Below are 69,841 nucleotides of genomic sequence, written 5' to 3' on the forward strand. Positions count from 1 at the left end.
AGATGGAAAAAGACAGAGGCAGAAAGAAGGAACGACACAGAGAGGAAGACAGAAAGATGGAAAGGACAGCAGGAAAGAGAAAGAGAGGGACAAAGAGAGGAAGAAAGATGGAAAGAAAGAAAGAAAAAAGAAGGAAAGAAAGAAAGAACTTAAGAAAGAAAGAAGGAAGGAAAAGCTATGCCAAGGCAATGCAAACAGTGGCATCAGTCCAGCTAAGACCCACTGATACACATGGCTTTCTGCTCATTCACCAGTTTTGTGTCTGTCCTGGTGACCAATGCAGGAGAGAGCACCCAGCGCTGGTTACAGGGCCAGTACACAAACTGACACAAACCCACACCTATTTTCCAGCAGCAGGCCATGTTGTTGGGCTCAAACAGGTTAGCGTGGGCCAGCTCCACCTGCCCTAATGTGCCTCCTTTGCCAGGTTCTTTCGTAAGCACAATAACTTGGTGATACACCGTTTATTCACACACGGAAATACATTTCACAGTGGTCCAAAAGACTAGTTTCTAGTACCCAGCTAATATTCTGTGTGAATGAAAACCTCATTAAAGCCTGTTGTCTTTAAAATTTGCAGCCTATTTTCAATTTTCCATATTGAAAAGCAAGCAGAGCAGTATCACTAGTTTAGTGCTCCTCTTTGGGTGCATTTTGTCTGTTTCCCGTGGCTGCCCCTGTGTATTCAGCCTGCACTTCAGAGAAATTATTCCCACAGCACAAGGAGTTTCCTTCTGCATTGCTCACAGGGTTTGCGCTAATCTGGCACTCCCTTTTTCTAGGTGTTTTCCCAAATTGTGGGTGTTTCAAGCAAGAGCTGCATTCCACCTTTTGTATGAAAGCCCAGGATCCCTTTTTAACCTCTTTCACTAGAGTATTTTATCCAATTTGGAATAAAAGGGATATTGGATGTGAATCAGGCACCTCCAATAGACTACTTCCATTTATAAGTTATACAGGTAGCCCTGTGTGCTTCCCACTGAAAAGAGAGGCTTTCCAGGGGCATCCATACGAGCCACATCAGGCTGCAAGAGTGAATGTTAAAGGCTGCAGTACACGTGATAGAAGAGAACCTGGCAAAGTAATTTGGAGCAAATTTCAGACCTGTAGAATCAAAGCAGAGAGCTGGACCAGCAGAAAAGACATCACCCATTAGCAAACTCCTCATTTGCTTAAGGCAAAGTACCCTGATTTATGGAAAGCCAGCTCAGACCTTCTTTCTTGGAAGCCAAATCCATGTAAGGAACAGTTTTACTGAGCATCTTGCATGGAGGTTGGATGGAGATGTAGGTGGTCTGGTAGGATATCAGCCCCCCTTGATTGTTAATGTATTAATTAATGGCATTGTTGCTACCTCATTCGCTTTCCCTTCCTCAAAGGAGAGGAGGAAGAGAGTGTGTTGGAGTGGAAACAGGTCACACAAGCTGCAGTGTGGCAATTGTGGGTGACAGCCGACAGACAGACAGCGCTGGCACTCGCAGCCTGGGAGTGAGTGCAAATCGCAACACTGAATTACAGAGAGATTGTAAATTGCTCACCAAAGGCCCGATCCTGAAGTCCCCGTAGAGATATCAAAGTCGCTGGGAGTTTTCCGTGAGTAGGAAGTAGAGGAATGAGCTTCAAACATTTAGGCCTAGCTCCACATGGGTGGTCTATTATGCCTGGATGGATTCCCACTGGCTCCAGCAGCACTCCGAGGTAGTGAAAAGGCTATTCCTAAATGCACCCCATTGCAGACCCAGGGCTTTAAGTACTTTCTTTGAATGCTTAGGAGGAACTTCACTGGAAAGGTGAAGCCTCAGGCTCACCACAGCTGCTCTGCAGCATTTAGTCCAATATGAGTTTGAAAAACACACATAGTTGGAGGGGGGAAGACTCCTGAACCCAGTGGAGTCCTGGCCTTTGATTTGCACTGTGAAAAAAACAGTCCAGCAATCAACAGCAGCCGCAGAGAGAAAAGGCGTTTGCATCTGCCCAGCTACATCTGTAACTATTCAGAGAAGAGCATCCGAATTTGTTCCGCTTTTTGGTTGGCAGAGTAACAGTCAGCTCTGACAGTCGATGTGTACTGGTAGCATCCAAGCCAAGCAGATTAGAAACCAAATTCAAAAGCCGTTTCCCCCTCTTCTCCAACACACTTTAAAATAAACCTCTGTTTCATTGTTCCCATGACCCTTCCATCCCACTCTGCTCAGGAATGTCGGGATTCTCAATGTCCTCCCTCTTTTTGGGGTAATTGTCAAATACATTAATTCCATAAATAATAAATCATACAAATTATTTACCGCCCTATTAAACACACACGAGAAGCATACTTTCTGAAAGCTGGCAGACTTGGAATCCCTCGTAAAGGCTGGATATTGCTTTACTCACAACCAGCCGATTTTAAAGGGAAAAATAACTGATTTGGGAGTTTATGAAAAGTGGGGTGGGTTTCTACTGCAGCTGTTGCACGTGATTGGAACTCCATAGTATCCCCCACATGAACGATACGGCACGTCCCTTCGCATGTTTGGCTTTCAGGAGGAATGGTGACACGTGGCAGATTTGGGCCTGTGCGGCCCCAGAGGGAAGACGCTGGCAACCCCCAGCAGCAGGGCGCCATGTCACAGCCTGGACGCTGCCCGCCGACAGCGAGGGGAGCGAGGGGAGCGAGGGGAGCCCAGGCCGCCACAGGCCCAGCTCCTGCCCAGCCACGCTTCGCCTCACACACGCCAGGCCCGGCACCCCGAGGAAAGGACCCTCCATTAGGCCTTCACACAGCAAAAGGAGGCTCTGGTGGGAGCATGGGCCTCCCCCTCCCTGGGGGTTCGCCTCGCTCAGGCGACTATAGCCTCCGAGCGGCCCTTCCCCTGGCCCAACGGCCCCACAGCCGCCATCTCTCCCGCTTCGCCTTCGCGCCCTTTTGACCCCTCCGCGCCGCCGTAGACGCAGAAGCGGGGCCTAAGGCGGAAGCTCCGCCCCCGTCGCGGGCCGCCGGCCGCGGCGCCATGGCGGGGGGCGTGCGGCTGCGCGCGGGTGAGCGGCGTGCGCGGAGGGGCGGGCCGGCGGGCTGCGTCACGGCGCGGCGGGAGGGCGGGTGGGAGCGCGAGCGTGGCCGTTGAGGGGCGACCGTCGGTGTGAGGGAGAGGGGCGGGGTGGGCGGCCCGGCGGCGGGCGCGGCGCTCCCCCGTGAGGCGCCCGGCCGCGCCCTCAGCTCTGCCCTCCTCCAGGTGCCTCCAAGTGGGACGTCCGGGAGAAGGTGTGGGACCACCTGGAGGCCAGCGGCCTGGCCGAGTTCCCGCGGCCCGTGCACCGCCGCATCCCTAACTTCAAGGTACGGCGGCCTGCCTGCGGGGCTGGGCCGCGGCCTCTGCGTCAGAGCCTCGGGCCTCGCCGGGCTCTGGAGCCCGGAGCCCGGGCCGGCAGGGCCTCCCAGCTCCCCTGCCTGCGCCCCCCAGGCTGGCAGAGCTCTAACAGACACCACCATGCAAACAGCATGCCTGTGTAATTCATACCGAGTAAAGAAATGCAGGTGCCTGTACCTGACAAGATGTGTCAGGTGTGTGTGGTGTTTTAATTGGTGGATACACACTCACCTTGTGAATGCAGTAAACATATTTATGGATGGGAAGGCTGAGGCATTCAGAACTGGATTTCACTCAGGGCCTTAAGTAGGTCCGTGGGATTGGAAAGCTGAGGTCACACATCTTGTGGGACTTGACGTAGGAACATACTGTGTGCTGCCAAAATGTGGATGGTGGCCGAGTTATTGCTGACAAAGTGGTGCTGGCAGAACCTCCCTCCTGCTCTGGCTTCATTGTGTCCCTAGTTTGATGGTTGGGAGAAAGAAAGAAGAGGATTTTCAAGCATTCAGTTGGTCAGGCCACTGCTTTGTCATCTGCCTGTTTTAATCTAAGCTCAAGGTGTGTAGCCATGTATCTGCCATGCACTGAAGAAACAATGACTAAAATAGCGTTGTGGGGGTGTGCATTGGCTGTTTTAGCCCATGAGTAGTGTTAGGAGATGGGCTCTGCTTTTGCTCAAGGGACTGCCAGAAGTGTTGCACCTTACTTTGGTGCTGAGGTAAAACGGGTGCTGAAGCAGGTGGAGGAAGCCTGGGACTAAAGCAAGGGGATATCAGCTTAAATTACAAGAGGAGTGCGTGCGCTGCTAAGCTTGAGCACCTTACTCAGTTAAGAAGCACATCTTGTGAGTTCAGTATAGTCTCTAAAGCGAGTGCCTTGTCCAGAAAGTCTTCATCCAGAGAGTCTCCAACTATGGCTTGTGTTTGAAGAAATCTGTATGTATTGACTAAAAAGGGAAATTGGTCTTCTGCTTTCAGTTAGCTGTGAAAGAGGGTGAAGTTAGGCAAAGTGACTGTACTTGGATCCCCTCTTTTTCTGAGGTCTGTGAGATACTAGTCAAGCGCTCAGCATCTGTTGGCATGTGAGAGTTTCCCATAGAAGACATCACAAAATTAACACTATGTCACTCATATTCAAAATCTGGGGAAATCAGCCTCTCTATAGTGTGAAAGATTGTAAATTGCCCATCTCTGCTGTGAGCTCCTTGGTGATGCACTGATACCTTGTGAAAACAGGGTGCCTCGCATGCTGCAACAAGGCTTCTGGGTTTACAGGAGTTCAAAGCTGCCAATACTGTAAAAGTAAATCCTGATGCTCCCCAGAAGAATGCTCGCTTTCTAACGCTGGAAGTAAGTGAACGAGTTCTCTCCTGATTCCTTTCTTCATGCAGGGGTCTTACCAGGCTTGCTGCTCTATTAAAGAGCTGGATGTGTTCAACAAAGCACGTGAGATTAAAGTGGATCCTGACAAACCTCTAGAAGGTGTTCGGCTAGCTGCGCTGCAGGTAACAGCACCTTTTCACCCCTAAGGAGGAGGGTGGTACAGCAGTGTAGCGCTGGGCAGCATCTCATGGTCAGTGCCAGCCTTTTCTCCAGAGGGAGCTTTACCAGTCCCAAGCCTCATGAGGTTGCTTATGTAAGGATGTCTTTGCCTTTTTGGCAAATACCAAAAGTGCAGTTGGGGCTCGGGGATATTAATATGTTTCTGCAGAGCAATAGCTGTTTCACCATTACTGTATTCTTATTCCCCAAAACACGTAAGGCAGCCTTGCCTCTGATTGCCTTGTGTTTATTGCAAGATGAATGTGTGACAGACTTACCTCGGACCTTGGCACGTGCTCTTGCTAATGTGGGTAGCTCATTCGTTGATGTGCCCTTTAAATCAATAGGTGTCTCTTGCCATTTGTTTCTTAAAACCTTCTCTGGAATTTTGCTGTACTGGAGGGGTTTCACCTACAAGTGCTACACAATCAACAATGCGAACTAGTCTATAGCAAATAAGATGATTGACCACATGGAGACCTCTGGGATGGTAAGAATATTTCTTTAGTGTAAAACGTGCCCACCTCCTTTTAATGTGATAATTTCTTTTGTTACATAGGCAAGGAAGACTTTGTTGGTTCCCACACCACGTCTGAGAACTGGCCTGTTCAATAAGATCGTTCCCCCTTCAGGTGCAACTAAGGAGATCCTGCGAGTATGCGCTACGTCCCAGGTAGGAATGGAGAATGGGGGAGGTCTGAATTAACTTGTAGAAGAGTGTTGTGTTATGATAGTCTAACTGGAAGTTGGAAAACCAAAATGCTACCTGAAATACTGTTCTGCTAGTGTGTTACTCCTGGTTTTGTGTACGCAACCACCATTAATTATTTTTTTGTTGGTACTTAAATCATGAGGAAATTTAGAGTTTTCACTATATTTTCTTAACAGAATGGTATCAGTATTTTCTGAATGCTTTTGGAACATTATGAGAAAATTTCATAGGTGAGTTAGATCTTTAGGTTTCTAATAAATAGTACTCCTATATTATTCTGCAATTTTGAGCTAGTGAACCCTATGAGGACTATTTTAGTGTTTACAGTTTTTGCATAATCGCGTCGGCAGAATATTAGATGTTAGTAAATAGGAAAGATCAGTTCTTTTAGAATCCTAAGTCTAAAATAACGTTAATTCAGTCATTTCATCAACCGAGGTTCAGAAATGTGTTAACAGTTTTATTTTGAAGTGTGGTATGTTGCTGCCCTCTGGTGTTAAAATATCATACTGTACAGCTAAAGTCATTTGGCAGAGAAGCCTGTGTTAGTTTATATGTGTCTTTATTTGATATGAAAATGTAACTTGTAAAAAATAAATAGGCCAGCTGTATAAGTTTATTTCCTTCTTTATCTCCTGCTAAGGGCAATAAAGTTCCACAGTAATCCTGTATATAACTGAGGGTTGTAAATGGATGGTAATTAGTAGCGACTTTCTTTGTTGGAAGTTCTATTAAAGTCATTAACTAATTAAGCTTTTCAGGGTTGAAGAGCACTTTTGAAAGAGACCTTTCTCTTGACCTGCTTCAGCCTTCATATCTCATCTGTGATCTTACCACCATGGGTCTGGTTTTTCCCCCAACCAGGCTTACTATGAGTAGATGCTATTAGCAGTTTATATTTACAAAGCACTGTGCAAACAATTCTTACCACGCTGCTGTGAAGTGGATAACGAGCATTATTACTGATAGTCAGCCACAGATTGCTGATCTCTCAGGTTTTGTGCTCTGCATGGAAAACGTTTGGCTTTCTATTGTGAGGATTAACTTAGCGCAAAGTTGCATTGTTGTGAGGAGGATTTACATTACACTGTGTACCTGGTTGTGCTGCAGTAAAGCATTTTGTGTGACTTCAGGCAAGCAGCTTAACAACTTTATGCTGTAGTGGTCTGTGTCTAAATTAATTTAGTAATTTGTACATGAGAATGAATTTAAGAATTTGTTGTGCTCTGGTACTCCTCATGGGTGTGAATTTACATATTATGACTTAAGGTAGTAGTAGGGTAGGAAGTGTAATTTGCTCTCATTTTGAAAAATAGATGTCCAATAAAGGGTTTCAAAATACGAGTTTGTCATCCTAAATAAGTAACCTTGCTTTAAAAAGTGCCCACCTCCCTTAGCTCTCCTTGAATGTGCCAAAATTCTTCTTGCTGTAGTAGGGAATCTATTCTAGGATTCCCTAGAGGACAGCTTTCCAGACATGTACAGCTTGGCTATACATGGAAGAAACACTTTGAAATGTGGGGAGTTACTTGTATTTATCAAAATATTCTGGATCTCTGCCTCACTGGTTGGAAGACTGCACTCTGCAAATCTAAAACTACGTTTTTCTTGCAGGGTATAAAAGAATACAGTGTGCCTGTAGGTCTTGATGGGAAAGCACGGGTGGACTTGGTTGTTGTAGGATCAGTGGCCGTCTCTGAAAAAGGTAAGATAAAGCCATGTAAGCTTTTCAGGAGGAGGGTCCTAAGTCACCATGCACAATGTCAGCAGGCTATGCTGTCCTGTTCCTTTTGGCAGACCCGAACATATCTTTGGAACTGAATTATGGTCTTGCATTTTTGTCTGTTCTGTGTGACAAGCCGCTGATCCCAATCCAACCAGGAAGAATCAGTGCCCGCTTTACAACAGTGCTGCCAGGACTTCAGTGGGCAGAGAGCAGTCCGGTTTAGAGCATGTGGGCCAGTGTTTTGGCCTTCAGTAGAATTGAAGCAAGCAATTTTTGATGTTATATATTATTTTTTTAAAGAATCAAGGAGGGCTCCCTGTTGAGAGGATCTGCTCTGCGCACACAGTGTGTGTGAAAGGACATGTGTTAACGGCTGCTGGTTCAGTACCTATTTGGGGATCAGATTTTGCATTTTTTGGTATTTTGAAGACCTGCTGGTGATGAAAAATGTTCCACTGGCTTTATCCATTGCCTAAAAATAATGTGCTTTTTGTATGTGACCCAGACTCCTCTTTACCCACATGAAGTTAACCTATGTTTGACATGAGTAAAGGGTTCTAATTACAATGGTGATTTTTACAAAAATAGGTTTCTATGTTAATTGAACTGGACTAAATTTGGGTTATTCTGAATGGGAGGCTCCTGGGATCCCTTAGTTCACTGAAACTAATGTTTTATTTTAATTTCAGTGCTGATTTACAAGGGAAGTTGCATTCTGTGAGAAATACTGATCTGAATTTTCCCCGAGTTACAAGTCTGTGCTTGGTTTATCTGTTACAGACTGCTTAGCTTAATTGCGTGCTTTTGACAGCTACCAGCCTTTCCACTCTGCTGTTTCTGCATTTACTATCACTGTTCACTTTTATGTATTTTAGGCTGGAGAATTGGAAAAGGGGAAGGTTATGCAGACATGGAATATGCAATGATGGTGTCAATGGGTGCAGTGCAGGAGGATACACCTGTAATTACTATTGTGCATGACTGTCAGGTAAGTTAAAATATCCACTCTTGAGTGACGAGTCATAACTGTGTGATACTGAGTGGTATGTCCAAAGAAGAGACAGGGAATTATGTTGGTGTGTCATTTACTTTGTTTCCACTGGCATTGACAGATTGCCTGTGTTTCAAGACATCAGGAATGGTGCACAATGTTAGTGAACTTGTTTTTAACTATTTAGCAAATCTCTTGTTCTTTGTAGGTGGTTGACATAGCAGAAGAGCTTCTTGATGATCATGATTTAACTGTGGATTATATACTTACTCCAACAAGAACTATCAAGACTAATTGCAAACGACCAAAACCTCAGGGAATAATATGGCATAAGGCAAGTTAACTCTGGTAACAGTGGCTTGTTGCTACTGACGTTCTGTTGTAAAACCCCCATTTTTTACATATAAACACATTTGTTGTATTAGAAATACTTGTAAAAGAAGCAGATGTGTTTGTCAGATGAAACAAAACTACAGCATCTGTGTTCAGTGTTTCGAAGTGAAGTTTTGAAGTGAGAAGTATATTCCTGAACCTGGTGTTGCTGTATCAAATGGGTTATAGGGCAAGAGTCACTGGAAACATTGTAGATTTTTAAGATAAATGTTGTTTCTTGTAGTTGTTAGCGTTATAATAGCCTGTGGAAGCTGAGGGGCTTCTGCACCTTAGGTGTTGTATTCCTCAGGGCTCTTTGGAATTGGCTCTGTCTGTTTTCTGGAGACCATGCCGTAGGCAGAACTTTATGGCTGTGTGGGATGGGTAGAGTATGTGGTGCTGTGATTGTGAAAGGAAGGCATGACCTAGTGGCTGGTACGTTGCTGTTTATGTAGTGGATGTATGGGGTTAACTTTCAAAGAACAGAGAAATCTGTGGCTGGAGCTTGTTTTCAGGTGGAGGAATAATGACTTTATACAGCCTTAAATCATGAATCATTATTTACTGATAATTATTCTTTTATGGGTTTGGCCTCTCTGCCCCCCCGCCCCCCCCCCCTCCCCCCCCTCCCGCCCAAGATTGTCAGAAACTTCAGCAGCTTCACAAATGGTTTCAGAAAAGCATTTAGTGAATTGTTTTACTGGAAGTTCATGCTGGGAAAACTTTTTCTTTGTCATTAGATTTTCATTCCTAAAGTCATGCAGTTAGGGAGCAGACACAATCCTGCATGATTGAGTAACAGTAGGAGCACACATGAGGAATAGTATACCCGTGTCTTGCAGAAACCGCTGAGGAATTGTTACTGAATACTTCTAGGGAAATCAAGAGTTGTTTGCTAAGCACTTGCCGATTAGCAAAAAGAGTTAAATTTGTTAAGGTGATGTATCTACAACAAATAATTCTAGCCAGTGCTATTTTTATTCCTATGGTGGGAGAGTATTTTACCCTGCATGTGGTTGCGGAGTTGAGGTTATAAATAAATAAATAAAAGCTCTGTCTGTACTAGTGCATTTTTTCCATTGAATTATTTTTGAATCATAATTTTTTAAGGATATTATTGAATGTAATTGTTTTGAAGGCCTACCCCTCGTGGTCCATCCATCTTGCCAACATACTTTTGATCGCAATTTGTCTGTCTTAGTGTCAGACTTCAGCCTCAGTAAGTGGCCTTGCTAACACATTTTTTCTTTTTTTCTGTCTGATTCCCTTTAGCAGCAACATTTTTCAAAAGTCTGGGGAAACAGTCTCTTGCAAGGGCCATTGAGTTTTTGTGAAACTTTGCCATTCGTGATAAGTCAGTTAGTCTCAAGCGATGTATCAAATGTGATGTGACCTTGGCCTGTCTTTGCTTTTCATAGGAAAACATCAAGATCAGTATTATAATACATGCCTGATAACCTAATGAAATTTCTGCCACAACTCCTTTGCGCTTGTTTCTAAAGCTTGAGGAGAGAGGTTTAGCAGAGTTGCCTAAAGCTTGCGCCACACTGACTTTAGCCAGTTTGCATGAGATAGTGAAACTTTTTCTAAAGGGTTTTCTACATGAGTGGTGTTGTCTGAAAAAATACAGCTCTCGCTGAATTTTCTACACCGTTCGCTAAGAATGAAGCACATTACCTGGTTGACCCTTTATTTGAATAGCTGAATGTTGATTTAATGCCTAAAGCTGCTTTTGGCTGTTGATCAGAGCATGCATTGATTAGCTAAGAATATTGGAGAGCACTAGCCAGAGCAGGGATAATCATTACATTTCTGTCCATTTGGGACAAGTGTTGCATCTATATCAAGAAGACAGAAATTAGCATTATTCTTTCACAGGGAGCTGAACCACATGTATATTTGTTTTGTACTTCTGGTGGTAACTGTATGTTCAACTCTTGCACAGAGGGTCTTGGAGGTGGGAGGTCTAGTTAATCAACAGGGTGTTAAAAATGCAGGATTTGATACAGGCTATTTAAGTGTTTGTCCTTTGACTTTTCCTGGCTGCTTCTGCATCCTTTTCTCTGCATCCTTTTCTCCTTCAAATCCTGGCTTTACTGATGCATTCATGTTCCTCAGAGCAAAACTAAATGAACCAAGAGGTAGTGAGTAAATAAATAACCCACTTCTAAAATGCAGTGTTTTGTCAACAGAAAAGTAGCTTAACTTTATTGTTAAAATGTGCAATGTATAAAATACATTGCAGAAAAAAAACCCCTTCATTCTTCAGGAACATGGCTGATCAAACCAAGACAATGATTTAAGAGCTTAAATTAAAGGTGTTTGCAAACATGGGATTACAGCTAAGCACTGTTGTAAAGGATGTGTTTTCTTGAAGCTGTTAGGATAAATAGCCGTTAATACATGCAGTCTGTTTTCATCTCCAAAAAGGTAAGAAGGTACTTATGCAACCAGCAAAGTGCACGTCTCCAGGCTAAGTTTTTGTGCTCAAAAAGGTACTGCATTCTCCTGGAGTCTTTCTGTTTATGTGCTATGTAGGAAGGAAGTAGTACATCAGATATGGGGACAGGGTACACAGGTGTTCCTCTATGAGTAAATGATTCACTTCTTGGGATAATTGGCATGGCTTGTCCTCAGTTGCCTTCTTTCAGTTCTTGGTGCATAATTTCCAGTTGAGCTGTTCCTTGCTGTCAAGGTATTAAGGTTTTCCAAACAGGAATATGTGAATCACTAGCTGTGATTTTTGTCATGGAAATGCTGATTTAAATACTTCCAAGGAAATAAAAGTTACAAGATTATAAATATGGAAGAAGCATTATCGATATTAGTGCTAGGCATTCTAGAAACACTTCTAAATACAAAGGCAGTACTGGAGTGTGTATATGGATAACTTTTCTGCATCTCAGTTCAGGGTTTTGAGAAATCAGTGTGTGCTGTTGGAGGACAGCAAGAGCTGCTAAGAGCTGAGCACTCTGGAAAACTTTATTTGGATGCCAGTGGAGAATTATTTGGCTTCATCTGTCTTGAAAATCTAACCCATTGTTTCTGGGAACTGTAAATTCATGAAACGACTTACTTTCTCATTTAGTATTTTGCATGGGTAGCTGTGATCTTTATCTGTGACGTTGTCTATTATATTTGTTGCAATTATGAAGTTATTTGTTCTGTGCTTATTTTAAATTGAAACTGTACAGACCAATTAAAATATTTGGGGTCATGAAGAGGGAAATGAGAGTAGTTGGTGGAAAAATCACTATATTCTAGCAAGCATTTCCTTCTGGTTTTTTAATCATTCTTTTGCTGAGAATCTTGTAGAAGTAGGAAAATCTTTTTCTCGAAATGAAATGAACTGGGGGGAATCCCTGGGTCCAATGTTGAAATTTTAGTACACAGTGGCAGAGGTGGAAACTATCTGACAACAAACAGCTTTTGATTCAGGTCTGTGATAGAATATTTGGAAAGCAAAATTATGTTGTATTAAAGCTCAAAAAAATTCACATATTCAAGCTGGTAAAACCTTTACCAGGGACACAGCATTGCCATCAGAAAAAAATTGTTGTTCCTTAAGCCAAGGTTTGGTTTGGTTTGGTTTGGTTTTTTGGAGGGATGGCATGAGCAGGGCATGCTTCCATGCATGGCTAAACATCTCAACACCTTTGCAAATATGACCCTTGCTGCAGAGTCCGCAGAGTCAGTTTTTGCTGATGTATTCCAAATGTGGATTGCATAAGTTTCTCCTGAGGGACACTAGCAGACTTAATGGGCTGCCAGCTCCCAGAAATATGCCCTCAGATTGTGTGCACATATTTGGACATTTTGTGCGAATGAATGATAAAAAGTTCAACTGTGCTGGCCTGTCCTAGCTGTCTTGACTTTATCTGTGTTTTAAACCCCTGTGAGCTCAGTGCTCCTTGAAACAAGCAACTGATTAAGGAGGCAACATGAAGAGTGGGCTCAGTCCTGGAGGCCTTTATGAACAGTCTTGGGTCAGAGACCCCTCAAGGTGGGCAAAGATGAATCTCTCAAACACGTTCTGCCTACCAGCCTCAGGACTTGGAAGAGCTGGTGGATGTGCTGTACTAAAGACTGGTGGTCTTTGCAGCCTTCCACAGCAGGGCCAGCAGCATTTTCTGTCTCCGTCTCGAGCCATGGGCTTTTCTACCAGTTGGTGTGTGCAGATGGGTAGCTGTGTGAAGCAGAATTAAATAGTGGACTTAGCATGCTCTCCAATATATCGCTTCCCTCATCTGCCTCATCGTATAGCTCCAATATATGTCCTTCCCTCATCTGCCGTAGATCAGAACTGCACCGCCTCTGCTGCCAGGGAAATCAAAGTGGTGTTTGGCTTGGCCTGTACTGTATCAGGGGTCAGCATTACTCATTCTGTCAGAGGACAAACACATCTTTCATTTTCCCCATCAAAATATTGAAAGTGGCTGTGTTCACTGTTCTGGAATAACAGAGGTTGAAGAGAGCTCTGATGTTGCAGCAGAGACGTTGCAGTAAGTCCATCTGCCACCTCATTGTTTTGGGACCAAACCAGGTGTCATAAGAGTGGATGCTCAGGGTTAAGTGCTCAAGATTTGTATTGGCACTCAGCATCCAAGGCGCTGTTTTCTTCAGGTTTCTGGCAGAAAGGGGCCACATTTCCCTTCTCAGCTCCTTTCTCATAGCCCGGTAATTGTGTGCCAGAAGAATTCATCTACCCTGCTGTCCTCTTTCCCCAAGGCTCTCCCAGCTATGGCAGGGAGTAGGCAGGATTGTTAAATGATTAATTGCCTTTGGTGGAGTTATTTTTAACCTGAATCACTTCAGTTACTGAGTTCATAGCGCAGACCCACAAGCACTTTTGTTGGCCAACTCCAGAGGGCTGAAGTATGGAACTGGCCTGGGAATTGGTGGTCAAGGGATAATAGGAAACTTCTTCAGCTGGCTTCACTGCCAAAGCCAATCATTTAGCTAAATCCCAACACTCAATAAGAAGTTTACAAACATCAATAAATGGTTTGGCCTTGACCTTGTAGGGATAGAGGGAGCAAGGGAAGAAGCTTCCCACCACTGGGTTTACCCAGGTCCACATAACGGGATCAAGTCCTTTGCATCCTGGCTTAGCCTAAAGCACTAGGCAAGGCTAGGGAGGAGTGACCAGCCGGCACAGGACCAAGAAACGTGCAGCTTGTTTGAAAGAGAGGAGGAATATCTTTGGCCTCTCTCCACATGGAAATAAATCATTGCAATCCTCCACAGCTCACAAGACAAAAGAAACTTTTTGCATGATCGTAATTAGCAACACATTGTAGTACCACAGAGTTCTTTTGTTTGTTATTTTGCAACAGAGCAGAGCAAGTTTTTTCCTCTCCTCTGCCACCCACTGCCCCCTTTGCCCTTTTGGCTTTCACCCCCTGCACCCCAGAAAAGGTAGTGGCTTGGTTTGTTGAATCAAAATTCTGAAATCCCAAACCGAGTTTCTGCCTTTCATTTACATAAAAGTGGGGAAAAATAGGGGAAGATTTAGAAGGTTTGGCCCAGCTGAAAGTTTCTCCTAGACCCAAGGGAAAACAACCCTTAAGGTAAATCCTCTGTCTCTCTTTTGTGGCAGAAGGATGTAAGTTGATAGTGTCAGAACTTGTCTAATGTATGTTTTTTATGGATTGTTTTCTGTTACAAAAAAATCCAAGTGCCAAAACATCTGCCTTTGTTGCTTTGGTATTGTAAAGGCTACGTACTCTTATACCTGTGTAGGGCTGAACTTAAAGTAATGATGGGTTCACTTTGTGGTGGTGTTTGATCAGAGCTTCAGCTTTTATAGAAAACAACAGTTCCTAGCCCTTACAAAGGGGCTGTTGTAACTACATCTTCTTGAGTTTGCTGGGAGCCTGAAACAGATGCCGAAAACTACTGGGCACTCTAGTGAGAGGAGAGGCCATGTTTGAGCCTGGCCAGCTGGAGTCTCTTAGAGAGTATGCTGGCCCCTGGATCATCTAAATCCTCTCCTTGGTTTGTCCTTGAAAGACTGAGAGTTCCAGAGTTCATCCTCTCAGTGCCCACCTCTTTGATTCCCTTGATGTACAAAGTGGTGAGGGTTTGCCCTTGGTGGCATTGATCTTTCTAACTAAACACCCAGTCCATGCCTTGGGAACCGAGTTTAATTTCAGGGTCAAAGGAGCTGTACATACACTTGGTAAGAGGTTGAGGTTGTGCTTTGGGCCCAGGAGTGATTACTTGCATGAGGATAGAAAAATGTTTTTCCTGTTTTGTTTAATTAGCATAGAGCTTACGTTTCACATAGAAATTTGACAGAGGACAACAAATGTTCCTAATTGCTGGCCAGTAAAAACAAAGTAAGATGGCTTCAGCCATTGGTTTGATGTTGTATCACCCAGGGAAGGGGAGTTTGCTGTCAAACACAGCAGTCTGAATTCTTGGCTGAGAAAAACAAATCAGGCCAGGAATCCACAGAGCAATAACTCTTCAAAATCTGAAAATGGCATGTACCTTTCAGAGTGCAGAGGCTCCCAGAGCCCCAGAGGAAGTCCTTGCCTCTCTGTACTGGCAGCCAGATCAGGCCAAATTTGTTCAGAAATTGTTCTCAGTCATGAAGTTTAAAGGGTCTGATCCCAAACACCCTGACTCTGGGTTTGCAGTGTGGCAGAATGGAGGTAGCCTCTGCCCATACTGGTTAGTCCTATTCTGCTGTTTGATACTATATTAACAAGACAGAGCTAGGACCCACTTTATGTAAATTGGATTTTTATTTAGTTTCAGCCCAAAATAAAACTTGCTTGTTTGCTTCTCAGAAGAGAAGCCCTGGGAACGTTTGAGATAATTCTGTTGACTGGCTTTCCCGTTACCTAAACCCAGCATTGCCCCCACCCCATCTTTGATTTATTCAGGTCACTTCAGAGCTGGGCTACTCTTCCTGTACGTTTTAGCCTTGAAGTGGTGCAGGCAGATCTAAACTCAATCTGACTGTAATTGTAGAATTCAGGGGCTCTGAGATGAGAGAGATCTGAGCTGGGAGATCTGCAGGCATATTCTAGCCGGGATATGGTGGTGCTAGTCCCATACAGCCTGCTGAGTAGTGACCCTGCTCAAGTGGCTTGCTCACACTGTGTGGGCTACTAGCTTGGGTCTCTGCTAGCTCAGGCATCGCTTCCCTAGGCTCTGTTTTGCTCCCTAAATTTAAGAATTGAATCTTGTGTTGATGGATGTTCTGCTTGTCCAGCAGCCAAGTACGAATTATTCCTCCTTCCAACTGCAGTCTGCAAGCCAAGAGCTAGACCACATTAGCTAGGGAACCACTGCGTTTCCTGCCAGTCACTGAGTGCAGCCTAGGGCAGCTCATGCCTGAGATGGATAGGGTTCAGCTGTTGAGAGGAAGAGCCCTTCCAGAAAAGCTGCTTGTGAGCTGGGGATGGGTGGAAGGGATAGAGGGTTCAGTTTTGAAGTATAGTGTCCAGGCGCTTTTCCGTTCTGTGATCCAACCCAGCAGACTGATGTGGGATCTGATGAGTAGCTGCAGGTGGTGTGTGAGGTCAGATGACAAGAGGGAGGCCGTGCTGATGTGCCACAACCAGAGAACGTGCCTCCAGCTGGGCCCACATTCATAGGAGCCCTGCTACAAGGCACGCTCCCCAGCTGCAAACTCAACACCATCGTCCCTCCCCATTATATGATCCAGCCTACGGGATATCCTGTTTTGAGAGAAAAGAGCGCAAGGAGGTCTGCAGAATGAAAGTAACTGATGGTCTGATGAATTGTAAGCATTTAAGATACTGCCAGAGCAGGAGCACAGGACCTTGGTCAAAGCAATCATTAAGGGATAACAATGAGAACACGAATCTGAAAGCACTCTGATAAATAAATGTCAAAATCGGATGGTTCTGAGTTTGGTTTTGATTTTCCTGCTGGATCTACATTGTGCTGCTTGCTTAAAGAGTAACTAATGTTTATTTTTGTCCTGCAATGTGTATTTAGGGAGCAGCTTCAGAATCAGGCCAGCAATTAGTAACATTTTGAATGCTCTGGCACTCTGAATGTAGCAATGTAATAAGGTCCTCTCTTTTTATGGCACAAGTGGGTCCTGATGGTGGTTGTCTTTTTCTGGAAGGCGAGAAATCTCATAGTTGTATCTGTCTTCCTCCTTTTTAGGTCAGCTATGAGATGCTGGGAAAAATCCCCATCCTAAAGAGTCTTCGATACAGAGAGAAGCAGGCTGGCAAGGATGTCACCCTCCAAGACGAACATTCAGACTTGGCAAATGCCAACACACCAGCAGCGTTAAATGAGGAGGTAGTGGCTGAAAATACACGACCGCAGGCTGCTACGGGCTCAGCTCAAATAGGACAACATTGTGCTGAAAGTGATTCTCTAAGTCACAGATTAGAGGGATCTGGCATGATTGCTACTGTGTATGTGGGGAACATACCTCCCAGCCTAAGAGTGAGCGAGCTGAAATGTGCTTTAAGGGAATTCCATGCAACTCCTTTACGACTGAATTGGCAAGCAGCACAGCATAGGGCTTTTCTCGATTACAAGGATAAAGCAACCGCAGAGAGTGCTGTATCCTCTTTGAAAGGCTTGAGCCTCGGGGGTAATACTTTGCGAGTCGAGCTGGCCAAGAATCAGAGAAACAAAGGGCAAGTAGAAATCAATAGTCAGAAATGAATATGAATAGAGGAAAAAACTGGGCGTGTTTTCATTGTTTTGTGAGAATCCAACCTAAGTTTTCAAGGATATTGGTATATCCTCTGATTTCTGCAGGCTGAACAGCAAAGTGCAAGGCCAACTTTTCACACAAACAAGGCATACATCTCACAGCTGACTTGCCTGCCTCATCCTGCAGTTGTACATGCAAAGTGTACTTGTCTAGACAGGTGTCAGAGGGGCCGTTTCTCTAAACAGTTATCCACAAAGTACCCACATTCTGTGTATTTGTGTTTTGGTTGGCCATAGGTTGATTTGCCATTTGGTGTGTACGTTTGTGAGGCCTGGATCAAAAACCTGCCCCTTGGTAGCTGCATGCAGCCACATGTAGCAAGGTGGCTATGTTCTGTCATTTGAAGGCTGTACCTGCGAATTTGTACTTGTGAGCTTAAAAGCCAGCTGTGGAAAACCTGTCTTAAGGGTTACAATTCTGTTTACTGAAAAATGGCTTTTGCCTGTTGGGAATTTTCAGCATATTGTTCATAAAAATGGCTTGGGGGAGAGATTGTCCATTTTTTGTGCTCTTGAAGAATGGCTGTGGAAACGCTGGCTCAGCCACTGAGTTCTAGTAACAGCTGTTAACATCAGGTGGAAGAGATGGTAGCCCCTTTCTCAGCTTTGTTGGGTTAATTCAGCCCTTTGTAAACCTTATATTTCTTATTTCAGTCTGGCAGAGCAAAGTAAAGACCAGTTTTCTGCTCTGCTTTTCCCCAAAACACTTCAGCTGCCTTTTCATGGATGCAGAAAATTATAAAATAGATGCTTTTCCTGGTTGTCTCATAACTTGCTGTGATTCCATTGCTTCTGTGAAATGACATTAATATTAATCATTGTAGTGGAAATGAAAAGCAGACAGACCACAGTCAAAACTTGTGGGTGACTAGTCTGGTATGGAGTTGTTTGAAAAGTTGCTGGAGATAGTAGCAATGCCTGTTCCTGCTGTGCCTTTGTCACCACCAGTGTGGTCTTCCTGCACCCGCAACATCAGACAGCGAGGAGGCTTAGGCAGCAGCGCTGGCAGCTTTTCATTGTGAAACTGCTATCAAGTACTAGCTTGAACAGTAAGAGTTGTACGCACGTGAACGTTCACTTAGGGTGTAAGGGCAAATGAGGATTTATTTGGTATGGCTTTTATTACTTTTCTTTTTTTTCTATGGTTTCCTGTTCCTGAAAAACAAGTTGAATTTTGGCCGAACGATCCTTTCTAAACAGAAGCACTTTTGCCATTGATGCTGGGCACATAGTCAAAGTAAGCATCTAAATGGATATTTTTTTTAAGTATGAGTTGGAAACTTTTTTTAGCCAGAGGGTACTGTTAAGTATATTTTAAGCACATTATTATGCCTCAAGGGTCAGGCATTTCATAAAGTATTAAATAAAAAGTTCTCGTCATTATCAAGCACTCTGTACGGAGGGGCTGAAGGAAAGCATTGCTTCAGCTTCTTGTAAGGTCAACAAAGGAAAGGTTTCTGGAAAAAAAGCAGTACTATGCTCTAAAATGCTCTCTTTTTCTCTGACTCAAAATTATTTTCAGTATCACTTAGTCTGAATTAAAATATAAGCACTGTGAAGTCCTCTGCGTCTTTTTTCAGTAGTTGTGCATTTCAAGGATGAGTCAGGTGTTATGTTACTACTTAAACATACAGGTTACATCATGAGCTTAGAAAGCCTGGGCAAGAAAAGCAAAACAGTAATTATGTATCACTGCCTTCCCCTTCCAAATGAGGGCAAATAAGTAACATGATCATGTGATGTTCTTTTTGACTCTTGCAATGCTGCTTGCATTGGTGAGGATGCCCAGGTGACCATAGCAGTTAAAAAGCAGTTACTTTGCCAGTGAAAACTTCCAGCATCTCAAACATCCCTTGTTGCTTCGCAGATTGAACCAATCTTTTCTGGTCAAATTTCTGGGAATGTTATCTCCTTACCTTATTTGATTTCTTAACATCTGAAGTTTCAGTGCAGGTATGTTTATGTGTTACGTGATACATAAATGTGTTACGTTTGCTTGCTTTGCTCTCAACATTGCATGCAGTCAGTGGCCAGTTTTGTTCAGACAAACATATCTAGATGGTTTTCTGTTTGCAGTTGTGGTTCTGTGTGTAACCCGGAGGGTGAGCTGTGCTAGCTCTGTATCCAGGTGGGCAGATCTCTGCTGACCCATCACTTTTTTCCATCATGTATTGTGAGGCCACATTTCACAGTGCTAGCTAATACCTCGTTACTTTCCCAATAGGCAATTAACTGTCCAAAACACGCTACAGAGAAGTTACTAACTAGACAGAGGTATGTAACAGTAGTTGGGCTCAGAGAAGAAGAAGAATTACTGTTAAGTTCAAGCTAATGCACCATTCATTAGCATTTTGAATGGCCTGGAATAGTGATGTTGATGCTATGATAGTTGGCTTTCCAACTTAAGTAGTCATTTTTGATCCAGGTTACTAGTAAATGGCAAGGTCTTTTGGGCCTTGTCATTAAAGATGAAGACAGGCTGAGAGAGTTGGGGTTGTTCAGCCTGGAGAAGAGAAGGCTCTGGGGACACCTTATAGTGGCCTTTCAATATTTAGAGGGCTTATAAGAAAGATGGGGGCAGACTTTTTCATAGGTCCTGTAGTGATAGGACAAGGGGTAATGGTTTTAAACTGAAAGAGGGTGGATTTAGATTAGAGATGAGGAAGAAATTCTTCCCCGTGAGGGCAGCGAGGCGCTGGCCCAGGCTGCCCGGAGCAGCTGTGGGTGCCCCATCCCTGGCAGTGTCCCAGGCCAGGCTGGACGGGGCTGGGGGCAGCCTGGGCTGTGGCAGGTGTCCCTGCCCGTGGCGGGGGGGTGGAACTGGGGGGGCTTTAGGGTCCCTTCCAACCCGAACTGTTCTGTGATTCCATGAAAAAAGTGGGTTTAATTCAAAGCGGCAGGTGCTCCCAGTCAGAGTTCGGCAGCCTGTTGCAAACCCATCTGCACCAGCAGCTTTGGCGAATCAGTAGCAAGTGAAGTGCAGGCACACAGGTACACGTTCATTTCTGTCGTCTCTGCTTCAAGAGCAATAACCTGCAGGGAAACAGGCAGCTGTTAAAAACAGAGACTGAAGCTGCAGAAGGCTTACCGGGGTTCAGAGCTTCTGCAGAGGTTTAGGAGTAAGGGGTTATGTGGAGGCAAAACAGTACTCCTCAGAAATCACCTTTGGGTTGCTATAGGGTCCCTACAGCAAAAACTAGAACTTGCGTAGTTACATTCTGCAAAAAAACCAGCATGGCTTGCAGCAAAGCTGTTCTATAAGCTTCCTGTGAGAGGAGGGTATAGCTTGTGCTTTTTGAAGTGGCATGTACCAATGCAGCCAGAGTTTGAGCCTGTGCACCCTGAAGTTAATGCAATTTCTGTCTTGGCCAGCGAGGGAAGCAGTGACAAGGATGGGGCCCTTCCTGCTGCTTGAGAAGTTGCTCATCTTTAGCTAAAAGACATTTCAATGCAAGATGCTAAATTGCTATTTAATTATATAATGCAAGACTGCCCAAGGCAGACGCCTACAAGGCCTTTTGGTGCCTTTAGATGTAAGATGTGGATTTTTTCTTGTGGGCTGACCAAGTTCCTACTTGAGGAAACAGCAGATTTTGAAGAAAAAGTGAATGGGGCAGCCTGCATCTCTTAGATCTATTGTTTCAGGCTCTCTGCATGCTCAGGAAGACATCAGTTATACATGAGTCACTTCTGACTTTTCTCTAAATCCACAAAACTCTGAAATGCGATACGTTTTAGTGAATCCTTGGACTCTGATCTCATCATGAAACTCAAGGCACTGAAGGCTGCTTATGTTTTACTTTGGCCTGGACCAAGACTATACAAGATAGCATACCAACAATCAAACAGTAAAGCCTGTGCCCTGAAGAATTTACAGTCCAAATTAACAGGCTTTAAAGATGAGAACCTTTACTCAAGTAAGAATTCTTGGGTTTGTACCTGTTGTAGCTTTGGCCTTGCCTTTAGCGTGTGTAGGTTGAACTGGGCTGCATCTATGTAGATGCAGTTTGTGCCTCATCTCGGGTGGATGCCAGCCCTTACCTCCCTAGGACTGAAGCACCAGTCTAAGACTTTGGGGGCCTCAATTCTTCAAACCAGTTCTCCATAATGGCCTTCCTGTGACCGCCAATGCCTGGAGCAGTGAGGAGAAGGTATCTTTTAAGCGCTGAACCCCCACACTCTTTCTGTAAGGACGGTGGGGCATCCTTGCTTCTTAAGACTCTCATGATAAAAACATCTGCAGTGGCAAAGAACTGCGTGGATGCTGCAGGAGAGTCTGAAACGCTGGTGACGGATGGGTAGTCTGCTTTTAATAGGGAATGAAGTGATCCCTAACCAGGCTCGATTTGAGTTCACTTGCAGCAGCAGAGGAGCCTGTGTTTCGCTGCTGTGTGATGAGAAGAAAAGTTCAGCAGTACAATGGGAAATACTTTACTGAGCCAACTTTGTTCAGAAGTAATTAAAAATGAGGTCTTTCTATTCTCTGCGCAGCCTGATGTCCTCGCTTGTCATGTGGTTCAGTGCATTCTTTCCAGCTCCTTTCATGGCACAAACAAGTTAGGATGTTGTTACTGCACACCCCTCTTTTTGAGGGTTCAGCGGGGAAAGATGCTGAACAGCTCTGGAGGCTGGTCGGTGTGAGCAAACCCCGCTCCACCCTCATGGCAGCCGGGAGGGTGTGGGATCCAGCAGCGACCACCCTAGGTGTCACATCACGGACGTGAGCTTCCCAGGGCAATTTGGCCCTTCCTCCTATCCTCGCTCATGGGAGAGATGCGAAGAGAAAACAGTATCGGATGAATGGAGCCTCTACCAGATCCACGAGACTTGAGAACATGGGTCACTTTGGAGGGGTTTTTCTTTTGTTGAATGATATTAGTCACAGCGTGGTGTGTGGCACAGAGCAGTGAGGCAACATTGTAATCTGCTAACAATAAAAGCGAGGTGGCTAACTGCCACTCAGTGCTGAAAACTATACAATAATTAGGGTTTTCCTTCAGACAGCTACGTCCATGCATTTCCTGGAACAAGGACAAGGCCACACAGCTTCAATACACCGAAGACAACAGCGGGTAAACAAGTCCATGTTGCTGTGTAGTCTTCTGAGTGACAGGACTCAGAGATTGTTTGTTTCCATGGAGAGAGAAAAGAAAAAAAAGTATCTCCTCATCAGGGTAGGGAGGGAGGAGAGCCCTCCCCTGGGCCCCGCAGCCAGGCCCCCTTCCAGCATCTCCATGCACATCAGTCCCTGGTCCCACCCCCCAGAAAGCAGGCCTTAAGGACAGAGGCTTTATCCCATTATCTCTGGAGACCAATAAAATATCGTAGAAAAGGGACGGTTAAATACTATCTTCAAGTCATGTCTGGGTTATTTTTTTTTTTTATGATTTCATCGTCTTTTGCTGCTCCAAAGGGAGAAACAAATGTTTTCTAGGGGCATGTTTCCATTGAAAAATCTAGCACTGGGGCTGTGTCTGCCTCCACAACTGCAGCAAGAGGTGAGGAGCTGGGAGAAAAGCATGTGCTGGGATTTCTCTCATTCCGGTTCCTCAGAAGGAACAGCCCCGTGCAGCAGTTCTGGCTTTAGAGGAAACATCTGTGGCTGTAGCCACGTTATTCAGGCAAACATACCCCTCCGTGAGGTAGGCTGTTGTGTACAAATGCTTTTATTTCCTCATTGCCATCTATTAAAGATTATCTCCCTACAAGAAAAGTGCACCATTTCCCATGTTTTCATGTGTAATGTCTGTGATGTCTGCTGTAAACATCATGAAATGTTTGCCTGCTCCTACACTGACATAGGTATAAAAGTCACTGCTTTTCATCTTTCAAAGCACTGCAGAAATGTTTAGGGTCGTGTATCCTGCCATTGTTCTGGGCTGGGCATCCCACTGAAGTCACTGGGAGAAATGAGTTCAGGATACGGACCTATCTAGTCAATCTTTACATGGCCCCAGTAACATCCACGTTTTACAGATGGGAAAATGAGGAAGGCGGAGATGGCTCCTGATAGACTAGATGCAAATGGCAATTCCAACCACTTTGGAAAACAACTGGAGGGAACAGACTAGAAACTCATCAAAAATAAAAATAAAAATAAAAATAAAAATAAAAATAAAAATAAAAATAATAAATAAAATCCCATAGCATGGTAGCCTTTGGACTTTTCTATGTGACAGGTACCTGATGTCCCAGATGGGCACCTTGTTGCTGCTTCCCAATGGAGAGCCGCAGTGTTGTGGTTGCTGCCTCCACGCGCAGGTCAGCCCTGCTGTGGCTGGGAACGATTCTGCCCATCCTGCTCCACAAGCGCCTTCCAGTCAGGGCACCCAGCACAAGCCTTTTCCCAGCCCAGGGACAAACCACAGCTCTCTTGCCCTGTGAGACCAGACGTGCGAGAGAAACAGAGATAATTTTTTCCAAAACACGCCTCCTCCCCAGGTCTAGCTAGTCACATACATGTGTTACAGTCCAGCCATCCCATGCAGGAACACATGGAGCTAGACCAGGGTGACTTTCTTCCTTTAAGGAATAAGGCAAACATATGGGATCGTTAGTGGGAGAAGAAAAAAGGGGGCACAGAAAGAAGGGAAACATGAAATGCTGCAAAAGCTTCTACGTTTCTAGGCATTAGTGTATCCATTGCTGCCACTCCTTAGTATTTTTAAGTGAATAATTAGTCAGACAAGAGTAACACTTACATTTTTCCAGAGGGATATCATGTTTTCGGAGTCTTTCCAGGCACCTGCACTGCTCAGACTCTGCAGCATAGTGTTTCCATCTCTCTGAAGGCGGTGATTGCTCGGGTAGCTGGTCTGCAGCGGCTTTTCTTGACCACAGAGGAACACCATTGCTATGGCAAGTGAACTCTTGGTACTGTAAGTCCCTGCAAAACTTTCCAGGCCATGTCATCTTGCTTTCCCAGGTGTGTTTGCTTATTTTTTCAGTAATTAGCCTGAGGCTGGGCTGAGCCGCAGAACTGCCTTTTTGCACCACTTTGGGTTTTTCAACTCCTGCTGCTTTAAGTAAAGAAACGCCTATGTTCAGGCTCACACCCATGTAAGAGCCACTGAAGTAAAGTGGCACTGCCAGTGTCCCCGCATCTCTTTCCATGATCAGGTAGAGATGCTTTGTCCTCTAGAATTGTCATTTGCTCTTTGCTGCTTGTACCAGTGGCCTGCAGGCTTCCTGGGATCTCTCAGAAGACCTGCGAGAAGTGTCCGAGAAGAGGAAATTCATGTTTATGACAAAGTGATTCACCTCAGTGACATTTGCTGAAGGATCTGCATCTCCCTTGCAAAAATTTAGCTCATTTTTAAGATTGGAGTTAAAACATTTATTAGAAGTTTGATGGATCAGAGCAACTATTGATCATGGGAATTGGTCTCAAAGAGCTTTTTGTAAAACTGTGCAAACAGACAAATCCCCAACCCAGAAGCTCAGTAACAGGTTTATTCGTTGCGTTGTCTTTCCTCAGCAATATTCTGATGTTAAGTTCTTATCGGGTAGGATGGATACTGACGGTGCAAGTTACTTAAAAACCCCTGAGCTGTGGGCCTTCCCTCGCTGATCTGATCTGGTAATTGTTTCTATGAATAACATCAGCCCCTGATTGCAGAGCTGCTGCTAGTGCCCAGGGCACCTCCTGCTCATCGGGGGGTTGGGGGGGTCTCCTTTGGCCAGTCACGCTTACCTGCATCAGATATTTTATCCCCAAGGATGGCTCCCAGTGACAAAGACTTCTTGGCAGGGATATGCAAATGCAAAGCCCACAGGAGCACCCCAGCACTGTCTTGTCCTGAGGAGATCAGTGTCAGGCAGCAGCTACGCTCGTAAATATGCATGGAAAGGGAACAGATGTTCAGGTGTGGTCTTCCAAAAGCTTTTCAGTGACATAGAAATCCAAGTCCCCTTTTCAAAAGTGACAAGAACTGTGGCTCGGATGCCCTGTTGTACACAGGTCCCAGACTTCTGGTTTTGAGGGAGAAATCAGGCATCCAATTGTTCTGATGGATCTGAGCCTTTGCCTGCTAAGAAGTTGGTACCAAAATCAGAACTTGGCCTTCCAAATCCTGCTTAAGATTCAAGGTGTCTGTTCCCCTCAGTTAAGGCTCCAGGGTACCCAGTTTTCTGCTACTCTGGGTAACCAACCCCACCTGAGAGCATCATGGGCCGAGTGTCGGCATTTATGGGCTACTTCATGCTATGCCATGCCAAATAGCCCCCTCTGTCCCTCCCGGGCACTGATCAGAAGCATCCCATAAACCAGTTTGGTGTGGCATGTTCAGTCACCACTATCACGATGCTACATCTGAAGGTGTGATAAAGGAACGTTCACCTTCAGAGCTCCGGATGCCAGAAGCCGGGGGCGGAGGGAAGGGGGGGGGCAAAAAGAAAAAAAAAAGTAAAATAAAGCAAACCTTTAACACCCAACCCTTGGAGAAAAGGTCAGAAATCCCCAGAACCGGCCAGGTTTTAAGCCCAAATTGGGGGAACCCGCGGCGGGGCGGGGAGCGGGGGCGAGGCGCGGGGGGGGGGGGCGGTGGTTCCGGTCCCCGACACCAGGTGGCGCTGCCGCCACGGGAACGGCACCGCCCGCCCCCTGCCGGGGCGCCCCCCACCCCGGCCCCGCTCCCCCCGCGGGGTCCCCCCGGCCCCGCCCCGAGAGCCCCCCCCCCGGCATCCCTGCCAGGATGCTGCCCCCAAAAAACGAGCCGCAGACCGCCCCGACGCCCCCCGGCGATGTGCGTGTCCCCCCGGGGGGGCCCAGCCGCGTCTCTCCTGTCACAGCGGTGGGCGCTCCTGCTCTGGGGTCCCTGCGTGACCCCACGCCCCTCAAGCGTGTCCCCACGCGGGACCATCCATGCGCCCCTCATCCACATGCCTGGGGACACAAGCCGGGGGGAGGGTGACAGGGTGGCGGCAGATGCGTGGTGGCCCTGCGAGGGTGGTGGACGTGCCGGGAGGAGCAGAGGGAAGGGTCGAGGTCCCCAACTCCTGGCCATGGCAGGGCACGGCCGGGGCACAGCTCGCCTGTGAACCCCTGGTCCCCTGAGCCAGGGGTTCGCTTTGCATCAAACCCAGCTGGAGACACCAGGCCCTGTTTCTCGTCATGCTTCAAAATCTCAGCCCTGTAGAAAACTCATGGGCCTGCATCTGCAATGAGACCTTTCCTCCAGGAGAAATCCAAAGCCCCAAGGAAAAGGTGGGGGTGTAGCACCCACAGACTGGGAAGCGGGTGCCGAGGAGCAGCGAGCGGGTTGCTGGTACCCAACGCAGCCACAGCAGCTGACCATGCTCAGATCTGGGCCGTTACGTGAGCAAATACCACATTTCTGAGCAAGCCCATGTCTCATCTCCTGTTACAGGGCTCCAACAGCATTTCTGAGCAGGCTTCTCTCCTCGCCTCCCACCAGAGCCCAAACCAACCCTGCAAACACAGGCGCGGAGCCTGCATAAAGGCACCGTTTGTGATAGCGGCTGGGGGTTTTGCCATCCTCTGGGACAATACATGCAGGGGAAAAAATCAAGTTTGTCTTGTGCAGAAGGGCTGGGGGCAGGAGCCTGCGGGGTTTCATCCTCTCCTCCCTGGTGGAGGTGTCTGAGATGGAGAGCTGTCTGTTTAGACTGCGCTCACTGGCTTGAGGAATATGTGGCGTCCGTGGTATGCGGTGGCTCTGTTTTTCCAGGTTTAGGAACCGATGGGAGGGAGGAAAATAAATCATGTACACCTTTGTTGGGGACCAGATATCAACCCCCTTCAAGCTGGACCTCAGGCTTGCAAGGTACCTGCTCTGCCCTTTCCAGCCTGGCGGAGACCAGGCTGTGAAGGCACCAGTCCTGCACACAAACGAGCAAGTCCAAAATTAATCTGAAGGATGAAAACGAGCCTTAGGAGCAACAGCAAGATTTCAAGGAAGGAAGAACCACTTGGCAAAGACTGAACTCCTAACCCTGGGCCTTTATCTCAGCCACACCTAGCGCAGTTATGTGCTTCAGGAGCAAAACCCTCAGTCCTCAGCTGGTATATGAAAAGGATGGCAACAACACGGCTCACCTCCAACGGGGACGGGCAGCAGTGCAGACGATGGAAAACAAAATCCACCCGTAAAGGCATAAAAACAAGGAAACCCCCATAAATACTGCAGGCTGCTTGCCACTACAGACCAACTCTCAAAAAAAAAAAAAAAACCAAATCCAAAACCCCTCTCCTCCCCCCCAAAAGAACCCCAAAACAACAACAAAAAAACTCTCTGAGAGGCCTCCACCAACTCTGTTAAAGCCTTTCCCACCTGCTTAAATTAAAAGAATAATTAAGCTGTTGTTGTTACCAGCTAACTTTGCTTTTAATTAAGCTGATCACACACAGCTGGGCTAAATAGTGTACAGTAACCTAATTTCCCTATATAAAGACAGAAATACACAGCCAACTAATCAGATTAATTCACACGCTGTTTTGTATGTGTATATTCATAGTATGAGTGTTGATATAGATATACTGGCCCATGGGTTAAAGCAAAATTTCCTGGGTATGGTGGTACCCTCATTTAGGATCAAATAAACCCAAACTTTGCAAGGAAAAAACTACTTTTTTTTTCCAGTCCCCGCTGCCTGCTGTCCCCTCGCTGCGGATTTATCCCACAGCATGGGATGGTGATGGTGCAGGAGATGATCTGCTTAATTTTTATTATTATATTATTATTTTTCACGCAGGGGAAGGAGCCGCGGGAACTCGCAGCGCCGTGCCGTTCTCAGCGGAGGTTCCACGGGTGGAGCACGGCGGGGATCCGCGGGGATGCGCGGCTCGGCTGCCCCAAAAATGCCCGTGTCCCTCCCGGGGTGGGGGGGGGGGGGAAAAGGAGGCACAGGCTCCGTCCCCGCTGTATTTTCTCCTCCAAGAAACAGGCAAAGAGCCGTGAAACAACCGCCTTTCGCTTTCTCCTTGGGGGGAACAACGTGAAATAAAAATAACCGTAAAAAGATAAAAATAAAAACCGTCTCCGGTTTTTCTTCCCTCCTCCTTTCGTTACCCGCATTTTAAATATCCCCGGCGCGGGAGGACCCCTCGGAAGCCGCAGCCGAACCCCAAAAAGGGCCCTTTGGAGCCTGCACCGAGGCAGGGAACTGAGGCACCGACCGCGGGAGGTTTGCGGGGCCGGGCCGGGCGTCCCGCGCAGTGCGGAGCGCTCCGCGCAGCTCGGCGGAGTTCACACACTCCTCAGATATAATTACGCGTGTTACACCGCATGCTCGTTTATTTGATGCTCATACAATCGTGAAGCCCATGTACAAATAACATACATGTTTTATTTCGGTTCGATTTTTTTTTCCTTTGGGGACAAAACGTACACAAAAGGGCAGGGCGAAAAAAATACCCCCATAATTACAAATTTTATACAGTGCAGAAAGAATTAAAATAGGTGTCACCGAACTGTACAAAGGACAGGGCGAAAAAAAAACCATAGAAAGGGGAGGGAGGGGAATAATCCTTCATTATATATATATTTCTATAAAAACATATGGAGGATTGTCTTTACAGAGACCATGATCGGTTTAAAATTTACAAAGGTTAACTAAAAAAAAAAAATCTATATGGCAAATATTGCCAACAGAGATTCACCGATTTAATACTGATCAACTGAGACTACTCGTGTCTCGATTATTAGCAACAACAAAAAAAAATATGTAGAATAAATAACAGAATGAGCATGGCTGTCTCTTGTCAAAGTGCCTTATTCTCTCTGCATAGGGTCTGATCCTGCAGTCTTTATGCAGGCAAAAAAAAAAATTAATAGCTAAAAGGAAAAAATCCCTCTGACAGATTTCTGCCCCCTGGGTGTTTGCCGGAAAAAAAAAAAAAAAAAAATTTCTCCTAAGAAGGGGCTCGAAGTGAGACGGGACCGACGGGGCTGGGGCGGGGGACCCCGGTGTCGGGCCTGCTCCTGCTCGCGGTGCAGCGCGGAGGGGACCGCGGGCGCAGGATGCGCCGGCTTTGGGGTCGGGGTCCTTTCCAGCACATCCCCCCCCCATCCCCAGCCCGATCCGGCTGTCCGCCTACCAACCGTGATGGCGACACTGCTCAATGCCAATTACAAAACTGAATTAGTAATTTAATTTTATCTTTCCCCCCCCCCCCCCCCTTTTTTAAAGAAGCATCAAAACCTCAGTTGTCAGACTCTTCACCCAAACTCGCCGTCAGGGTTCTCAGGGCGGAGAGGGGGCTGCTTTTGCTTTCTTCTCAACCCAGCCCCAAGCGAAGAAGCAGAAGAAGGCAGAGACCGTCGGTGACTCAGGCCCGTGGTGGCGGCCGGGCCCGGCCGATGCTCAGCTGCGGGCAGGCTCAGCCCCGGGGCCGCACGCCCCGTCCCCTGCCGCTCCCCGGGGCGCCTGTCTATACCTCCCGAACAAAGCCAGTCTGCAGAGACCCCCCCCATTCCATCGAGAAGGTCCTGGAGGGGGGGGGGGCTCGGTGCCCGGGTCAGGCCTTGCCGGCCCCAGGAGGTGTTTTTTTCCGCCCCGTATCACATAACGCACGGCTTGATGTCCTGGTATGTCACTTGTTGGTGGTAATAGGAGCCGCTGCCCGCTGAATGCATGGAGGAGGAGGCCATGGCGTTGAAAGAGAAGACGAATTCCTTTCTGTCGCACATGCTCGGAGACTGGGAGTGATACCGCGGGATGCCTGCGGGACGGGGGGGGGGGGGGGGGAAGATAGTCAGCCATGGGAATTACATTTAGTAGAGGAGGTTGAGCGCGGAGGGGGCGAGAAAAGAGAAAGCCGCCGTCTGGGGTAAAATAAATAAATAAACAAATAAATAACCAGCCCACCCAGCCCCCGCGGCCCCCGGGTGTCAGCGCGGAACTGGGTGTATTTTTGCACGCACACAAGCACCCGGGCACCGCCGGGGCTCCGCGGGCGCGGACAGGTGCGGTGGCAGAACCCCGCGGCCGCGGGCGCTCCCTGTCCGGCCTAGGGGCGCTCCGAGCAGCCGGGGTCCGGCCGCGCCGGGTTTAGGGCTTTGCTGCCCGTTCTGCGCCCTCGGAGGTGCCCGGTGCTTTTCCCACCGCCTCCGCCCGGGCGCAACATCCGCGGGGTGCGGAGCGGGGGGGAAAGCGCCTTCGTGCAGCGGGGCCGGCGGCAGAGCCCGGGCGGGGAGGCCCAAACGGCACCGGAGCGGGGCCGCTGCCGCTGCTGCCGCCGCCACCCCGGGGCACAAACCCCAGGTGAACGCGGGTGCGACGGGGCGCGGTGCTCGCCCGGGACCCGCGCTGCCGCCACTCCGCCGCCCGCAATTCCGCTGTTAATCCGGAGCGTTTCGGTGAAGGCCGCGAGCGGGCCCGGTGGCTCCTCGGGAGGGATTTTTCCTCCGTTTTCCCGCGGATGCGGGCGTGCTCCCCCGGAGCCGGGCCCGCACGGTGCCCGCCGGCGGGTGCTGACCCCCGGTGCTGGGCCCGGGCTCGGCTGCTCCCCACCGGCCGCCTGACGCTTCTGCCCCGCTTCGCTTTGCCATTTCTGCCCCGCTAACGCTCCGTTTCACACCCGCCTCTGCCAGGCGCTTCCCGCTCCCCCGAAAGGCCCGGGGTGATGTGCAGGGACCCCCTCAAACCTGCCCCTTCGCCCCACCACGGCCCCCAGGGCTATCCCCGCGCCCCGAGGTGAACGCGGGCGGCAGGACGAAGCCCAGCGCTGCCCTCGGCCCTCCCCAGGCCTCCTCCCAGCCCAAGCACCGCGACCCCCTTCCGAGAGCCGGGGCACGGCCACCCCCGGCAGCTCCATCCCCGGGCCGGGGCTGGGGGGCGCGGGGGGCCCGGGCCACCGACAGCCGCAGGGGCGGAGGAGCGGAGGGCGGGGGGGGGCGATGGGCCGGGAAAGCGCAACCCCGAGCGGAGTTGCCGGCGGGCCGTGGGGTGCGGACAGCGGACATTCCCCCTTTCCTCCCTCGGGGTCCCGGCGGAGGCGTGAGACCCCCCGGGCCTCGCCTTCCCGCAGCTCCCGCCCTGCCGGAGCCCACCGGCTCTAGGCCCAGGGCTGCCCCAGCGGCGGAGCAGCCGCCCCCGGGGAGCGGAGCCCCGGCCCGGCGGTCCCCAGACCCGCAGCGGCGGCGAGCCCCGACGGCCTCCCGGTTGCCCCCGGGAGGGGAGGCGGGGAACGGGGGTCTCCTCCCGGGGAGCGCACGGCCGCTGCCCACGCAGCGGCTGGGCCGGGACCCACGCGTGTCCGCGGCCGTCGCGGTGTGTCCCACGCGTGTCCGCGCCTTACCTTGCAGCTCGGCGGTGTTGTGGCTGTTCTGGTGCAGGTAGGACTGGTCGAGGGAGTGCGTGGAAAGGCTGGAGGAGAGCGGGTTGGCCGTGGGGTTGCAGGGCGAGAGGGGCTGCTGCTTGATGTAGGACGCGCCCGTGTTCAAGGCCGCCGAGGCGGAGGGAGCCCACGCCGAGGCCGAGCTGGAGTAAACCGAGTGGGGCTCCATCACGCCGCCGCCGGCGAGCAGCGGGGAGGCGGGCACGGAGCTCTCGTGGTGCGGGTACTCCCCCGCCGAGGAGCCGGTACAGCTGCCCATGTAGGAGTGCCCACCGTTGGCGGGCAGGTGGGGCACGGAGTGTCCCGCCAGGCCCATCCCCTCCACGTTGCTGGACAAATGCCCGTTCATCATCCCCAAGCCCCCTTCGAGGGAGAGGCTGTTGGGGGGGCAGGAGAGCCCGCCGGCCGAGCCCTGGAAGCCGTAGCTCTCGGGGAGGTGGTTGAAGCTGAGCCCGTTCATCATGCTGTACATGGGCTTCAGCGCCTGGCATTTCCTCCTGAAGCCGCGGGGCCGGCGGCGAAAGGAGCCCTCCTCGAACATGAACTCGCTGGCCGGGTCGATGGTCCAGTAGTGGCCCTTGCCCGGGCGGCCCAGCCCCTTGGGCAGCTTGATGAAGCACTCGTTGAGCGAGAGGTTGTGGCGCACCGAGTTTTTCCATCCCTGGTAGGAGCCGCGGAAGAAGGGGAAGCGGCTCTGCAAGAACTGGTAGATCTCGCTGAGGGTCAGCCGCTTGGAGGGCGAGCTCTGGATGGCCATGACGATGAGGGCGATGTAGGAATAAGGCGGTTTCTCCGGCCGCCGGATCCCCGCGTTAGTCTTCTTCGCCTTGGGACCGCCGCTGCCCGGGCCGCCGCCGCTCCCCGGAGCGCTGCCGGCCGCCCCGCCGGGCGCCGCGGAGGCGGCGTCCATGGCCGAGCTCTGCGGCTGCTTCTCGGCCACGGAGGACATGGGGCCGTAGCTGCTCTGCACCGGAGGAGGAGGGGGCTGAGAGGACAGAGCCTGCTGCGCTTCTGCAGTCATCTACGGCCAGGTCCGCGGCGGCCAGCCCCGGCCCTCCTCCGCCACCCTCCCCCAGGCGCCCCCCCAAAAGGCCACGCTGCCGGGGGCTCGCCGCCGCTCACCCCCCACCCCCCCACCCCCCCGGCCTCCTCCCGGCCCCCCGGCGGGGTTTCTCTCCACCGGGAGACTTCACCCCTCCGCGGATAAACAAATGGAAGCGACGCCGACACCCCCCCCCCCCCTCCGCTTTCCCTCCTCCTCCCACTTTATCCCTAAATCCGAGCCCGGCTGCAGAAGGCGAGCGAGAGGCGGAGGGTCGGGAGGAGGGGGGTGCGCAGGGAGGCGGGATGGGGGGGGCGGGTGGAAGCGATCTGAGCTCGGCTGCTGCGAGAGAGAAGCCGGCGGCCGCCGCCTGCGCCTGCCCCGCTGCCCCTCGGCGGGCCGGGCTCCGCCGCCGCCGTGCCCCCCCGCCCCGCCCCGGCTCTAGCTGGGCCGGCGCTGCCGGTGCTGCGGGGAGCTGCTTCCCATCGCGGTGGCTGTCGAGTCTGCCCCCGGCCCCGCCGCTCGCCTTGTACTTTATCTCTCGCAGCGGCGTCTGCCGCTCCTTGACAGACGTAAGAGCGGAGCGGAGATCCCCGCCCCGACCCGCTCCCCCACGCCCTCCCGGGCGGCCCCCTCCGCCGCCCTGTCCCGGCCCCCCTCCGCTCCCCGCTCCCAGCTGGTGGGCAGCTTTTAAAGAGCCCTTTCCACGCCGCCCTACCCGCCCCGGGGGCCGCATCCCTGCCCAGGACGGGGCGGGGGGGGGCTGTCCCACGCGTGACCGCGGCGCTGCGTGGGCAGGCCCCCCCCATCCCCCTGCCACCTACTGCTGAGAACCACGGCGGGGGGGTGGGGAGGGCCGGGCGGTGCGGCCCGGGCTGCGGGCGGCGCAACTTCCGCGGGCGGCGGGGGCGGGAGGCGCTGCCCGGCCGCGGCCTCCGCGCAGCTCGGAGCTTCACCCACCTCAAACCCCCTCTTCGTGCGCTCTTTTAAGCTCGGCGGGCCCGGGCAGGATGTTTATACTGCGCAATGTAAACACGGGCTCGGGGGTGCTTTAATAAAAAGAAATCGGCGAAAACTCCCGCTGCCGCTCGAAATGCCCTTTTCTGCCTGCGCCGCCGCGCCGGGGATGAGAGCAGGCGTCGGACCCCTCGCCTGCTCCGAGGCTGCTCTAGGGATGAGGGTGGGTTGGTGTTTCGGTTTGTTTTTTCGGCTGGGTGTGTTTTGGGCTTTTTTTTTTTTTTTTTTTTTTTAGCGGGGGGGTGGATATAAATCTGTGCTGAAGTTTTGCAGTTGAATCCTAGGAGCCTGGTGCTCAGCTCTGGCGGGTGCCACGGGCACGCACAAGGGGGGGGGGGAAGGAGAATAGGAAGGCAGGGAGGCAAAGACCCCCTTCTTTACCCTGCCCCCCAAAAAAAAACCACCCTTTTGAACCTCGTCCCATCAGGAGACCTGTCACTTAAGGTAAGTCGTTTGAAACCTTTGTCACCTTCTTGTGAACCGCGCGTGGAAACCTGCGCTCCGGGGGGCGGCAGGGCGGGTTGCACGGCTGCAGGAGCTTTCAGGGCTGCTGGCTGCCGCAGAGTACTCCCTTGCAAGACTGGGGAAAGGAAGAGGGAAAGGAAGGGGAAAGAAAAGAAAAAAAAAGAAAAGAAGAAAAACTTCCCCCCCCCCCCCGCCCCCGCCCCGCTGCAGGCCGCAGCGCAGTGCTGTGGGTCCGGCCCCCTGCACCCTCTGCACAAACAGCGAGCGGGGGACACCCCCCAAGCCCCCCGTCTTCCAGATTTGCTTTTAAAGTTTTTAATGACAATTTAATACCTTTTAAAAGAAAGATACCGATCGGGTTTCCAAACTCCCTCCGCGTTATTCGCGAGCAGTTGTGAGCAGCCTCCGGGGCGCCTGTCACATCTGTGATACAACCAAGAGGGATTCCACATCAGGGGCTTTTCTTTTTCTCCTTTTTTTCTCCTTCCTCCCCGTCTTTCTTTCCCTTTCCCATCCTCTGCCCCCTCTCCGAAAAATAAATCCTGCCGAAAGCACCGGCCCTCCTGTTCCCGGGGCAAGGGGGGGAGGGGGGGAGGGGGGCTTTGGGGACAGGGACAGGCAGAGAAGAGCCCTGGACGAACCCCAGGCCAGGGGCAGGTAGCCGAGGAGGGGGTGAGAGGAGGTGGGGGAGTTATTTCTGGAGCTTTTCCTTTGAGGAAGAGGAGAACGGGCCGCCCGGGCTGTCGGGGGAGGCGGCGGCCGCTGCGCCCTCCCGTCCGGGGTCGCGGAGCAGAGCGCGGAGCGGGGCGGCTGCTCGGCAAGGGGGGGAAAAAAAACCCCAAAATGCTTTTTCGGAAAGCGATCACCTTTCCTGGCTGCTTACAGCTCCGGGGCAGCTGGTGCAGAATAAATCCTCCGCTTCTCGCTGTATTTCTTTTTATTTTTGCGGAGGGAGGGCATCGCTGACCCTGAGCTTTGCTCCGCATCGAATTCCCCGAGCATCCCCCCCCTCCCCAAGACGCCAGAAGGGTAGGTTTCTTTGCTTTACATCTCTCTGCGACTGAATCTTCCCGATCTGTCCCCAAAACACCCGGGGATGAGCTCGAAACACAACGTAAAGAGCTCCTGTAAAACCCGCGTTCAAAACCGTCGCCACCGGCAGCGTTTCCACTAGGAAATAAAATATCTCCGAGCAAAAAACCCAAAACCTCTCCGTGGAAATCAAACCATTCCCCTTCACAGACAACCAGCCCCTGCACCAGTGCCCCTTTCCCCCTCTCGCAGTATCTTTTTGGAGTGCGAAGATTTGGTTTCCTCTATATTTATGATAGCCAGCAAACGTTAAAAATGGAAATATATCGCTGCAGGTTTTATAGGCCTCGCCGTGGGAATAGCAGGAAGGTTGGAGGGTTTTACACCGAGCCCCTGAACCGGGGAAAGGCGAGCTTGGGGAAGAGAAGCCGTGCTGTGCCTGATATTCGAGGGGGGTGATGGTGTGCGGGTGGACGGGACCCGCTTGTCCTGGGGTTAAGGGGGGTTGGGTGGCCTAACTGCCCCCCCCACCCCCGGCAGGGGAGAGATGCAGGGAAGGGGGAAAAAAATGAGGAGAAGACGACAATAAAAGATCATCTAGAGCAATTAGCCCTGCTAATCCTGGCACCGTTTGGAGCCCGTTTTGCCGCCCTGGCCCCGCATATTCCCCGCGACCACCCCCGAGCCCCGCCACGCTTCCCAACCGCCACCCCCACCCCCCACCCACCCCCCCCCGAAACTCGGCAGTGTTTTGTGTAAAAATAGACAAATCCAAGCTTTCTTCCTTTTCCTGCGCCGAAGGTATTTTTACTAGCTAATTGCTTAAGTGAAGTCAACTTTGCAACCAGGCCGGGTGTAATCCGAGTATGGAAATGTATATAGGTGGTATTGTTATAGGCGGGCTGGGTGCTGCTCGGAGAGGGGCCGGGGTGTTCCTGCGATCCCGGACCACCCAGGGCGAGGGGAGTGACCGCCTCATGTCCCCCTCCCCGCTGCCCCTGCTTTGCATTAACACCACCCGCAGGACACCCCCCCACCCCACCCCCCCGCCTCCCTCTTGCCCAGCACCATCCCTTTTCCCTCGGCTGTTTTTTTTTTTTGTTTGTTTGGGTTTTTTTGTTGTTTTTTCTTTCTTTTTTTTTTCTTTCAGTCGCGACCATCCCCGTGGCCGCTGGCTCCAAATCCGTAGCAAAACGATCCCTAAAGGTTTATTTAAGGCCGAGGGGGTACGTTCAAGCGAGGGGCTCAAGGCTGGGGACATAGGCGCTTGGGTGTGGGTGGGTGTCAGGGGGTGAACGGACCGAGGGAGAAGTGGGATCTGGGGGGACACACGCACCCCCAAACCATTTTTGAGAGTCCATCACACGGCAACTCTTTGCCCCACGCGTGTGCGTGTGCCCGGTGGCAGACGGGCCCTCTCCCGGTGGCAGCCAGAGCCCAGCCCCGGCCCCCGGGCACCCCCCGCGGGCAGAGCTCGGCCGCCGGCTCCGAGCGGGACCTGCGGGAGCTTTTAGGGAAGAAGAAGCCGCAATCGGGAGCGGATGCGAAGCGGAGCTGCCGAAGCACCTAAGGCGGCTGTGGGGAGGTGCGGGCTGGCTGTCAGCCGTCGTGTCTCAGGCAGAAGTTCAGGCTTTGGTCAGAAAGGGGGAAAAAAAAGGAAAAATCTTACACGTGTCCCCCCCCCTTGTCACCCTTTTCCCCCCTCTGCCCGTCCCGAGACTGCTCCCCCCCCCCCCCCCCCCCCCCCAGCCCACATTTTCCATGACGTCCTTCGATGAAATATTGCAGCACAGGAATTTACAGCCCTTTTCAGCGCTGGATTTTTTGGGAGTTTTCTGGCAGGACGCAGTCCCAGCAATACAAATCGGTTCCAGCGATAATAAGCTCCGAGCGCTACCACTTAGGCACAATCGCTTCCCACAGAGATCTTGAAAATATCAAAGTATTTACATCCCTGCTCAGGGACGGATAGCTTTCCCGGGGGGGTGGAGGGGGGAGGGATGCTTTTGGACTAACTGGGATTCAGAGCGACCTGGGTACCGGGAGAAACAGCGGGGCTGAGCCGGAGTAGAGCTGGGACCAGGCGAGGGATGCTCCCGGCCATCCCTCAACAAATTCGCCCTTAAAGACAGCTCGAATCGTAAATTCAGGTGTCAATCCAGAGGTAAATCCAGGCTGGCATTGCTGAGACATCCATGCTTTCTCGGACAAGTTTTCTTCCCTGGGGGCTCCTCCAGCGACGGGGCCCGGTGCTGGGGATGCCCCCGAACCCCAAAGAGGACCCTTGGGAATGAACACACCCCCCCCACACCCACCCAGCTCCTTGGCAGAGCAGTGTGGCGTGCAAATAAAATTAGTAGCCATTTCCAGCTTTTCTAGCCCCAGAGCCCGGGTTAGCGGTGAAATGGGGACAGCGAGGTCGAAAAAACATTTCGATCCGCTGAGCTTTTTGGGGTCGGGAATCCCCTCCAGCCCCCGACGGCTGCAGGAGCGACAAGCCCGGCCGGGCCGAGCCGGGCAGGGGAGCCCCCTCCAGACGGGGAGCGCGAGGGGCTGCCCCGGGGCTCAGCCTTATTTCCAGGCTGACTGAACATTTTCGTTGTTTTCTTCCGGACTTTAAACCAAAACCCCGCCGAAATCGCACCGACGTGCCGATGCTAGAGGAGCGGTGTGTGTGCGTAATTTTTAGCGGCGGGCAGGCGAGGGCCCCCGGCCCCCTAGTTTCGGGGTATCACGCAAAACGCGTCTCCACGGAGAGGTGCGAGAAGTTAAAACGGAATAGCCCAAATCAAGGAGAAAAGGATTATTTTCTTCCACGGGTACTAAACCCTGCGGGGACGGTACATTGCCGGGCTGAGTAACAGCCAAGCTGGCGGCTTCGTCTACTAAAGATCGGGGAGAGATGTGAAAAAAACAAACCCGCTGGGTTTGGGGAAGGATCTGGCCTCCCTGTGCTGGCCCTCGGTGCTCAGTCCCGGGGCACAGCAGTGCCTGGACGTGGGGGCCCGCCCGGCTGCGGCGAGGTACCCCGGGCCGGGGGTGCGGGCAGCGGGATCCCTAAGGGGAAAACCCCGGGACGGGGGGGATTCGCACGGTCTCTGCCACCGTGTGGAGCCACCAGTGGGTCCCCGGTGCTGCGGGTGGGCTCCTCGGAGGAAAAAGAACCTTGTGTAGCACGGTCCTTCCTGAGACAGGAGCATCACCCGGCTCCGAGAGAGGAGGGGGTGCCAGCACCCGGGGGTTGCCCAGGGCAAGTGTCCCTGGGGTCCCCCGCAGCCACCACCCCTTCTGCCTTGTCACCTGTAGAGTGGGGAGAGGGGGTTGCGGTGGCAGAGCCATCCACGCAGGACGCGGCGGTCCCCCGTGGGGAGGGATGCGACAAGAGGAGCGGCTGCCAGCGAAGGATGCTAAGGGCAAGGCTCCTCCGGGAGGGCCGGGCGAGGCTGGCACCATCTCCGGGTCGTGACAGCGACCTGCCAGGAGGTACCGGCCCACCCAGGTACCTGCCCGGGGGAGGAAAGCCCCCGTAGGGTCCTGGCGTGCGAGAAGGTCCTGGTGCAGCAGACGGGCTTTGTCCCTCTGGGCTGTGCCCACGGAGCTCCCACGCTGCTTGCAAAAGCGGCTTTCGCTGGAGGGACCCCTGGAGCATCCCTCTGGGGGAAAAAACCCCAAACTCACCCGTGGGCCGTTTCCCCGAGTTTTTTGCTGCAGGGAGAGGGGCTGGGCTTCAGAGCGGCCTTGCAGCCCCCGGGCTAAGGGGCAGCACGCGGCAGGCGGAGGGGGGGACTGCACTGGCCAAGGCAAAGGCCCCCGGCCCGGGTCGGAGGGGCTGCAGTGGGCTTTGCCTGCCCATCCCGGCGGGACCTCCCGGCCGGATCCAGCTCAGCCCGCACAGCCACCACCTGTGTCCCAGGGCAACCTTCTGATTTTTTAAACTTTTTTTCTAGAATAAATCCCGTATCTAAACTCTATTCCCCCCCGCCCCTTCCCCATCCCAAAGCGGGGGTTCGGGACTCGTGTTTTTTGTGAAAAATCCCCGCTATAAACAACTGCAATTCTTCTCTCCCTGCTCCCCTCCTTACAGAGACCTAGGGATGCCTTTCCTTGGAAGCTGCCCCGGCAAAACCTGTTTCACATCGTTATTATTATTATTATTTTAAATAAGTAAACACCCAAGTAATGATGTGGAGCCACACTACGCGGGGTGCTGCAGATTCGTGTCCCCCTTTGCTTCGCAGTTACCGGTGCAGAGTTAAAAGACACCAAAAATTGGTTAATCATCTTTCCCACCTCCTTAGCAAAACAGCAGAGCGCCTAGCAAAACGATCCCTTTTGCACAACAGGTCCCTAGTTAAATATTATAAGCGATTTTGGGGGGGCTTTAAAAAATGTTCTGCGGGGAACAGCGTGGTCGGTTGGCATTCCCGGGAAAGATGCTCAGTGGATACTTGAAATCCCCGAGCCAAGGTGGGAAGGCGTCCCGCAGCGCTGGTGGTGATGTCCCGACGGTAACCGATTTCTGCAGCAAAACGGTTGCTTTTTGCGAGAATCGGGCTGATAACGGGAACGGGCGCATTCACCCTCCCCTTGCGCATCTGGGTTTCTTGGGGAAGGGGATGTGCGTGTGCGAAAGCCGGAGAGGAAAGGGGAAGAAATCTGTAAAATAACCCCACCAAAACTGGCGTAGAACTCACGAAAAATTCGAATAACGAATCCAGCAATGGTTTTGTTTTTCCTGTTTTCAGAGTCGCTCTCTGAATTACAAACCCCCCCAGCGCGTTTCTCACAGCACCCTCAGATCCGCGCCCTTAATCTCCCTTAAATTCCAGTTCTTAAAATATACAAAATCATTTTACATCTAACCCCCTTAAAATCGATGAATGAGGGAATTTCTGCCTGGCCGCCAAGGCACTGGAGGCAAATCACCTTCTCCAGCAGATTTTGAGGTCTACCTGCGAGGAAAGATGCTGCCCGAGGGCTTGGGTTGCAGCACAGTAATTTTTCTCGCAGGATTATTCGTTTCCCCTCTGGAAACGATCGAATTCGAGCGCTTCACGCAAAGCGCCGAGGGCTCGGGGACCTCTGTCCCCCCGCAGCCGCGTCTCCCCCGCCGGAGCGGGGCTCCCGTGGGACTGGCGGAGCTGTCGGTGCTGGGGGCAGAGGCAGCCCCGGGCCGCCCGTGCACCCCCCCCCTCGCCACGCGTGGGACGGGGCGAGCCACGGGCGGTGCCGTCGGGGCGCGGTGCTGAGCCCTTAACCCCGCTCGAAACGTGTCTGCGCAACCCGGCGCTGGGAGGGAGGGGGTCCGACCCCCGGGGGTGTTCAAACCCTCTCGGTAAGGGTCAAACGGCGGGGATTAAACTAAATCCAGGCGAGCTGTGACATTGGCATGGCATGGCGGGAAAGGACATTTTCTTTACATCGGGAAGAGGCTCCAGAGCAGGACTGGAGCGGAGCCCGGCGTCTGGTTTGTCCCCCAGCTCCAGAAGAGGAAAATAGAAGTGCCCCCAAACACTGAAATAGATCCATGGGTATATAGAGAGTGTGTGTGTCCTGGAGGGGAGAGAAGGAGGGAGAACAGGAGAGTGAGGAAGAAGAAAGAACAGACCAAACTACACACAGTAAGGCAGAAAGAAAGACATAGGGAGAGAAAGAGAGAAAAAAGAAAAGGAGAGAAAGAAAAAGAGATAAAGAACGAGAAGTAACAAGAAAGACAGAGAATATGAAAAAGAGCGAAACAGGAGAGAAAAAGAGAGAAATGAAGACAGACATGAAAAGCAAGAGAGTGAGAGAGAGAGAAAGGGTGAAGGGAAGAAACAGAGGAACAGGGAAACGGAGAGGCAAAAATGAGGGCGAAACAGGAGAGAAAAAGAGAGAAATGAAGACAGACATGAAAAGCAAGAGAGTGAGAAAGAGGGTGAAGGAAAGAAACAGAGGAACAGGGAAACGGAGAGGCAAAAATGAGGGAAACAAAAATTAAGAACGAAAGAGAGAAAAATAGAGGCAAAGAGAAAAAATAGGAAGAGGAAAAGCTGGAAAGAAGGAAAAAAAGAAAAAGAAAGAAAAAGAGAAAAAGACGAAGAAAGGAAGGGAGAATAACAGAAAAAGAAACAAAGAGGGAAACCAAAAAAGAAAGACAGAATGAAAGGGAGGAAGGAAGGAAGGAAAGGAGAAAGGGGTAGAGAAAGGAAGGAATAAAAAAGGGAAAAATGGAAAAAGGGAAAGACGAAAAGAGAAAGAAAAAAGAAAGAAAAGAGAACGGCAGGAAAGGGGAGAATGAGAGAGAGCACGAAAGAGAAAAAAAAAAAAAAAAAACAAACGCAAGAAAGCAAGTACGAAAAGGGAAATTAATTTCCTGCAAAACCAATAATGAGACATCGACAACCCAAGTTTTCCCTGGAAAGCTGGGCTGAGCCGGGAGGGAGCGGCTCCTGCGGGTAGAGCAGCGTGGCCGCGGGCGCTGCCCGTCCCGCCCCGTCGGGGCCGCGGGTACCTGCCGCCCCGGCCGCTCCGCCATGCCCGCAGCCCTGCCCGCAGCCTGCCCGCTGCCTGCACGCAGCCCTGCCCGCAGCCTGCCCGCAGCCCTGCCCGCAGCCCTTGTCCGCAGCCCTGCCCGCAGCCGCCAGCCCTGCCCCGGGCGCCGCCGAACGGCGGGAGTACCGGCCCGGCACCCCTCTGCCCAGGGGGGATTGCTTCAATGCTTTATTGTTCCCTTCATCTTTCCCCGGAGAGGGGAACTGGCAGTGTGGGACGGCTCTGGATACTCCCCGCGCTCCCCGGGGCAGGGACACGATCGGGACCGCGGTTGAGCACCGGCTCCCGCGCAGCTGCGGCCCCGCCGCCCGTCGGGGAGCGCGGCCGCCCCGCGCCTCTCGGACCCGGCTCAACCCCGCGGCGCGACCGGCTCCGCGTTTGCTTCACCGGCTTAGTAGGTGGCCGTGTATATTTTTGTTGAAGTAGTGTTTATGTTAATGAAAAAGGCTGAGATTACAAACAGACCACTGAATGCCCGGGATGTTGCTGCCGGATTGGTCTAAGCTGTGTATTTTAAACCTAATCAGTTTTTGGGAGCAAATACGACTTTTTTAAAAAAAATTATTATTTTTAGTGGAAAGACATTTGGGTTCTTTGGGGAACCCTGTGCTGCCCCTTCCCTCCGGTGTCAGGGCTGCATTTCCCGGTGTGGTGGGGAGGGATGGAGGAGGGTTGCAGTGAAAAGCATCTCTAAGAATCACCCGTAAAAAACAACGAAAACGAGCCCTGGGCTCCTGGAGGAGGGCAGGGGAAGGGGGCGTTCAGCTCGCCCTCCCCGAGCACCCCCCAAGGATGCAGAGGGGTTCCCGGTGGCAAACGGGGCATGTCCCCCAAAATGTCAGCTGTACGGGGGGACAAACATCGGCTGTGCTCAGGGGTTTGTCCTTGCCGGGTGGAGCCAGGCAGAACCTGAAATTTGCTTCAAAACCCCATGTAATTTACCATTTGAGATGGTAAAAAATAATAATTATATATAATATAATTCCAGTCCTTTTAAATGCTAACTAAGCATGAATCAATTAGTCAATTTACATAAAAAGAAAAATACAGAAGTTTTTTTTTTGGGGGGGGAGAAGCAGCTATCCGTCTCATTACTTTGATTTCAGGATCTGACTTTGGCGTTAGTCTCCTAATTTTCTTAACAAAACCCCCTCTTTCCAAAATTATTCCTGCTTCCCCCACTATTTCTATCCCCATCTGCTTTGGCATGCTTGAACTGTCGATAGTTAAAAAGATCAGATTTTTACAGACTTTTTTCCCGCCCCTACTAGATAATTTCCCAGCATGGAGGGATCCACTTTGGGAGCGGGTTTCTCCCCCCCAGGAGCTCTGGGAGCAAATGTGTGCGCAGCGTTTGGCATCTCCCTCCTTTTCAACACTTTCCTTTTGTGGGCAAAAGCTCTGGGTGAAGGAGCCTCTTCTGCAGGGACAGGCGGACCTGGAGGATTTGTATGTTCAGATGTTTTACTACTGCTATGATTCCTCATTGACTCGAGCACAAAGAAAATCAGAGTGTAAACAAGTTGCTGTTGGAAGGGGATGGGAAAAAATTTGGGGTGAGTGAAAATGTAGCAGGGAAGGGATTAAAAAAATAAAACAAACCAAAGGAAAAATGGGAAAATGCAAAAACCCTACCCAAATTTTTCCCCATGTAATGGCTGTGCTGTGCTAGAGCTGCAGGGGACTTCTTGCCAGGTTTGGGAGGCAGAGGAGTGCTCTGAAAACAGCTTTTTCTCCCTTAAAAATATCCTTAGGGGGTCAAACCTTGTGGGAAGGGGAGATTCCCAGCATGGGGCTTAGTGAAACCTAGAGGAGTTTCTTTGTTCTCTCCCCACACCTGGAATTAGCCTTTATTCAATTATGCTTTTCTTTGCCCCCCTCCCCTTTTTTTTTTTTTGGGGGGGGGGGGGGGGGGGAACATCGTTTTGTCCCAGTGACATTCAGCCATTCTGTAGGAAGGATTCTCAGGACAAAAAAAAAAACCCCAAACCCAGTAGAGCAGATGGCTTTGGAGAAAATGTCACCAAAAGTAACCCTGTGCTGTTAGAGCCAGCTAGGCCCTGTGTATGTGCTGGGGGTGAGGGTCAGCAGGGCAGGGGGTCCAGGGGTCCCCAACCACACAGCCCCTCACTGGTGCCTGCCCTGTAGCAGGGACCTTGCGCTGGTCACTGCGGGCAGCCCGTGCTGGGGACCAGCTAAGGACGGGCACACAGGGCTGTCCCCTACCCCACCATGCACACGTGTGCACCCATGCACCCCCACGTACACATGCTCCGAGACCACCTCCCCCCCAGGCCCCCATCCAACCGTGCTGCTCTCTAGAAGCACTAATGATGCCGCAGACCAGCTATGCGGTGTGAGGCAAAAGCAGATGAAAGTGATGTCACATTAATGTCAGCTCACAACTCGAGCCCACACAGCCTTGATTGCTCTTATTAATCTTGCCAATTTGTCTGTCAGCACTTGGCTAATCCCTAAATAGCCTCCCAACAGGTGCTTTATGCTTCCGCCACATCCCTGCTCCCCGGCACCCCCCGGGAGCCCCGCTTGCCCTCCCTGGTGACACCGGCTTTCTCCTGTCCATCTGGGACTGGCTCTTTTCCCCGGGGAGGGCTGGGGGGGGAGAGAGGCGACTTCGCAGATGTTGTTTAGTCTGTCCAAAGAGGGGTCGGAGCTTTGGGCTTCCCAAAAGGAAGTGATGACCAGGCAGAGGAGATGCTGGAGAAACTGGGGGATGTGGGGGTGGCAGAGGGGAATCACCTGGGGGTGGGCAAACCCTCTGCATGGGTTACCCCCACATGGCAATTAGAAACAGCACTTACAGGACCCTCCGTCTCAGCTGTTGCAGGACAGCAAGCCACGTTGCTTTTACTTATCGTGGCTTTGGTGGTTTTACTGAGAGGGAAGAGAAGATTAAAACAAAAGGTCCGAGCTGAAGTTGCAGTGGAAAAGCCACGTTACACCCCAAGCAGTTTAATCCCGCGGTTAAGCTGTGGGTCGATTATTTCCTTTAGTATGCTATCAGAAAATCCGCTGGCTTTTACAGTGTATATTTAGCCATAAAGTACCAGTCATGTATCGAGTAGAAAACTAAAATTACTGTGTTGCAAGGCTTAATCTTCCAAACTTTGTTATTTAGCACAGTAGCCTTAATCACAAACCACAAGTTTTGTGTTTAAGACTGCTAAACCTTATTAACTACTGAAGTAGAGTCCAGGCTGCTTTCCTCTACCTGCATTAAGATTAAAAAAAAAGAAAAACTTTTGTTTCTGTTTGGCAACGCTGCTGCGTTAAACGGTTCGCGTACAGATTACAAACCCTGTGCATTGCAGTGGTCTCCTCCCGCGGTTCACCCGGGAGATGCTCTGGTCTGGAGGAAGAGCTGCCAAACCCGACTTTGGTGCAGCAGGCTCCTATTTTATATCCGAAGTTGGCTCGGGCTATTTCCAGCCCTGTGCTCAGCACAGCAGGAAGGAAGAGCTTTCAGGAGCATCTTCAACCATTTCTCCAAGAGCCTGGTCCAAAGTGGTCCGAGTCACTGAGGGAAGTATACCCGCTAATTGAGCTCAGGGCTATTCATCATTAACCCTTGGGTGCTTCAGATCAGATCCTAAAAGCTCTCTAAAAATACCATTCATGACTGCAAGCTGTTTCATTCCATCCTGACCTGGATATATTATCAGGACACAGATATTTTTTTTTTTTTCTTTCTCCCCAGGACATTTATTTCATCCAATAAGACTATCCATCACAGCACACTGGAACCGACCTACGATCTGAGGATATTCTTAGATATGCAGCATGTCAGGAAACGGCTAGCAGCCCTGCATGATGCAAATATTTGGACGACTGAGAGGTAGGAAGGATTGTCCAAATGTTTACTAAAGGCTGTTGATAGCCTAAGGATTTATAACTGGTGCATAATGTCTGCCCCCACACAGCTCCTCTAGCAGGTGCATCCAGTTTTAACATGACACATGGTATGTGTGCGCTCTGGGAAAGGGGATGCAGGAGAAAGCCAGTTTCGCAGGTCTCGGCTCCCTTTCCCCAGCTCTGTTAAGCTGCTTACCGGTTTGGAGCGCATGGAGCAGCAAGATGGGAGCCCAGGATCTGCTCCAATGATGCATGCCCCTGGTAACAATTCAAACCACTACTAACATTTAAAAACAAAACACGAGCATCAAACATGTTTAGTTGGAATTTCCTAAGTGAAACCAATGCTCTGAATTATTTAGGCCCATCAAAATATTCCCTGTCACCCTCCTTCAGTGCTGTGGTGGAGGAAATTCATGACATTGTTCTAGTTATTGTTCTTGGCATTTCACTTCCTAATTTCCACCACCGGGATTTGATCTCTTCTGTCTCACAGTAAGCCTTAATTGCTGCTACAGGCATATCAGAAGTGCTAACAGATCAGTTTTAACCATTTCTGGTGTTCAAATATCTACAGCTTTCCAGTAGTGGTGCAGAGCCTGCTGGAAATGTCTCATACCTATCGCCCTCTACCTCTGCCCTTCCAGCCAAATGAGGAGTGTACATCCAATATTGTCCAGGCTGACTGACTAGAGCTGGAGATATAGCCAAGGGAAGATTTAGCTCCTTGCCCAAAGCCAACTCTGGTGCCTTGATACCCCATCCTGTATCCTATTGTCCTGATGCCACTGCCTCAGCAGGGATCTGCATCATCCAGAGAGACCTCAGAGGGCTCTAGCCCAGTCCTCTGCTCAAAGCAGGTCCATCACCAGCACTAGACTGGGTCAGCCATGGCTTTGTTTAACTGAGCCTTGAAAACCTCCAAGGACAGAGTCCAACAACCATGAACATTGATAGTCCAGGTAGCAGAGGAGCTGTCAGTGTGCTTGTGTCCATCCCACCAGGTTGCCAAGCTCTGCTATCAAAGCAGCAGCTGTTTTGTCTAGAAGCATTCCTGCTACCGTGTTATTGAGAAATAATATCCTACGAAATGGGAGACGACAGCAGAGAGTTGAGTCACTCAAGCCTGGTAATCACCTTCCTCTCTGCTATTTTGCAAGTTTTAACTATGCTGGGAACATGAACGCTTGCATTTAGCGCGCTGCAGATGCCCAGACAGCCTACTTTTCTTAGTAACGAACAGCAATTGTATCTGCTGCAGAAAAGCCTTTAATTCATTACAGCCCCAGACTAGTAGGAGTTTACCGACTTCTCAGATGGGGAATACAATGACCCTATTGTTTTGCCAAGGGAAGATTTCTTAGTTGCATGCTGTTGCATAAACTGTATGTTTTCTATTTGTTACCTGATTCATTTAAATGAGCTTCCTTAGATAGGGTTAAGACCATTTGTGGTCCTCACTGCAGCAGCAAAAGAAACAGTTGCAAGCTGTGCACCAGATTATTAGTATTACCTCTTTTGGTTTGTTTAAAAAACTAAGAAGAGAACTTGGTGTTCTTCTAGGGAGAAGAAATTGCGTAAGAAAGTATATGGGGAAAAAGAAGTAAGTGCTCAAATTCCAAAGTCATCTGTTTGCTTGATGAACATTTTTTTATATATTAAAATAAGTCAGCCTTAGGTTTGATGTCATATCCTCAGTGTGACCTTAGATGTGGAGTCATAATTCAGACTAATTTGGACTCTTCTTTCCCTGAATGTATTTCTCAAGAATTACCCACCAGTGCTGGAAACACATTGGCCAGGCAAGGCTCTTGAGCTGTCAGCTGGTGCAAAGCCAGAGGGATGCAAGGAGGAACCAGTTGCATCTGGAAAAGTGGCTCGTTGGTAGCTCCAGGTTCTCACTGGGGCTGGTGGCATCTGGACTGGGTGTCCCAAGGGCCAGCACGGCAGGTGTAGAGGGACCAGAGGCAGGGCGTTAGCTGCAGCGTTGCTTCTACTGCAAGAGCATCTGTTTCTGCAAATGCACGTGCTGCTTATCTTGTGGTCATACTGTGCACAGTCCAGAGCTTTCCTGGTGGTCACGCCAGCCATGCTTATCCATGAGTATCTTCACTTTTTCTTAGCTGTGAGCCTTCGAGTTATATTTGCACTCCAGTGGGGATGAGTTAATGGGGCTGGAAGAGTCTTCCTGCAGGTCTCCTCCTTCCATGGAGACTGGCCAGGGGATCGCATACTGGTGTGGCTGGCTCTCCCCTTTCCCCAGACGCTGGCTCTGTGTCTGCAGCACGGTGGGAATGTGAGGGATTAAGAGAAGGAAATGGCAGGCTGGGCTGGTGGGGACATATACACCAACCTCCCATCAAACTGCCCAAAGAAATTCCCCCTGGAGAGAGAATTCAGGCTCTGTCTGTGTTATCTTTCCATACTGCTGGGTCGCTGGGTTGGGAACTCACACCCTCTATCCCAGCCAGCTGTTTTGTGAATGGGTTATGTCTTTTCAAATACTGTAGAGACAGTAATTTTGAGATTACAATAATAATAATAAAAAAAAAGGGTAAAAAGATTGGATATAAGGCATTCCAGCCCAGAACTGCAATCCTAAAACCTTGGTTTACCTGTTGTCTAAACCTAGAAGCACCCATGCTGCGTGGGGGCAATCGCAAACTCGAACACCCCCATCAGAAGAAAGAACCTGTTGGTGATCCACTGCAGATCTATTCTTTAGTCTCTGTGACAGAGCAGTTTTAGGGGAGAAAGGCCACCAATACCAGCTTTCAGAGAGGGTGTTGAGGGATGGAGGCCACTCTTCTGTTTTTTAGCATTCACTGCTCTCTTCCCAGCTGGCCCAAAACAGTTGCATCTGGAGTTGCTGGCTCTAGGAGGTGTATGCTCACCTTGGTGGGGGAGAGGTTGATCCTTTTTTAAAGCCCTGACCCTCCCTAAGCCCTGAAATTTAAGCATCTCATGTGGGCTCTTCTTACTTGGAAGTGCTGCTGCTCTTTGTCTCACCTTTGCTACTGAAGTCCAACCAGGAGAAGATTGAAAAACCAGTAGGATTTGGCACAGGGTTAACCAAAACAGAAATAAATGATCTCAGTCCCTGGTAAATTCCAGTGCGTTTGGGCTTGGAGACTGGGAGCGATGGCTTGTGGTCCAGACCAACATGGTGCTTTTAGCTATATACAATCAGATGTTTTTCTAAAGAAAATCGTTACTGACAGATTAAAAGGTTTTTATTCTAAAGGCTTTCCCCTGCCTAATCTGCCAGGGAACATGCAAGACTGACTCAGACTCCGCTTCCTTGGAGTAAATCACAGCATGGGGCTGCCTTATCTCAACCGGAGACCCTGCACAGGAATGTTGCACTGTCCAGCCCTCAGGCCACCCACCCCTGATCCCAGGCATCAGCATCTGCTCCAGGCCCAAGCTCTGACCCTTCAGAGACATATTTTTGCAAGGTCAGGAGGTTGGGTGGCGAAAGGGGAGTGGGGAATAGCAGAGGGAGAGTTGAGGCTGGCTCTGCAAAGAGGTTTCAGGGGGATGTTTATGCTGGCCATTAAGTGCAGGCTTGAGCCTGTTCTCTCCAGATTTGCTGCCCATCTGCGTCATTTGCATGCAAACATGCATCAGGCACAGATGCAGTCCCAGCTTCAAAGTCTTCTGGATGAGGGTGGCCCGTGCGTGCTCTGCACCCTTGGTCCTTGGTCATGCAGCTTGGTCCAATGGGACCAAGGACGGATCTGGTAAGGCAGCCAGCCCTACTAGGCATCATCTTACCCTTTTGTAGGGCAACAAGGGTGCTTTTAGCATGAGCTGCAGCTGAGATGCTGTGGTATAATCAAAGGAAAGTATAAATAAGCAGGGGAGCACGTAGGAGAAGGGGAGAAACAGCTCTGTCAGATGGAAGTAGATGGGTGTCCATCTCAGGTGGATGGAGCTGCAGCACTGTCTATGGCTTTCATCCATCACAGAACATTTCTTTTTGTGCCATGTTGTGGTACTCACCATCTGCTAGCTTGTCAGTAGAAAGGGTTACAGAAAATACCATTGCACTAGATAGCTAGGGTCCTCGTACACATCGATGAACCATTCACCCCTGTGCAAAAGTTATCCTCGGGATTTATGGTCAAAAAATGATTTCATGTGAAGCGTCACTGTGAAATTTCTGTTGCATTTGTCTGGAAGGGCCAACTAACTGGCTTCATCCAAGAAGTAGCTGTGGAAGGGGTCACTGAACGTGGGCCGACTGTCAGGAACAGGGAGAGACTGTTTCTGTGGGCATCACAGTGCCTTCCCAGGATGTATTTCAAGAGAGGGAAAGGGGAAAAAAAGAGAATGCTCCAAGCAAAATTCTGATTTTCTGAAGTAGCTAAACTGAAATCAGGTTGTTATTTTTTGCACAACTGCTTGTGTATAAATCCTTCGTGAATGAAGGGGAAAATGTAATTTCCTTTTCTCTAAGGGCTGGTACCAGCGAAGACTCCAATCCATTGCCCGGTGAAACAAAGAAACAGGGTCCAATATGGAGGATTTTACTGTGAATTCCTCCCTAACTACTCATTAAAACAAGCTACTCCAGCTCCTACTGAGCCTTTTAAGCAAGTGGCTCATTTTCAGAACTGAATTTGTAAGTCTGAAGTCTGGGAAGTCGGCCCTGCCCATCGCCCAGCCCAGGCTGCACCTCACTGCCGTCCTGTCCCTGTCCCACGGAAAAGCCTCGGGCTGAGCCATCTACTGCAGCATCCATGAATTAAATTCCCATTTCAGCCCTCGCTTTCCTCTGTGGCAGAGCATGGGAGTCTCCCTTCCTCCCTCCCTCCCTCTCTCACCGTGCAGCTGCTCAGCTCTGCGAAGGAAAGGCTCCCAGATGTGCTTGGGAGGGAGCGGGCAGAGTCCTGAATTCCACTCCATGCCGGGTGGACTCTTTGTATATTTTGTTTTAAGGAGAAAATATGTAGAGAGTCCTTGCAGAAAGGCCGAGGACCAGGCACGTCCCTGTGAGCGCAGTAACCACAGGGCTAGGAGGTCTTGCAAGTCATTTGCCCTTGGCTTACCCTTTGCCTACAAGATGGACCCGTGGCTGGCAGGCAGCCCTCGGCACCGCCAGCAGCTGAAGTCCATCTGCATCACACAACAGGTCCCTAAACCCTTTCCTGGAGATGGCTCAAGGTGACCAGCTCCTTTGAGAAAATGAGGCTTTACTCAAAAGCCAGTAAGTGCTGCAACACCTAAACACCCATGTTTGGTATTGTTGGCATTTTTGGCTCGTAAATGATGTGCCGTATCAGCTCAGTAAACATTCACACACTCGTAAGCGTTTTATGGAGCTGGTTTCATTGCATTTTAAGTGCATTTAATTGTGGTACTTGGTAGCTACTTGATTATTGCATGAGACAATACATTTACGAAGTGTTGGCCTTCATTTAGTTAATCACTTCATTGATGTGTAATATGAAAGAGGGTATGAAACTAATTGTTTCCATGGAAACAGGAACCCAGCAAATGATTTCATATCGCAGCTTGGCAAAAGAAAAAGAAGAAACTTCTGTAATTGTTCCCATTAACCAAGCGCAAAGGATTCATGCTCAATCTCTACTACACTCTGCTTGACTTCTGCTGTGAATTAGGGGACGAAAAGTCATCGCAGAACCACATAAAAAAGCACCGAAACAAGCTGTGTTTTATTGAGTATTTGTAGTTCTGCCACCAAACCCATTTCCCTTCTGCTTTACAGGTTTCTGGCCAGCAGCACCAATGACTGTCATGGCCAAGCCACTAATTCGGAGATGTCATGGACAGGGGCTTTAATCATGCGTGAGCTGTGTGCGTGCAGGAGGGAGGACATCCACGCTGCAGGACTGAGCTGTGGGTTGGAGGCAGGACAACCCTCATCTCAAGGGTGAGTGCTTAAGGAGTGTAGGCAAGGCCAGCTTTTGGAGCAAGTAACTGAGGTGACCCTCTCCAGCCCCGGGCAATCAAGATAGACCGCCATGCAAATCAGGCTGCGTGCGCACAAAATATCCCAAACCTCACCTTTAGTGAGGTTTTCCCCTCTTCTTCTCTAGGGTGTACTGATTGCTGGGTCATCTCTAGGGCTTTGCTGTTGTAGAAACCCCCAGTATCACTGTACTAGAGAGACTCACATTTTCCACTTCTCTGAATTTGCCACCAGACCAAGATTTCCTCATCCCAGGCGTCCCAGCGAGGAGCAGCAGGTCCTAGCAAGGTACTTTATGGTTATGGAGCATCATGTGCAAGATCAGCCAGGCCAGTTTTAGTAAGACCAATGGTTCTACAACGCCATGGGGTGGGCTGCCTGTGCACCCATGTGGAGGTGTGAGCCTCCCACACACCCTCCCACCCCAGGGTGAAGGTACCTGCACCATCCCCTCATTTGCCTGGGGATTCTGCCCCTAAACGCAGCCCCATCATGCACAGGGATGTGGCAGCACAAACCCCATCCTGGCTACCAGGCCAATGGCCACCCAACCCCACCAGCTTCTCTGGATGGACCAGGAGACATGGACCTGCTCCATCTCAGGAACCACCATAGAACAGGTTTCTCACTAGGCTAATTACTGCTAATTGTGCCACTTTGCTATCTCACCAGCCTTGCCCTGAACAGGGCTGATAGGGTATCAGTGAGATAAAGAGCACTCAGCACAGGTAACTGGTGAATGTGGGACCTGCGGTGGGGTGAGCTGCCTTCTGGAGGGGTTATCTCCTGCTGAGAGCCTGAGGCACCGGCCTCCTGAAGGGGGACACGGTGGTCCTAAGGGTAAGCGGAGGGAAGCTGCCATCGGCACACTCCTCAAAGCTTTTTAGGAGGTGCTATAAGGGATTTTGGTGACTCAGAATTTGCAAACACTGGGAAAGCAAGCTGGCATTCATTTTATAGTAATTCTTTTAAATTTACTTAACATGCAGTTTGTTCTTTTGAGTGGTTTTTGCTGTTGTTAATTTAACACTCTAGAAATGAAGGTTTCATCATTTCTCCTCCCCCTCCCTTCCTTTTTCTTTTTCCCCACAAAAAAAATAAATTATGTTTTTTTCACAAACACAGTATCTCTCAGATCTTTTGTTATCTTTTACCACCTCTGCTGACCTACGCGAAGTAATTCAGCTCCTACACCGGCCTCAGAACTAGGTAGGAATCGTTAACACCTGCTTACCAAAGAAACTTGGACAAGGTATTGTTGTTGTTCTGCAACATTTTTCAAAGATCATTTGCAATAGAAGACCAGAAAATTTTGCAGCCAACTCAGAGACAAGTCTTGTGTGTAGATGTAGTTTCTGGCTGTGTGTGTAATCACACATTACACTTGGCAGGTAAAACACACCGGTACACAGTGCCTGGCCGTATCAGTACCTACATTTTGTCTCACATTCCGTATCTTGTAAAAATGAATAGAGCACCACTACTTCATCTGATGGATGAGTCAACAGAGCTTGTTCATGACTATCAAAGTCAATGGCAGGACAACTCACACACTGCAGAAATCTGCTGGGTCCTCTAATCCAAAGCTTGGGATATTTTCCATACCAAGTATCTACATATACGAGCAATGTAGGAGAGAGAGATAGGCAGGCAGGCAGACAGAACATTTTCTTCCTCGAGGTACCTCAATCATCTGCTTTTCCTTTTACCCTGCAAGTCCGGTCCGCTTTCAGTTTGGTTTAAGTTACCAAAATTTCTCAGCTTGTTACAGTAAAGCTCATAACAAAGTCTGTGGCCAGCTCTTTCTTTGATAATTCCTTTCCCCCCATTTGTTTATCTCAAGTACTGAGCTTTGTTCCAGGCCCAAAACCAAAAGCCTTTCTACCCTGTTCTCTTCTTGACTTGTTGCAGATGTAACGAAATAAATCTTTAGAAAGAACAAACCTTCACTTCCTCTCTCCCGTCTGATTCAGTCACAAAGCCCAGGAAAGAAAAATAAATCACAGTGTGAGCTTGCCCAGTCTGGAAGGATACCATGCCTAGTCCTGTAGGCCACCATTCCAATCGGACGTGTCCATCCCTTAGAGAACTCAGCGAACGCATCAGCAGCATCAGCCCGTGCTGTCATGTGAAACCACCCATGCAAAGCAAAGCCCCATGCGTTGCCGTGAGCTGGATGCCCATCTCACCCCCCTCTTCCCAACTCTCCGTGTTATTTTTCCCCTCATGATCTGACAATGGGAAGTAGATCTGATCACCATGGAACCCTCGTTTTGAGCATGGCCAACGTCAAGGACCGACCAAGAACTTGTGATCAGCCTGAGCCGAGGCTGATGTGAAGGTCATTGGCAGCAGCAAGCTGTTGGTGCCTTCCCGGAGCTTGTCCCCTGGACACCGAAGGGCGATGGGTATCGCTGGCTTTTCTCACAGCCCCACCTGTGGCTCTGTCCCTCTCATCTCCCCCTTGCCGCCCACCTAATGCATTTTAAACTGTAATCAGAAAAATCAGCTGCAGGATGTGTTTGTTTTTGAAAAGTGGCCGTAGCAAAGAGGTAGAAATGTGCCTCCAAAGGGAATTTCTCCTTCTGAGAGATGTATCCACGTAAAAGCTGTGTTGCTCTTCCATCAACCATTAAAGGAAGGCTCAAGTGATCTCTAAGCACAACCAAATTATGGTGGCTTGCCAAATTGATGTTTTCAGCTAACGTGCCAGAGATCCCATGTATGTTCTCCTACCCTGTGGTGAAACACACCAGCCCGAAGCCCTTTCCCAGTGCCCACTTCACTTGGCATTGCCTTGGACTAGGACCAGGCAGCCAGGCACAGCATCCTCACCACGGGGATCGCAAGTGAAGTGGGGCACAGGCTTGTCTAGATGTGCCTAACCATCTCGTCAGTTGACATGGATCAAAGTTAAAGACAGACGTAGCTTTAAGGTGGGGAATATTGGAACTGTATAAAAGGGATGATCTGGATTTACACCAGGTAGCATCTGGCTTGTTGTTTTTTTATTCTTTCAAAGGTACTGGGGGGAAGATGTACAGAACCATGAAGGGTGTTGAAGTCAGAAGACATTTGGATTATGCCTCTAGTCCCAGACCTGCATTCTGGATGGATGAACTGAGGGTTTTCTTTCTTTTTTTTTTTTTTCTTTTTCTTTTTTTTTTTAATTTAAACAAGAGGTCTTTGCACATTTGAAACAATCTGTACAGTTAGCATTGAAGAAAGTGTAATTAGACACTTTGAGAACTGGAAGAAATTAACTCCAACCACAGACCGTCACTCAGACTATTACTTAATAATACTTCCCAAATGTGCAAAGTACTTAGTTTTAGAATAACAGGAAAGAAGTAAAACTTCTCACTGAGAGCAAAGGCTTTGGCTTGGGAAGCGTGCATGGAAAAGTCAAAAGCCACCGTGCTCCAAAGCCAGAAGATGCTCGCCACCTCCCACCACCGAGGTGTACCAGCGTGCCAGGCTGGGTCAAACCTGCTCAGCCATGGTGCTGGGCTGTGAAGGATGTGGTTCATGCTCCACAGCCTCGTGGCCCTTAAATGGCTGGAACTGAGTCAACGGGAGCGACCAGCCCGAGGTGCAATGAGCTACGTGTGAGAAGATCGCCTTCAGTTTCCAACATGCCAAGGAAACCGCTGAGAAATTGCTGTTTTCCTTCTTCTCCAGCACCAGGCAGAGCCGTTGACTCACCCCGCACTACAGAAGCCTGGCTAGAAAGAGATTATTGTGATTTCTGCCCGTTTCTTTCCTCACTACAAAAGGCCCCATTCATCTGGGCTAATTTTGAAGGGCGAGCAAGGGGTATCAGTAGCATGAACTGTATCTGAGTGTCTCAACCACATTTCAGCAAGCCACGCTTGTTGGCCAGTCCAACGCGGTGAAATAGATATCTTTCATTTGAAGCTTTTTAGTGGATCATTTCTCTGATTTTAAACAGAAGTATCTTTTCTGGCCGTGGCAAGTTTAAAAAGTCCTGACGAAGCAGGGACGGCCATTTTCATTGCAAAAACAAGAGGCCTTTCAAAAAGTGGGGGAAAAAAACTTGTTCTCGCAGCAGATATGTGTTTCTGCTGCTGCAATCAACGCACCTAGGCTCGCCTACCTAAATGCACCCCACATACATGCAATAAGGCCATGTCCAGACATTGAATCTCTTGCCTTATTTCAAAGTGCTGAAAAAAATGGATGTAAAAAAAAAAAACCAAACCCATACATGATGCCTTATATGCTTAACTGCTGGTCTTTGTGAAGCACAACTGGGACTGCCTGTGTGTGGGAAGAGCTACAACATAATTGCTTTCAGCAGAATATCACTGTAGTCTATAATTAAAATATATGAGGTTGCCAGTTTCAAAATTTTTAAGTGATTTCATCTGTATTTGGGTGATTATGTCTCTCTGAGTGGCTCATTTAAAATGATACTTCTATTTTCAGCACATAAAATGGTTGTTGGGCAAAAAAGAAAGGTAATTTTGTCTCTTCTTCTTACAGTCTCCAAGAAAGCGCCTAGGGAAGGCTGGAGAGGCAGAGCTCAGACTTCAATGACATGTCCCATCACCGGGGAAAGCCTTGGTGAAAGCTGCTTGTGAAGTGTTATTCCAGAGATGGAGTGGAAGGTGTCGAGAAAAAAAAAGAAAAAAAAAATCACTAACAGAAAAATCTGGCACCTCCTAAATCACAGTGACAATTTCAGCACAGTGTTTACGCAGGGTAGTAAAAATAAATTGCCTGAGACTGATTATACCCACATGCCACTCGCCAGGCAGCAGGGATGTCCCGCAGTATCGGAAACCAAACACGAGGAAACACGTGCCAGTGGCAATCATCATCAGTGCGACAGCACTGGGGCCAGGACTGCCTTCTCCCCAGCCCCAGCAAGTGGAAGCAGCAGTGGGAAAAGGCATGTGTTGCTCCCCCCCTGCCACTCGGACATGATCACATGAAGGGTGGCTTTTGAGGCCACCACAGATGAGGAGTCCTGCAAGGACTATGGACAAATGAGCAATGTGGTTTTAGGGTATCCTCAAGCTTTGATAAATCATGCCTGCATAGTCATGAAGCCCCTCTGCAATTTCTCCCGCAGGTGGGACCTGTGAGATCAGCTGGGGAGTCAGCAACTCCATCCCTGTCCTCTCTTAAAAAGCCCTCATGGTCCACCCCGTTTGCAGCCAGACCTACCCAGAATCTCATGCAAAAGCGGAGGGACCTCTGCTGCAACTTCATTAGGAACAACAGCAGGGGAATATCCTGATCCCATCTTAAGGAGTAAAACTCAGGGCATGTCTGCCCTTAAAATATAACCCACAAAGTGTTCCAGATTACCACGGGTGGGAGATAGCCCTTTTCTCATCCCCATCATAGAGCCCTTCAAAGCCTTGCTCTCATTTCTGGTCTTTCTCCACAGTAACCTCTGTCTTTAAGAAGAGGTCTGTGCCCCAGGAGCTGTGTCACTGTGTCACAGTGACAGTCATAGGGCATGGCTAGTTTTGGTGGGATTAATCTCCCCAGAAAGCTTGTAACTCTGATGTTATCCTTTGCTGGGGGCTGTCGTGGCACCAGTTATCTGCTGGGCTGCAGTGTCCCTGCAGGAGTCAATGAGCCCCATCCCTGGTCTAAAAAAGTTGCATTGTACTGATGTAACAGAGGGGGTAAAAAAACCAGAGAACAAGAAACTCAGCACAGTTAACACAGGCGCCCACGTACAACGATCTCCAGCAGAACAGGGGCTCTGCGGTCGATATAGCTGGTTACTTCAGCTGGTGGGCTGAAGGGCCAGAGAAGGCAATGCAGACACTGAATTACCTTGCCAGGGCCCTGTTGCTCTTAAAAAAAACAGGGGAAAAGGCAAGAGAGAAACCCTCTGGAGAGCAATTTTGAGCAAGGCAGGTCAGTACCAGTGTACTGAATGCAACATGCAACAGCTTTCAGGACACCCCAATGATACAGATATATCAAGAATAAATTCTGTGCTTATTCCAGTCACTTGTAGGTGTTGGCTTTGAGTATGTGTAAAATGTCTTGACTTCGTGGCTTTCAGCAGAGTGATAAACCAGCTAGAGATGTGCTCGGTTCCCCTTGGCGGATGCCAAGGCCAGCCATGCCTCAGCGCTGCTGGGGAGCATCGCCTTCCCGGTGCAGGAGGGATGCACACCCGCGAGCTGCTAAAGGTATGCGTGGCATGCAGCGTTTTTGATCAAAATAAGTAATATAAGAAGGCAAATACGATAGCATCGCTGTTATAATTGTAATGAGTCACAAATGCTATTTTGATGGTTTTCTTTGAAAGAAATACACAAAACCCAAGCGATTTAATTAAAGATCTCCAAGGCTTTGTAATCAGCATGGCCACAAATGAAGGCAAATCTACTTTCATGTGGCAGAATACAAGAGCAGTTTTCCCATTATAATAAAAGGAAAGAAGAGAAAAAGACATTTTAAAGAGTTTTGTTTATAACAATACTAGGACATGACATGAAGGACCTATATCCCCCATGTGAGAGAAAGACTGTGATGAGCTTAGATAAAGCACGGAGGGTTTGGGGTTTTTTTTAATGGTTTCTGAATACATGCATTACATTACACATGTCTGCTTAACACTGAGCACATCTCCAGGGAGTTCTTTGGCAAATGTGTTTGGGAACAAGAAAAGGAAGAAACTGCCAGGGAGTCAGACACCAACAGGTAGCTAGAAACATTCACCCAGCTCAATTCCTGAAGCTTGTTCTGAGCTTTTTTCAAAACAAATGCCCAAAGACCAGGACACAGAAGCAGTCTTTGAAGCTGCTGAGATCTTTGAATCAAAGAAGTAGGACGGGTCACTCAGCAAAAGGCTTTTATTTTTGCCAAACAAGCATGGAGAAAGTGAGCATTTTTGACCTAACTGTGCATGGGGCTCTGACCACCTGGGACTGATCTGCTCGGAGGAGCAGGAAACACTGTGAGGCTTGACCTGATAGAAATAGCTACTGTTTCCTTTGCATCGTACGGCCACCGAGCCTGCGAGATGCACAGGATCCTGCATGCATCCAAGATTTGCTGCAAAACATCAGGGAAATGGCGAGAGGGCAGATTAATCTCGTTTACTCTGAAGAAGCCCATGATTAATGCAACTTGGATAGTGCTGTAGGAAGGGGGATGGCTTAAAAAGATGGAAGGAAGTCTGTGGCTGTCCTTAGTTGATACTATATATGGTATTTGGTCAGTTCTGCTTTAGAAGCTGTAGCCAGAATCGCATTTTTATTGTATTTCTTTTTTAAAGCAGAAAAAAGGTCAAATAACTTCACCGCACTCAAAGAGCCCGCGGTGATGGATAGTGCTGCGAGTGGCAGCTGCTCCGTTTCGAGCCCTGGGAGCGCTCGCAGGGGCTGCCACAGGGGTTACGCCCCCCGCCTTGCCCTCTTCCAGACCAGTGAGCCCTTAGACTGGGTGGCCTCTCTGCTCCTGCTCCCTTGGGACTCCCGTAGCTCAGATTTTGACCCACATGGACCAGCTTGGTGGGGAACTGTGTTGGGTCTGACGCATGAACCCTCTGGACCAGAGCTGCGGTGACTGCGGCGGGGACAGCTGCTGGCTGGTAGGGGCCAGGGTCCAAGGAAGGGAAGGATCTTTCTTCTGCTGTTACTGATTCCCCTCGTGACAGTAATGCCAGGACGGTGCTAGGAGCTATACGGGCAGTGATTGCAGATGTTCAGCTGACGAAAGAGGTGACTCATAGGTAACGAGTCAAATTGATGGCCACAGACCATCAGAGTATCTACATGTGGGACAACAGGGCAATCAGCAAAAAGTGAGTCTGGGTCTACCTCGGAGGATCACAGCTTCTTCTCTGTCCCATTCCAGTGCCAAGAAAGCCATAAGCTCACCTTCATCCTCAGTCCCCTGAAATCTCAGTGCTCCTTTCAGCAGCTCAGGTTCATTTAACGGGATGGGGCTTTGCTAGCAGGGCAGGTCCACCGAGTGGACTCATTCCTGCTCTGAACTGGCCACCCCAACAGGCTGATTTCTCAGGACTAGGGCCATCTGGTTGACCCACCCCCTCTCCAACAGCCCTTGTTTAAGGTCCAAAGCATTTGGGGGCTGCATTTTTTGCAAAGCCTAACAGTTCTTTCCCTCTGATCCAACCAGCACTGATAACCGGTGCTGCTGAAAATGCAGGAACATCCCCCTTTCCCTCCACTCCCCTTTTACATCTGCTCTACATTTGCATCTCAGAAATTAGAGAACTTAGTTATGCGGAATTACATAGCTCGGGCTGGAGTATGGAACTGATTGGGTATTCAAGCTAAATAAGACGAGTTTAAAGATCTTTCCAGGAAATTGAGTGGAACACCCAAACTGACATTTGGTATTAAATATTATATTTTTGCAGTTGCTCTTTATAGTCCGTTGGCATTGAACATCTGGGAGCACGATTCAGAACATGCAGAAACTGAATACCTGCTCAAAATTATGCTCATCAGAGCTCAGAAATTAAAATATTACTGTGTACACTCCAAGCCAGTCCATTCCTAAAAGGTAGGGCTATTAAAATATGATTAGTTGAGCCATATCTGGTCTCAGAAATGTCATACACCATTACAACTGAAAAGACCTTGATGCAATTCTATTGGCAACGTCCCCTGCTTGATCAGCAGCAAGATGCCAAAGAATGAACCTTGCAAATACTTGCTCCAGTGCTAGGAGGGAAATTAAAGAGGGGGTGGTGGTGTCTCAGAGCTCTCGGTTGTACAGATTGGGGTGGCTTTGGGCTCCTCCTTAGGGCAGGCAAGAGCTGAAAGCTTGCACATTTTTTTTCCTGATGTGTGAATCGCTTTGCTGCCTCAAGCACATGTTACATCTTCATTTTCACCCAGGTGGGGACTGTCCTCTGCCACAGCCCCCCCTCCCAGACCCCAGCAACTGCAGCTCCCCATTCCCAACATGTTCACATTTCCAAGAGCTCCGCGCACTTCATGGGTGGTCAGGATTGCATTTCCCCCCTTGCCAGAGAATAAAATCCAAACAACAACCACAGAAACCTGCAGAGACTAGGCTCAGGTTGGGGTAATTATAATTTCCTTCCACTTCTTGCAACACAGTGATTGATATATATATATATAAATATAAATATATATATAATAATTCTTTGCAATATGTGGTCATTTCTCCTAATGAGGTGTATTGCCCTAATCAGGTTGGCATTGCACAGCATTAATCACTGTAAGCATTTCTGTGCTGAAATCTCTGCAAGGGCAAATCACCACACAGAGGGCTCAGCCAAGGGGGGCTGGTGCTGGGTGCCCCATCCCCCGTGGACACGGGCCGAGCCCTCCAGGCCTGGGCTGCTCTCAGATCCAAGAGAAACCTCCCGCAGGGATGGCCAAGGGGTTCAAGGCAATTGCCTGCTCTGGAAAAGTCAGTCCGAGGGACTGATCGGTTGGTGCAATTACAACAGCAACAACATCCCCCAGAGCCAGCCCTTGTTCTCTGTAATTGAAGACATTTCCCATAGGCGGGTGGCATATTTTTTTTTTCAAGCGTGGCTGCACTAAACCAGACATCCGAGTAAGATGCAGTTTTGCAAAAACAAGGCAGAAATGCGGTTATATATTTTTTTAAGGTCTTGGGACTGAGGCCAGGCAAGGTCCCAGCCGTGGTGCCCCCACTTTGCTGCTCTCTGTCCGCCCTACACCGCACAGCAATCCCCATTAAAGCAAAGGCAGTGCACCATGCCCTGGCCCGGCGGGAGCTGCTGCTCCCTGACTTTGTCAGGGCTTATTACTCCGTGTTTTCACACTTATCCCCAAGGTGTTGAACTCGCCCTGAAGGTTAATTAGTAATTTATTGCGCTGTCATCAGTTCGAGGCTACTAATGGCTTCAATTTAGCCCCAGGGCTTTTTTTTTTTTTCTTTTTTTTTTTTCTTCTTCCTTTTTTTTTTTTCCTTTTCTATTTTTTCCTCCTTTCCTCTCCTCCTGCCTGCTTTGGAGGAGTTGGGAGTTGCAGCGCGTGGGAAAGATGCAGATCTACTAGGAAAAGCATGTGGAAATAAGGTCCAAAGGAGTAGGTGAAGATGGCCCCTTCCCAGCTCTGGGAGTGGACCCCAGTGGTCCTGTATCCCTGGCCCAGTTTGCAAAGAAACAATTTAAAGCAATTCACAGAGAACTGCAAAGCCGAGGGTGTTTTGGGGTGCTCCTAAATGCCCAGCTTGAAGCAGCATCCTTTGGACAGCTTTTCCAAGGCAAGGTGGCCATGGAGCACGAACCTTGGGCTGAATGGTCTCTGTGGCTAGCAGCATCCCCTTCTGCCCTTGCAGGGCACAAAATCATCTTGGCTGGAGAAACCTAAACCAGCTTCACTCACTGTGAGACATCTGTGAGTGGGCAGAGGGCAGCCTGAGAGGACACACTGAGCCCATCGCCCCGGCCTCTGGGTGCCTGGTGTTTGCATGCACAGCTGCAAGGCTTGGCAAAGACCTATGGTTGGATCCAGCAAGGACTGGGGTTGGGGATACTGGGAACAGGGCTATTTTGATGCGCCTCCAGTGTGCCTCAGTTTTCCCATTTATTTATACAGCAGGTGTGCAGCCCACCTCATCCAGGTGCACACGCAGCCCATCAGGCAATCTGAATAGCAAAGCACCCCCCACCCACCCCAAAAGCCCTCCACACACCCGAAAAGGACTTAAATGCTGTCCCACCAGCAATCCCTCTTCATCCTGCCCTCAGATGCTTCCCTGGGGCTTTTGTGCCCCCCCTCCCCACCACGGGACAGTGCGTGGGCTTGTCCCCCCTGCTGTATTTTATAGAATCATTTAGGTTGGAAAAGACCTTTAAGACCATCAAGTCCAACCATGAACCCAGGACTGCCCACACCCCATCAGCGCTGCTTTGCCTGATGGTGTGCCTCTTGTGAACAGCCGCGCACAGATTTTTTTTGGAAAATAACCATGTTTCCTGTGTTTATAAAGGCCATTAGGTAAACCGGCCATGGGGAGGAGGGCAAAAGCATGGGAGGTGATGGTGAGGTCCAGCTGGGCGGCTGTCTCAGCGCTGCAGCCTGCATCCCGGGCAGGAAGGGGTAGCTGGGATGGAAGCATCCCACCGGGGCTGAACCACGAAGGCACAGGGTGCGGGGACAGGCAGCTTAGGTAGCCTTGACACCACCAGCCCTTCCCTGCGTGGGCACTGGGGACACGGGGACAGCAACAGTGGGCTGTGCCTGGGTGATTCTGGGTGCCAAGCTCCCAGTGCATCCTCCCCAGGGATTCACGGGTGAGAGGAACTGGGAGAAAGAGAACTGGGCCGTTTTAGGAAAAAAGGGAAGAAATAGATCTCATCAAGAATACAGGGGGTTTCTTTCAACCAAAAGGCTGCAACAGATCCCTCACTACTGGCTCTTGGGAGTGATGTGGTGGCTGAAGGCAGATGCAGAGCGGAGCAGGGGCAGCGGGATGCCCGCATCCTGCTCAGCCACGGGACCATGCGGGGGGCGAGGGGTGAGCCAGTCCTGGGGGGGAGGGGGGAAAGGTGCATTTCTCAAAACTGTGTGACCTGTCAAGCCAGAAAGGAAAAAGGTATGGACATTTCTTTGGATTTTGATTTAAAAAGAAATAAACCCCCTATATTTAGCTTTCACCTTCAGACACACACACGTGGATTCTTAGAGTAACATCTGCTGTTCCCCTCCCCTGTTTAATTTATGGCCGTTAACTTCAGGGCTAAGGACAGTTTATGGAAAAAAACACCTGCTTTCCCCTGCTCCCAGGACAAGGGTGGAATTTTCTCTGACTCTGCATCCTAAATAAAGCTCCGTTCCAGGCCCCAATGATTCATACCATGGCTCACGCACACATGCCTTATGTTAGGAGGCCCTGTCAAGATGCTCATGCCCCTTTGCAGTTCACGGACTCGAGCACAGGCTTTGCACAGATCTCATTTATACACATCACCGGGGCTTTCTGCAGAGCCCAGGGGAAACCAGAGCCCCGGACACCGGCTGTCCTGGTGTTGGGGTATGGCCGTGCCATGGGCCAACCTCTTGAAGAAAGGCATGGGGAGCCCTGTTATATATAAGGGTCACTGGGAACGCAGTAAAGCCACCCAGTTCTGGCTGCTAGCCTGTTTTTGCTACATCCCACACTTATTCCAGTGGGCTCCATCCTTCCCATCTCTTCTCCAAATGCACCTTGTACATGCACCAAGCTCAGGCCAGCCCTTGCTCTGCTTTCTCAGCAAGGCAGTATCTCAGCCCTTTGACACAGATCCCTGGCTCTGCTTCTGTCATTATAAAAGATTGTCTTTCCATGATGGAGCTTTCACTCATGGATGCTTGTCAAGAAAAAAAAAAAAAAAAAAAAGAGGCGGGGGGAAAAAAAAAAGGCAAAAAAAAATCAAAATGAGAATTGTTGGCAGCAAACGGAAGATAAAACCTGGACACTCATCCAAGCTTGTATTTGGAAACTGATAGCCAGTGCTCAGGCGGCACGCAAAGACCCCCCACGTAGCAAACCAGCCCTCATCTGGAGCACGGTGCAGCACGCAGGGCTGGAGCCCGGGGAGGCTTCGCCCCCACCAGCAGCCGCGCCACGCACCCCGACGGCAGCGCGAGGGGAGGGTTGCTGGCTCCCATGCATTTTGCAAGGGGGGAACAAAGCAAGGTGGTGGCGGCGGGGGGAGAAGCCTATGACTAATCTTGTAACCTTTCCTTTTAGTGTTTAAGAGAACCTAAGTCTGTTTACAATAAAATGGACTGATATTTTTCATCCTTCCAAATGGAACAAGGATTATATAAACAAAGTAACCTCAGACACAGAAAACACCTGTTGAAGGGAACCGGCTTGAAAAGACATGCAAAATCTATCTGTCTATCTATCAAGGCCTCCTGTTGACTTGTGGTCAAGTTCAAGTTGAAGTGCACGGCAGAGATCTGCTGATGGGGGAAGGCTGCGATAAGCAAAAGCATTAGCAAATGTCCATGGTTTCTGCTTGGGAAATCAGGGAAGGAGCAAGGAAGAGCTTTCTACCTCTTGAAACCGAGGAGTTTAGGTCTGCACATTCCTAGGTAACTTCTGAACTGGATTGGAGCCGTTTTCCCTGTTCTCTGGTATCTCGCTTCCAAGAAGAAATCCCAAATTGGGAAGTTACGGAATAACCTGTCAAAAATCTCCCTCTCATCTTCTACCCTTTGGCTCAGGTTTCAGTCCTGCACCAAAACATGTAGGATTTCATTTCATCCAAACTGCTGTGGTTTTGATTTTTTCCCAAACTAATCAAATTGAACACAACCATGGTCACATAATCCTACAGGCTGGGTTTGAAATCATTAAGCCCTTCAGCTTCAGTGGTGTCTTGCGGTGGTGAGTTCCACAGATTAATTACGTATTTCTTACCACAATATGAGGCTACATCGCATCTTTGCTAATTACCAACCTAAGGTAACTAAATCAGTTATGTCATATCCTTTCATTTGGCTTTTTTTTTTTTTTTCCCCTCTTTCCCTCACAAAGGTTTGCCAAAACCACGCAGCTCCTTGAACAGAACCATGCCAGGGAAGTCCTACACCTGTCAGCCAGCCATGGTTTCAGGATGAGCTCTAAAACAGCGCAGAGATGAAGGATACCCAAACCCTGGTTCAGTCTGTTGTGCTGGCAGCACCTCTCAGCATCTTGGGAGCCTGCTGGGAGGATGCCCCAGGAGATGCCTCAGGTTTCAGCCACTCTGAGGGTGCTTCCAGCAAGCCTGGAAGCTGCAGCCCCCGGGGAGCACAGCAGTACAAGTATCGAGGCCATGGAAGACCACGCTCCTGCAGTCCTGCCACTGGATCAGGCCCACAGCCTAGGGTGGTCCGCAGCTGGATGCTTTATTAGGGTCTGGCACCTTCCCGTGAAATGCAGAAGACATCAGCAGTAGGTGTGCTCGATGACTCGTTTTATTGTGTTGTTTGGTTGGTGTTGAAGAAACGAGCACAGACTTTTCCAAAACGGAACTGGAGGAAGCTGTGTCATCCTCTAGAAGCCATTCCCTTCTCCCCTGAGAAGTGATATTCCCCATGAGCTGCGAGAATAGAAATTTCCAAAGCCATTGTTCAAAACCATGACAATTTCATCCTCATTATAACTTTTTTCCTTTTCCCACCCCTCCAAGAGCAAGGCAAAGAAAAATTATCTATTCCAGCACACCATGGAGCAGATTTCTCAGCTTGCATAAATCAGCGCAGCTCCACCGATGCCATGGAGGCACGCCAGCTTACACCTATTCAGGAATCTGGTCTCCTATTTTTTTATACCTCGGATTTCAGCCGACTTCCCTGGCTGAGGATGAGGAAGGCTCCAGCAAAGTACAAACTACCTGTTTATCTGACATCCCATCCCAGCGGACGAGCTGACACTGTGGGACCACGCGCATCGGAAACACGGCTGATAAAGTGCAAAACCCTCCGCTGTCTTCCGCTGCGTGCACACGGTGGTAATTCTACAGAGAGCTTTGCTTAAAAAATGTTTTTCCACCTGTAATGAGAGAGGCTGTCTTGCTTTGCCTGGGCTCTGGAAGGGCGTGCTGACAGGCTGTGTGTAATGTCATCTCTCTGCTTTAAATCCCGTTCCAAGCTTGGAAATCCAGCGGGCTGCACGGAGGGCTGTTCCGGTGGAAGTGGGAGGGGGGTTATTTCACTTTTAAAGTTTTTTAAGGGGATTGGTTTTGGTCCTAACCTAACAAATAGGTCGACACAGGTGATTATTAATCAACATGACCTGAAGTCAAGTTGTCCTTCAGACCAGCAAATGTCTGTGGTCACTGGGTGCCCAGTTCACCATCTACCCACAGCAGCCTCTGCATGCATTCCACATTAAAAATGCTCAGGCTTTTGCTTCATATGTATTTTATGTATACTGTCACATCAATTAATACTCACAACCTATTCAGGTGCAAAAAATTAGAGGAATTAAAGCCTAGAAAATATATACTAGGTTGTCGTATACTTTCTCGGCAGCATCCTCTCCACGCTAAGGAGCTGCGCACCCACAAGGGTGCTGGCTGCAGCACCGCATCCCCGCACAGGGGCTGCTCTGTTGTGCCAGCTCCTCCAAGCACATTTTGCAAACTCTGGTGCTGTCACCCCGAGTCCTGTTTTCCAGCAGACACAAGTCTGCAGCAATGGGAAGAACGAGGCATGGTGTTCTCAGTGATGGTCCCTTCCGAACTTCCAACTATAAACCTATAAGCCTTTAGAGTCTCAGCATTTTCCAGTTACACCACCCGTACTGGACTGGTCCTGAAGTCACAGCAGTCCTTTGCATGCTGCTTGGTTTTACACATCCTCCGAGCACCGTACAGTACATCCCTTAACCTGCCCTGCTTCTATACATTTTTCTAGACCATACTAAGGAGGTAGATCCTTGGAAATGGTTACTTTTCCCAAAATCCACCTTTTTCAGCCTTTCCAGGCCCTGCTGCACCAGACTTGGTATGAGATTGCACTGCCATTCCTCACTGCCTACCGAGCCTGTGCTCTGTGCACAGGACTGAATGCAGCATTTCACCAAGACACTTGTTGCTCTGCGGTATCAAGCCTTGGCCACAAATGCCTTTTCTTAATTCATACCTGTATCTCTTACCTACCAAGGCAGCGTTATCTAATAAGCAAATAACAGTAATCTGATTTCCTGGCACTGCATGTGGGACACACTTTCTGCCTCGTTCCTTGTTTTTTTGTTGTTTTTTTTTTTCTTTTTCTTTGGGGTTATCAGTCCTTTCCTGTAAAACTCTTCTTGTTGGAAAGGAGACGGTAAGTCACAGAGCTCTTAACATTTTCTTTTAGTGGAGAAATGTGACTTTTCATCTTTAAATAATTATTCAACTTGTTGCTTAATATAGTCTTAACATAGCTGCTTTACAGTGTTGCAGTAACAGCCAGGCACTATCTCATAAACGTGACTCATCTTCTTATCCAAGAATATACATATTCCTTACAAAAACACACAGCTGAGCACTCTTAAATATTTATCTCATCCCCAAAAGAGAGATAGGACTGGTATCAATAGATCTGAGCCAAGGCTCACATCCAGGTTTAGAGCCCAAGTTCCCAGCTCACTCTGCATTTTCTAGAAGGGTCAGACCTGGGCACCAAAAGTTTGCCTCTGGGCTTGGCTCGGGGGAATCTAGCGCACCCTCTGTAGGGCCAGTCCTGTGGGGTGGGAGATCCTCAAGGGCCAAGAGCGTGACTAGTTGGGTGGTCTGTGGTCCACGATCTCAGAAGAAGCAGGAAGGGATATGACTGCAAGTTCAGCGTTGAGTTTCTAACACGACATTGTAGGATCGACTCGCTATAGATCAGGTCGGACCAAATTCTGATCACACTTCCACTGATTTTGCAACATTGCAAAAAGTGCTGACACTAGCCAAGTCATTCCCACATAAACAAGAACAAAATCAAGCAGATGAAACTTGGATCTGGACAAGGGTGCTCAGATCCAACTTGTTGGCTTGAGCTTTGCTGTAACTAACATCCAGCTTGGGCAATGAGAACCGCAGAGCAGAACTTGCATGACTTTTGTCTCCTTTCCCAGCCTGTCCAAAGAGTCATCGCTGTCCCAGGCAACAACCATAGTTTCTAACACTCAGTGCTTTCTGTATTTACACATACGCGCTCCCTCAAGGTCACCTTTTGGCTGCTTCTTTTCCACCTCCTGGAGTCCAGCATTATCTCTGCTGATTGTTTCCAACTATAACACATTCTTGATTTTTTGACTTTTCAGATAACATCGAAACTTCTTCCAAGCTACTTTGTCTTCCCGCCAGTACCTTCTCAAGCCGAAGTGAGATGCACGTATCTTGTATCTCACCAGCCTGGCTTCTCACTCAAGGCACGTGGGCACAATGCGAGAGTGCCAAAACATCACATATAACACAAACCTGGACTAATACAAAGGCAGCTTTAAATTAATATCAGTTCAAAATTATCAATACATTCAGTTTGATTACTAGGCTGTTAGAAATCCGTACTGAAGGTATGGACTAAGAAAACAAGGACAATCACTCCAGAATAAGATAACATCTCCCCAAGCTGCCTCATACAAATTCCTGCTGGGTTGGTTGGCTGCCTTTGGATGGAGCTCCACAGTTCGGGGCCTTTCACTGGTTTCCACAGACTCAGCAAGGAACCAGCTGCTGTAACTCAAATTCAAGCATGAAGGGCAGATGACCTGCCCTCACCCAGGTGGTTCCACCAAAAGCTTTGCAGAGTCACAAGTCTGGGCCAGCTCTAGCTGAGCAACTACAGCTGTTCTGTTCGTGCCAACTCAACCATAAGGCTGGCCATTACCTCATGGCTCTGTCTCTCTGCCTTCACCTTCCTCCTCCAATTCCTCCTTCCAACACAACAGCAGCAAGAGCCCAGCTTGGCTCTGGTTCCTGAGCCTTTGGACCACAAGATGCAGCTTTGCCTAAACTGATGAGAAATCTTGAACTGCTTTCTAATAATCCCACTCCCACCAAGGCCAGTGTGTCAGGTCCTTGGTGACTGCACATCCCACTGAAGCCACCGAAGCCAACGGGGCTGTGCTGAAACACGCCACCTGACTCACTTGGCTCTAAACCTTTGATTATTGTGACTTCAATGAGAAGAAACTCCAGGCCTCCATGACCTTTTGCTGACCCCAGAAGAGTTTAAGTAATAAACTGTTCTCTTGTCATGTGCAACTCCCATAGGATCCCTCAGCCAAGCAGACCACGGGCGTTTGCAAGGTAAGCAGCCCAGCATTTGGAGAGCACAACGACGACGCTACGGCTGAGAATGTTAATTGTTCTCCATCGCCCCCAGTGATTTTAACATTTCATAATTCCTCTGCTGCCTGACAGCTGGATTCTTCCCTAATTAGAAACCAGTTGTAGTTGAAAAATCAGACATTTCCTGGAATTTAAATAACCAATTTTCCACCAGTCAGCATCCAACAACACAATCCTACAGCTCCATTCTGAGCACATTGGAAAAAAGATCATTGGGACATGCTGCATAAATGGGGAGAAAAGGGATTTTGGTGACTTCACACATTCACATACACCATTCCTGAATCTTTGTATTCCAGTTTTTGTATTTTTTTTTTAAAGGTAGACATAATACCATTCATTGATGAAACCACAATTCAATGTGTTTAAAAGGCAAGCACGTTCTTAAATACTGTGAGTGTACCTTTAGATACAGAGCTGGCATCTGACTATAGCATTATTCATCTGTGCTTTAGGAA

The 69,841-nt window shown here is 49.5% G+C and overlaps 2 protein-coding genes and 1 long non-coding RNA gene across 7 annotated transcripts; 2 read left to right on the forward strand and 1 right to left on the reverse strand.

The window, feature by feature from the left end:
* Positions 1 to 2,954: 2,954 nt before the first annotated feature.
* On the forward strand, positions 2,955 to 18,966 carry MTHFSD (methenyltetrahydrofolate synthetase domain containing). Of its 2 annotated transcripts, none has more exons than XM_055726782.1 (8): positions 2,955 to 3,018; positions 3,213 to 3,316; positions 4,583 to 4,696; positions 5,448 to 5,561; positions 7,215 to 7,305; positions 8,202 to 8,314; positions 8,526 to 8,651; positions 16,841 to 18,966. In XM_055726782.1, the coding sequence occupies exons 1-8, from the start codon at positions 2,991 to 2,993 to the stop codon at positions 17,354 to 17,356; spliced, it is 1,206 nt and encodes a 401-aa protein (XP_055582757.1). In that variant the 5' UTR covers positions 2,955 to 2,990; the 3' UTR covers positions 17,357 to 18,966. The 2 variants fall into 2 exon arrangements, with proteins under 2 accessions (XP_055582757.1, XP_055582756.1); XM_055726781.1 differs by lacking the exon at positions 4,583 to 4,696 and adding an exon at positions 4,738 to 4,851.
* A 9,669-nt stretch (positions 18,967 to 28,635) lies between these two features.
* Positions 28,636 to 32,814, reverse strand: FOXF1 (forkhead box F1). Its single transcript, XM_055726987.1, has 2 exons — positions 31,668 to 32,814; positions 28,636 to 30,089 (listed from the first exon to the last, which is right to left on the reverse strand). Exons 1-2 carry the CDS (start codon positions 32,725 to 32,727, stop codon positions 29,929 to 29,931), a joined length of 1,221 nt encoding a protein of 406 aa, XP_055582962.1. The 5' UTR covers positions 32,728 to 32,814; the 3' UTR covers positions 28,636 to 29,928.
* Positions 32,815 to 33,590: 776 nt separating this feature from the next.
* On the forward strand, positions 33,591 to 58,003 carry LOC114015505 (uncharacterized). Of its 4 annotated transcripts, none has more exons than XR_003559481.2 (4): positions 34,039 to 34,209; positions 45,515 to 45,652; positions 51,404 to 51,568; positions 56,114 to 58,003. It is a non-coding gene; the product is annotated as an uncharacterized LOC114015505 (long non-coding RNA). The 4 variants fall into 4 exon arrangements; XR_003559483.2 differs by lacking the exon at positions 56,114 to 58,003 and adding an exon at positions 51,842 to 53,396; XR_003559482.2 differs by lacking the exons at positions 34,039 to 34,209; positions 56,114 to 58,003 and adding an exon at positions 33,591 to 33,928 and having other exon boundaries at positions 51,404 to 53,396.
* Positions 58,004 to 69,841: the final 11,838 nt, after the last annotated feature.

The sequence above is a fragment of the Falco cherrug genome, chromosome 14, assembly GCF_023634085.1.
Source record: "Falco cherrug isolate bFalChe1 chromosome 14, bFalChe1.pri, whole genome shotgun sequence".
In the NCBI taxonomy this organism is placed as follows: domain Eukaryota; kingdom Metazoa; phylum Chordata; class Aves; order Falconiformes; family Falconidae; genus Falco; species Falco cherrug.

Coding starts and splice junctions, on each gene's coding strand:
- MTHFSD (XM_055726782.1), top strand. CDS start 2,991: ATGGCGGGGGGCGTGCGGCTGCGCGCGG. Junction 4,697..5,447: donor CTCGCTTTCTAACGCTGGAA/GTAAGTGAACGA, acceptor TTTGTTACATAG/GCAAGGAAGACTTTGTTGGT. Junction 5,562..7,214: donor GAGTATGCGCTACGTCCCAG/GTAGGAATGGAG, acceptor TTTTTCTTGCAG/GGTATAAAAGAATACAGTGT.
- FOXF1 (XM_055726987.1), bottom strand. CDS start 32,727: ATGACTGCAGAAGCGCAGCAGGCTCTGTCCTCTCAGCCCCCTCCTCCT. Junction 30,090..31,667: donor CAACACCGCCGAGCTGCAAG/GTAAGGCGCGGA, acceptor CCCGTCCCGCAG/GCATCCCGCGGTATCACTCC.